The sequence below is a fragment of the Stegostoma tigrinum genome, chromosome 47 (assembly GCF_030684315.1).
Source record: "Stegostoma tigrinum isolate sSteTig4 chromosome 47, sSteTig4.hap1, whole genome shotgun sequence".
NCBI lineage: Eukaryota > Metazoa > Chordata > Chondrichthyes > Orectolobiformes > Stegostomatidae > Stegostoma > Stegostoma tigrinum.
In genome coordinates this window covers 2404496-2476584 of record NC_081400.1, presented here as the reverse complement: position 1 = coordinate 2476584, position 72089 = coordinate 2404496, and the positions used below count along the sequence as shown (strand labels likewise).

Sequence of the window (72089 nt, the reverse complement as noted above, 5' to 3'; positions counted from 1 at the left end):
CTTGTACCTTCCTGATCTTTCCTCAATAACCTTCACCTCCTCCAACATTCCCTAATAAATCTCCCCATTTCCCCCACATTTCTTGTGCCTTCCCCATCCATCCTCAGTAATCTACACCCCCTCCAACATTCTCTAATAACCTCCCCACTTTCCCTTATTTCTGTACCTTTCCCAACCTATCCCTCCCTCAATAATCCTCACCCTCCCCTTCTTTCCCAACACTTCCTCTTTCCTCTACTGCACCTCCCCTCCCCATTCCTTCTTTCTACCCTCCCCCAACGCCCTCTGCCTCTGCCTGGCCTCCATCGTGCCCCATGGAGCGAGCAGAGTTAACATTTGGGCCTCTTGCCTCCCCATCCCCAGGTGAATGAGGCCTGGCCCCTGAGGCCTTTGCTACTTCCAGCCCAGACTGGGGCAATGTGAGGTAACAGCACAATTTTTAAAAGATTAAATCCACTGCCCTCACCTATTAAAACAGGCCGTAATACCAGTTAGAATAAACTTTAGACCTGGGACTTTCCTCCTTCAACCACTTTGCTCCATCTTTTCCTCACCAGGCGCTTCCTGTTTATTTAAAAATATAAAGATTTCAGCCTCTCCTTCCCCTCCCCCACTTCAAAAGGCCGACACGGTGCAGACCCCGCCCACCCGGGGAACGGTGGCGCCGATTGGTCAGATGAACCGTCCATCGGTCCTTCCAGGGACTGTCATTGGTTGCAGTTTGGCGTTGCCGTCGCCGGAGGTCCCGCCCCACCGTGCGGAGCAAGGCTCGTGATTGGACCCAGGGAGGCATCTATCAGCTCAGCACGCCCTTACCCCATTGGACTGCCGTCAAGCGGCGGGGCGCACACGGTAGTCCCTCCCGTTCCGGAGAGCCCCTGTTCCGATTGGCTGTGAATGCGGAAAGATAAACGTCTATCAATCTCCCACCGGCGAGCCATTGGACTGGTGTCCGGTCGCCCTGCCACACCCCACGCATGCCCATCGCCGATTGGCCGAGAGTGGCGCCGTGGGTGACGTCTATAAACGTCTGTCGGGCGAGCCCTTGGTCTGCAATCACGTGGTAATACCGCGAGTTGGGTCCTGCCCACCAATGGGTTATTGTGACGGGTGGCTAGGAGATATGTCCATCAAAGAAACTCGAAGGTAGCCATTGGCTACGTTCATGTGCGGGTTGGGCACGTAGGACCCACCCTCCGGTCGTCAGGGAACTTTCGGCCTTCATCCCACTCTATGGGGCCTTTTCATGGCAAGATGCTTTTAGTGTTCGCCTGTCTCCTGTTGCGCTGGGACACATTGGAATACCCATTGAAATAAAAGCACAAATATTTCTTTCATTATTTACTTGTTTTTTTTCATTCTTTCCAGTTCGAGATTTTATTTTAAAGACGCCAAGCAGGGGGTTCGTTGTCCGGCCTTTTCCCTCGCTCACTGTCGTCAGCGTCGAACCCTGGGCCCCATTGGCTATACGATCCGTCGGTCAGATGGTAGCCCCGCCCCACCCTTCCGAAACCCGCTCCGTATTGGATATGTCGCGTATTAACGTCACCCGACACGCCGCGACCCTGCCCTCCATTGGTTGTCTGGATCGTTGGTCGAGGTGGAGTCCCGCCCCAGCACGTAGTAATCCGAAACCTTGTAGTCTAAGATAATAAAATGTGGGGCTGGATGAACACAGCAGCACAAAAGCTGACGTTTCGGGCCTAGAATCTGATGAAGGGTCTAGGCCCGAAACGTCAGCTTTTGTGCTCCTGAGATGCTGCTGGGCCTGCTGTGTTCATCCAGCCTCACATTTCATTATCTTGGATTCTCCAGCATCTGCAGTTCCCATTATCACTGACACTATTTTAACCTTGTAGTCTACCCGTCATCCGGCCGACCCGCTCCCAACGCTACACGATTGCTCCCTCTTCCCGTCAAATACCCGTCTGACCCAGAGACAACAAGGTGGGGAGCTGGATGAATACAGGCCAAGCAGCATCTTAGGAACCGGAAAGCTGACATTTCGGAAGGATCTAGGCCCGAAACATGAGTTTTCCTGCTTGGCCTGCTGTGTTCATCCATCTCTCCACCTTGTTATCTGGGATTCTCCAGCATCTGCAGTTCCTATTATCTCTGAAACAATTTTAACCTCTCTGACCCAATATACAGAGGGGGCTGGTAAAGGCCCCACTCTCCCTCGGCACCGCAATTTGTTATTTTCAGTGGGAGGTCATGGATGTGGTTTGTATTTCAGTTGAATCACTCACTGTTTTAATATCTGCGTCTGTCTTTTTACAAACGGGTAGTAGACTGACATGGAAAGCTTGTAAGAATCAAGCAGTCTGAATTCGCTCTGCTAAGGTCCGGATATTTATGATTCCTTCAGTGGAGAAGCAGGCCATTCAGCCCATCGAGTTTACACTGACCCTCAAGACCATTCCACCCAGATCCACCCCCTATTCTATCCCTGTAACCCTATATTTCCCATGACTAATCCACCAAACCTGGACACTACAGATAGTTGAGCATAGACAGTTCACCTCATCTGCACATCTTTGGACTGTGGATGGAAACTGGAGCACTCGGAGGAAACCCACACAAACACAGGCAGAACATACAAAGTCCACATGGCCAGCTGCCTGAACGTGGTATCGAACCCAGCTCCCTGGTGCTGTAGGCTGCAGTGTTGATCCCCTGTGCCGCCCTTCATAATTAAGAACATAGGACCAGAAGTGGCCCATTCAGCCCAAAGAGTCTGTTTTGCCATTCAATGAGTACTTTGCAATTTTGAGAATCCTCAAGAATAAAAGAATTATGGATGTTGGAAATACAAACAAAAACCAAAACTGCTGGAAAAACTCAGCAGGTCTGACAGCAGCTGTACAGCAAAAATGTTTTGGGTCCAATGGCCCTCCTTCAGAGCTGTTTGATGGTTGGAGTTTCTAGAACTGGGCAGCATAGTCTGAGAATTAGGGCCAGTCTGTTCAGGAGAGATATTTTAGGAAGTATCTTGCGACACAAAGGACAGTGGAAGTTTGGAAAATTCTTCCATAAATTGAATTTGATGCTAGATCTGTTGTTAGTTTGAAATCTGATATTTCCCACATTGTTTTATTCCTGTAAAATTTTATGTATTTCTATGCATGAGATTTATAACACAAAGATGTGCCCACCTTGACTATCAGATTTGTAAAGACCACTTCTATGGTTTTGGACTGCATTAAAATTGGGTAAAAACACTGGTTTAAAACAAGGGAATTGTGAAAGATGTCTGCAGTTTTCAAAAACAAGTTAGTGGTGCCCATTGTGAGTTGCATCTCAATATCAAGTCGAGGAAGCATTTTAAACAAAATGGCACCAGGTGTGTTTGTTCCGGCAAGTTTTCCCAGAGACATCTTTTGGAACCAATTATTATGAGGTTAGCATAGTGACAACAACTGAACTGATTCTTGGGTGGATGGCTACACCCTTATGTGCAGACACTACAGGAGTAACATTCAGCCTGCAAAGAGCAAACATCTATAGCTCTCCCTCTCTCATCTATGTGTAAAACAAAGCCACTAACAGCTGCTTTTTCTCTTTAAGTTGTTCTCTGCAAATTTCTGATGAAAGAAAAAGGGGCAATAAAACTGAAAGGCATAATCATGCAATCTTATGGGTAACTGTGGCCCTATGATTAACCAAGTTGAAGCCTAACTTCCATGATGGGAAACCATGCCAAATTTGCACAAACACCAGATCAGCTTGCTTTAAAAGGAAGAAGTAAAACCAGACTGTTGACCAGTTAAATGGCTGATGCTAAAAGTTATTCAACCTCTGCGGTTGCAAAAAGAGGTGAAATAGCACTGATAACCAGAACCATGGAAACAGATGTCTCCTGTTCACCCAGGTGTCAGACGAATGAACTCAGATCTATGAGGGTCTTGTGCAAAGGTGACATGATATTGACCAACCTTGAAGACAGGGAGAAACATACCACAGGAACATCAGAGACATTGTAAGCAACAGTTTGTGACACACCACTGTAAAGAAGACATCCTGAGTTCATAACACAGAGACAAATACGACTTGTTGAAGTGAACCTGGCCATTTTATCATGCATGGGTAGTATCTTGATTCTACTCAAACAGTTAGGTAATACCAGCAGGTCTGACAGCATCTGTGAAGAAAAAGTTAACATTTCGGGACTGCTGACCCCTCCTCAGAAATAACATTTTACAGGAATAAAACAATGTGGGAAATATCAGACTTCAAACCAACAACAGATCTAGCATCAACTTCCATTTATGGATTGATTTTCCAAACTTCCATTGTTCTTTGTATGGAGAGTTGCTTCCTAAAATATCTCTGCTGAACAGACTGGCCCTAATTCTCAGGCTATGCTGCCTCGTTCTAGAAACTCCAACCAGTGAAACAGCTCTGGACCCAAAACATTTTCACTGATTTCGCTCCCCAGATGCTGTCGGACCTGGTGAGTTTCTCCAGGAGTTTCGGATTTTGTTTCGATTTCAACATCCATAGTTCTCAGGAAGTGTCACCAGACCCAAAATGTTAACTCTGATTTTTTTCTTCACAGATGCTGCCAGCAGATGCTCCTGCTGAGCTTTTCCAGCAACTTCTGTTCTTGTTCCCAATTTACAGCATCTGCAGTCCTTTTGGTTTTTAGTGAGATAATATGTTGGTTGTGTGCTTACTAAGAACTAAAGAGTTACTAATAAAGAGGAAGTTGTATTAGATAATAATTTGGCTCTCTGTCCTTACCTGTCACAAAATTTGAGAGCCTAATGGAAAACGGGTCAGCAAACATATCAAATAGCAGCGCAGGCCTGAGGAACTGAACTGCCTACTACTGTTCCTCATTCTTATGAAAGGGTGAATCCTTAACTGATGAATGAAAGACTGAAGTGTTGTATTCACAACCTTGCACCATTTACAAGGAGTCCAAAGGGAACAACTCATTGACATCTGTGATTTGGACTGGTGGCAGAACTGTGTTTCTCTGCTTTTTCTTTCCTTCCCCATCCATATTGTTCACGTCTCTCTGTGTGTTTATTTCTATATGTGCAGGAACTTCAAGGAAGGGGCAGAGTTTAACTTATTGCATTAAAATTGGCAATTCAACTGGTCTTTTATTTACATTTAGTTTAAAGAAGTTTGTTTACAATAAATAATGGTTTTCTTGTCAATGGAGAAGACCTTGACCTGAACCAGTCAGATAAAATGTGACAATTAAGTGGTTTCATCAAATTTTAACATTCTGACAATTCTGGAATTACTGTGGCTTGATTTCCAGTGATACTTCAGTGAGCTGCGACAGACTGCTTACTTAATGCCAGTCATGGATAAAGTTTAACTTCCTCCAACTCAACACTGGAAAGGCTGAAACTGTCATCTTTGATCCTTACCACAATTTTCAATTCGTTCAGTTTTAAACTCCGTCCCCAATCACTGTCTCATCTTGAACTAGGCTTGTGATACAGTTCAATCATGGGGGGAGCTCCCAATTCCAAATCCTCTCCATCACAAAGACTTCTACCTCTACATAATATGGCTCCCTGTCTTGGACTGTCTACAGCTCACACATGACTTTATCTCCAGATTTACTAACAGTCATTTCGCACAAACTTCAGGTTGAAAAGGTGGGGTCAGGGATTTTGTGACTTAAAGAATGGCTAGAATATTGTGAAACTGTCTGCCAACATCTGTCAATAAAGCACATTTACAAAACCTTCCAGAAATGATTCGCTTGATAAAAAAGCATTGTAAAGTGGGTAGGGAACTCAGCAGGACAGTAAATGAGACAATGTTGCTCATGTGGAATAAATGCTTGATACGTTAAATCTTCTGTTTCTGTGCCAAGAAGGATTTTATTGTTCAAATTGTATAGAGCAGAAGAGAATTTTGCAAATGGACATACCAACTGAGCCAAGTGTTGTCATAATGAGTCTGGACAGAGGAGACAGGTGAAGATAGTTTACCGTTCGCTGAAAGATTGAGAACTAAAGGGCACCACTATCATGTGCTTGGTGAAAGAAGCAATTGTAACATTATGTTAAACCTTTATATATAGGGAGTCCTTTAGATTTAGAATGCACAGCCTGAGAGTTTGTTGGGAGCAGGTTCAAACAGGCCTACAAAAGGGAATTTGTGATAACCATATGAGAGAAAAAACGTGCAGTCAGTGAGTGGAATTACAAACGTATGAATTAGGAGCTGAAGTAGGCTGCTTGGTCACTTGAACCTGATCTATCATTCAATAAGCTTGTGGCTAATCTGTCTGCATTTTGAATTCTATTTTCGAACCCATCCTGAAAGCCTTTGATTCCTTTGTAGAACAAGATAAGTAGATCCTAGATAGGTATGTACCTGTCAGGCAGGGAGGAAGCTGTAGAGCGCGGGAGCCGTGGTTTACGAAGGAAGTGGAATCCCGGCTCAAGAGGAAGAAGAAGGCTTATGTTAGGATGAGATGTGAAGGCTCAGTTAGGGCGCTTGAAGGTTACGAGGTAGCCAGGAAAGACCTGAAGAGAGAGCTCAGAAGAGCCAGGAGGAGACATGAAAAGTTGTTGGTGGATAGGATCAGGGTAAACCCTAAGGCTTTCTATAGGTACTTAAGGAATAAAAGAATGACGAAACTAAGACTAGGGCCAATCAAGGATAGTAGTGGGAAGTTGTGTGTGGAGTCAGAGGAGATAGGGGAAGCACTAAATGAATATTTTTCAACACTATTCACTTTAGAAAACGACAATGTTGTCGAGGAGAATACTGAGATACAGGCTACTAGACTAGGTGGGATTGAAGTTCACAAGGAAGAGGTATTAGAAATCCTATAGAGTGTGAAAATAGATAAGACCCCTGGGCCGGATGGGATTTATCCTCGGATCCTCTGAGAAGCCAGGGAGGAGATTGCCGAGCCTTTGGCATTGATCTTTAACTCGTCATTGTCTACAGGAATAGTGCCAGATGACTGGAGGATAGCAAATGTGCCTCCCCTGTTCAAGAAGGGAAGTAGAGACAACCCTGGTAATTATAGACCAGTGAGCCTTACCTCAGTTGTTGGTAAAGTGTTGGAAAAGGTTATAAGGGATAGGATTTATAATCATCTAGAAAAGAATAATTTGATTAGGAATAGTCAGAATGGTTTTGTGAAGGGAAGGTTGTGCCTCACAAACCTTATTGAGTTCTTTGAAAAGGTGACCAAACAGGTAGATGAGAGTAAACCGGTTGATGTGGTGTATATGGATTTCAGCAAGACGTTCGATAAGGTTCCCCACAATAGGCTATTGTACAAAATGCGGAGGAATGGGATTGTGGGAGATATAGCAGTTTGGATTGGAAATTGGCTTGCTGAAAGAAGACAGAGGGTGGTAGTTGATGGGAAATGGTCATCCTGGAGACCAGTTACTAGTGGTGTACCGCAAGGGTCGGTGTTGGGTCCACTGCTGTTCGTCATTTTTATAAATGACCTGGATGAGGGCGTAGAAGGATGGGTTAGTAAATTTGCAGATGACACGAAGGTCGGTGGAGTTGTGGATCGTGACGAAGGATGTTGTAGGTTACAGAGAGACATAGATAATCTGCAGAGCTGGGCTGAGAGGTAGCAAATGGAGTTTAATGCGGACAAGCGTGAGGTGATGCACTTTGGTAGGAGTAACCGGAATGCAAAGTACTGGACTAATGGTAAGATTCTTGGTAGTGTAGATGAACAGAGAGATCTTGGTGTCCATGTACACAGATCCTTGAAAGTTGCCACCCAGGTTGACAGGGCTGTTAAGAAGGCATATACAGTGTTTTAGCTTTTATTAATAGAGAGATCGAGTTCTGGAACCAAGAGGCTATGCTGCAGCTGTACAAAACTCTGGTGCGGCCACACTTGGAGTACTGCGTACAGTTCGTTCTGGTCACCACATTATAAGAGGGATGTGGAAGCTTTGGAAAGGGTGCAGAGGAGATTTACTAGGATGTTGCCTGGTATGGAGGGAAGGTCTTATGAGGAAAGGCTGAGGGACTTGAGGCTGTTTTCATTAGAGAGAAGAAGGTTGAGAGGTGACTTAATTGAGACATATAAAATAATCAGAGGGTTAGATAGGGTGGATAGGGAGAGCCTTTTTCCTAGGATGGTGAGGGTGAGCATGCGGGGGCATAGCTTTAAATTGAGGGGTGAAAGATATAGGACAGATGTCAGAGGTAGTTTCTTTACTCAGAGAGAGTAGTAAGGGAATGGAAGGCTTTGCCTGCAACGGTAGTAGATTCGCCAACTTTAAGTACATTTAAGTCGTTGTTGGACAAGCATATGGACGTACATGGAATAGTGTAGGTTAGATGGGCTTCAGATTGGTATGACAGGTCGGCACAACATTGAGGGCCGAAGGGCCTGTACTGTGCTGTAATGTTCTATGTTTTATGTTCTAAGAATGTATCTACCTCTATCTTAAAACTATTTGATTATTTCAAATCTGCCACTTCTGAAGCAGAGAGTTCCAAAATCACACAATCCACTGAGAGAAAACAAATTTTCTCCATCTCTATCAGCAGCCTTGTATGTTTTAAATAATGCCCAGGTTCTAGATTCATCCAAAATAGAGTCATAGAGCACAGAAACAAACTCTTCCACCCAACACATCCATGCTGACCAGGTTTCCTAAACTGAACTAGTCCCATTTATCTGCTTTTGGCCCATATCCATCTAAACCTTTCCTATCCATGTATCTGTCCAAATGTCTTTTAAATGTTGTAAATTGTATTTGTCTCTACCACTTCCTTTGGCATCTCATTCCACATAAACACCACCCTCTCTATGAAAAAGGTGCCCTTTAGGCCCCTTTTAAAACTTTTCCTTCACCTTAAACCAATATCCTCTAGTTTTGGATTCCGCAACCCTTGGAAAGGACCTTGGCTACTTATATCATCCGTGCCCCTCGTGATTTTATAAACTTCTATCAGATCACCCCTTAACTTTCTAAGGGAAATAGTCCCAACTTACCTAGCCTCTCCTCCTAACTCAAACAACCAGTTTTAGTAACATCATCTTTTGCACTCTTTTCAGTTTAATAACATTCTTCCTATACAGGGTGACCAGATATGTACAGCTGTAACATTTTTTTATAAGTTGATTTGGTTTATTATTGTCATATGTACCCAGGTACAATGAAAAGTTTTGTTGTGCATTATGATAACATGACATCCCTACTCCTGTACTCAATGGTCTGACCCATGAAGGCACGTGTGTCAAATGCCTTCTTCACTACCATGTCTAACTATGATGACACTTTCAAAGAATTATGTACCTGCGCCCTCAGGTCTTTCTGTTTGACAACACTCCCCAAGGCCCTGTGATGAACTGGATAAACCCTGCCCTGGTTTGTCTCAGCACAATGCAAGGCCCCACATTTATCTAAATTAAATTCCACTTGCCATTCCTCAGGCACTGGCCCAGTTAATCAAGATCCTGTTTGGATTCTCAGATAACTTCCTTCACTGTCCATTATATCACTAATTTTGGCGTCATCCACAAACTTACTAACCATGCTTCCTCTATTCTCATCCAAATCATTTACATAAATGACAACAGCTCTGACCCTTGTGGCACACCACTGGTCACAGGCCTCCAGTCTGAGCAACAACCCTCTACCACCACCCTACTGTCAAGACAATTTTGTATCCAACTGGCTATCTCTCCCTCCATCCCATGTGATTTAACTTTACTAATCTTGTCGAAGGCCTTGCTAAAGTCCATGTAGACATCTACCACTTTGCCTTCATCTATCTTCTCGGTCACCTCTTCAAAAACTCAATCAAGTTTGTGTGATGTGATTCCCCACAAGAAGAAACATACTTTCTATATCTATTGTACAGTATACTGCATCCACTGTACCTGTTGTGGCTTCCTCAACATTGGGGAAACCAAGCGGAGGCTTGGGGACCGCTTTGCAGAACACCTCTGCTCGGTTCGCAATAAACAACTGCACCTCCCAGTCGCGAACTATTTTAACTCTCCCCCCCATTCCTTAGACGACATGTCCCTCCTGGGCCTCCTGCAGTGCCACAATGATGCCACCCGAAGGTTGCAGGAACAGCAACTCATATTCCGCTTGGGAACCCTGCAGCCCAATGGTATCAATGTAGACTTGACAAGCTTCAAAATCTCCCCTCCCCGCACTGCATCCCAAAACCAGCCCAGCTTGTCCCCACCTCCCTAACCTGAGCTTCCTCTCACCTATCCCCTCCTCCCACCTCAAGCCGCACCTCCATTTCCTACCTACTAACCTCATCCCAGCTCCTTGACCTGTCCGTCCTCCCCGGACTGACCTATCCCCTCCCTACCTCCCTAGCTATACTCTCCTCTCCAGCTATCTTCCCCTCTCTCCATCTTCGGTCTGCCTCCCCCTCTCTCCCTATTTATTTCAGAACCCTCTCCCCATCCCCCTCTCTGATGAAGGGTCTAGGCCCGAAACGTTGGCTTTTGTGCTCTTAAGATGCTGCTTGGCCTGCTGTGTTCATCCAGCTTCACACTTTGTTATCTCAGATTCTCCACCATCTGCAGTTCCCATTATCTCTGATCATACTTTCTATGTCCATTTTGTTAACTGTCTGAGCTTCATTCAATTACTCCTCACTCTTCTAAACTCGAGAGGAAACAAGCCCAGTTCATCCAACCTATCCTCATAAGACAACTCTCTCATTCTATGAATCAACATGGTAAATCTCCTCCAATATATTTACATCTTTCTATAAATATACAGACAAAATCTGCACACAATATTCAAGATGTACTGTCACCTGTACCTGATGCAAATGAAGCATAACATCGTTATCTTATCACTCAATTCCTCTGGCAACAAAGTTCGGCTTTCCATTAGCCTTCTTAATTACTTGCTGTACACGCACACTAGCTCTTTGGTTTTCACCTTAATCCTTCTGCACCTTGCATTACGGCAATTATTCTTTATTTAAGTCATACTCTGCTTTATTACTTTTCCTCCCAAAATCAAATTCACATCATCCTACATTATACTCCATCTGCCAGAATTCTGCCCATTCACTCAATTTATTTATCCACAACTTCCTAATTACCTTTTCCCAAACTTTTGTGTTGTCAGCAAACTTTGCTACCATGTCTTAGCTCCTCTAATCTAAGTCAGTGATATAAATTGTAAAAACCTGAGCTGAATGGGTGAGTTGAGTGTGCAAAGAGCCAACACGAATCAAATGGATCAAATCCTTCTGTTGCAATCATTTTATGACCTGGTAGTCTGGATGGAACGAAGATTCCAGGTTCAACCTTTGCCATTTTCTGCATTATCTAATTTCAGGGTGTACACCAGGGTGTTAAAATTGCACTGCAGAAGGAGGTGGAAAATTTATTAGCCCAACAAATAAAAATTGACTTCACATCCTTTTCTGGAAGGAGCTTAGTTTTGAGTGGGAATATTAAAACTGTCTCCCCATTTATTAAATGCTTCAATTCAATCTAAATGTTTTGAACAAGATATAATATTTAATTATGACAATTCCACTATATGTCACTGTCTTTAATATTCCAGCAGTAAAAGACAGAAATAGTAAGCCCAAAAGATTGTATTTTTTAATTTAAAAAAACACATTTTGGAGTGGTAAAGGTTACTTTTTAACCTTCCACTAAAATGTCCTGGCACAATGTATTATGTTAAATGCACCTTATAAATAGGAATTTTTGTTGTTACAAGTGAGTAACAGACTGCAGAAACAACATAATGCCTGCAGTAATTTCACCACTTACCTTGTTAAATACACATCTGCACAGTGAAAACCAGCAACTGTTGTCAAGTAGCAAGTTAGCTTGTTTATTTATACATTTTTTACTGATTATATTGAGTTGCTGTTGTTGGGAAACAAAATTCCTTCCAAATAAATTCATCACGCACTCCGAGAGTAAAGCTTCCTCGACACTGTCACTGTCAAACACTCCCAGGGCAGATACAGCATGGGGTTAGATACAGAGTAAAGCTCCATTTACACTTTTAAACTGAAAATAAAGTTCCCTTGAAACTGTCACCCATCAAATGTTCATAATACAGGTACAGCACTGGGTTGGATACAGATTAAAGTCCTCTCTACACAGTCCCTGTCAAACTCTCCCAGGCCAGGTACAGCACTAGATCAAAAACACAGTAAAGCTGCTTCCATACTGTTCCCACCAAACACGCCTAGAGCAAGAGCCGCTCAGGGTTAGGTACTGAGTAACACTCCCACTACACTGTCCCCATCAAACACTGCCAAAATAGATATAACACGGGGTGGATACAGAGTAAAGCTGCTTCTACATTTTTCCCGTCAAACACTCCCTGGACAGGGACAGCAGAGGGTTAGATACAGAGTAAAACGCCCACTACACTGTCCCCATAAAACACTCTCAGGATAGGTACTGCACAGTGTTAGGTACAGAAAAAAAACTCTCTATACATTGTCCACATTAAACATTCCAGGACAGGTGCAGCAATATTTGATATAGACTAAGAACCCTCTACACTGTCTCCATCAAACAATCCCATGCCAACACAGTAAATGTTCCGATCTCTTCACTCACTTCAAACAATGCGTCTGCACCCATTGTCAAAATACAATTTGTATTTTGCATCAGTGCACCTTTTTTCCATTTTCCACTTCAGCGTCTTGTCTAAATTTAGCGAGAACCAAGCACTTAGGTCAAAGGTACAGTCGACACATTTCACATTCAATCAGCACAATGACAGTTTTGTCCCAGCATTCTGAGCCAAATTTGAAACCAGGTCCAAGGAATGAACTGTGAGTACGTAGCAACCGAGCCCCCACCTCATTTCTAATTTGATTCAAACATCTTTGTCCCAGTACATCTGCACTGGTTCTCTCTAGGTTACAGATATTTTGTGATTTTATTATTTCTTCTTCCACTATTTTATCAGAAGATCAGATCCCTCCCTCTGCTGGTTTGGAGGCCCAGATACAGTGTGCAACTTGTGGCTACGCTGTCTCTTTTCGTACCTGTAGGTTGGTTCGGAAGATATCTTTTATGCTATGACAAGTGCTTTGTGCAATATCTGGCTTCAACCCACCCTCCCAAATCTTTCTTTATATCTCTATCCTCCTTGTTTCGGTGTTGATTGGGAGGCCACATAAGCTGTTGTCTTTTCAACTGGTTGAACAGATCGGCAGTTGCACAAATTATTGCTGTTTATTGTGCACAGGGTAAAGGAGAGTCATGTGTTCTGCATCCTTGAATGGAAGCTTTTCATTGCAATAATAATGCACCACCTCTGGAATACTGTCAAAGAGTGCGCTGTTCTGATTCAGTGTATACTTATTGTCTTTGGTCTGGGCCAGAATGATGTGAACACATCCTTGGCTGGTTCTGTACAAAGTAGACAAATCACAGGAAATAATATCAGTACCATCAACAGACCATCAAATCACAAGACGATAAGAAATAGGAGCAGGAAAACAATGTTCACCCACTTGAGCCATTCAATAAGATTATTGCTGATTTGATTATGACCATAACTCCACTTTCCTGCCTGTCTCTTTTAGTCCTTGTAGATCTAAAACCTGTTTAACTCAGCTCTGAATATAATGAATGACCTACTGTACATTTCTCCTGTGGAACTGTAAAGAATAATTACCCTCAAAGAGGCAATTCCATCTAATCTCTGTCTCAAATGGGTGACCTCTTATTTTTTAAGCTGTGCCCCTGGTTTTAGATTCCCCCATGAGTGGAAATACTTTCTCAGAATTTAGGTTGTCAAACACCCTCAGAAATGAGCTACTTCTTCAAATGCTGCAGACCATTTAGTGTCGTGATACCCACAATGCTGTTTGAAGGGGAGCTCCAGCATTCTGATTCAGTAATGCTGCAAGAATGGTGTGTTACTTTAAGGTAGAATTGCAGGTAGTGGTGTTCTCATGTTTCTGCTGCCCTTGTCTTCTAGATGAAAGAGTCTGCAGATTTGGAATGTGCTTTCCAATGAGTGTTGGTGAGTTATTGCAATGCATCTTGTAGATGACACACCCTGGTGCCACTGCATGTCTATTTTTAAGGGAATGAATATTCAAGTTGGTGAATATACCGTCAATCAAGCAGGCTGTTTGTCCTCTATGGTATCAAGCTTCTTGAATGTTGATAGAGTTGCACTCATCCAGGTAATTTCAGGAGTATTCCATCACATTTCTGACTTGTGCCTTATTGATCGTTGACAGGCTTTTGGAAGTCAGGAGGTGCACCACTCATGGCAGGATTCCTAATCTTTGACACGGTCTTGTAGTCACAGTATTAATGTGATCCAGTTCAGTTTCTAGACTATGGTAATCCCCTAGGATCAAGCTATGGTAATTCCATTGAATGTCAAGGGGTGACGGTTAGATTGTTTCTTTCTGAGATTGTCATTGCCTGGAATTCATGTGGCATCAATTTTTCCACTTCCAAGCCAAAACTGTAATTGTAGCACCCAAAAGTTGAGATCAGCTATAAGTATCTGAGAACTTAGACGAACATATTCAGTACCATATTAGGCAGTGCTCAAAGTCACTGAGTGAAGGCTGGACATTAGGTGAACTATTGCTTTACACCCATAATGAACACCATTAATTTGTCAGCATTGAACAAGCTAACTTCTGTCTGAGTGAGGTGGGTGTCTGGGATTTTTGCTGTTGCATTAGGATTACTTATGGTGATTCTGTTCATCTTTGTCTTAAAACAAAAATTCTTGTTCAAGTCTCAGATCCTTATTGATGGGAGATTTCAAAAATCACAGACCAAGCATTCCTTAGTAGTTGGGAACACTTGTGCTGGTATCATACGGCATGAATACGAACATTAAAAAAGGCAGTGCATTACTTTGTTTTAGCCAGACACATGACATAGAAAAGCAAGGAGGCAATGTTAACAATGTACAGGACCTTATATTACTGAGGAACTTGTACGCTCTACAATTTTGGAAATTTCATTAAAGCAAGTTCATGGAAACAATGAAAAATTAGCAGCACGGGTTCAGTAGGATCCTACAAGGGAAAGGATGCATTCAGTTACAAAGTTACAAAGATGACATAGTAGACTAGCCATCAAGTGGTCCCGACTAAGCACTGATTTGTTAATCCTTCAGAGAAGAGAAACTGCTGTCCTTGCCGAGTTACCACAACGGAATGGACAATTCTTAGCTGCTCTCTGAAATGATCTAGTGAAGCACACAGTTCAACCAAACCTCTCAACTTGACCATATAGGCTGGAATAATTCAAGAAAGGTGCAGCAGAAAAATAAGGGCTGGCGTTAAATGCTAGGTTTGCCAGTAGCACTCTCATCCTGAGGATTCATTTAAAGAAAAAAAATAAGAAATTAGATGGTTCACGTGAGCAAAATTGCAGGACAGACTGGGTAGGCTAAATGGGCTGTTTCTTTACTGTGGACTCAGATCTGAAAGATAGCAAAATTGCAGGACTGGACACGACACTACTGGTCAGATTTTCTGCAACATCTCCCCAATTTACATGTTGGGCAGTGTGGAAGTTTCACCCTATTCTCTGCCACACCATATCCCTCAGTAACTAAATAAACAAAGAACTTCAGATGCTGGAGTACTGAAACAAACAAAAACAGGTCTGAACAATGGTCAGTGGAATCAAAACATTAATGCTGTTTTCTCTTCACAGATGCTGCCAGACCTACCAAGTTTCCTCAGCAATTTCTGTTTTTGTTTTCCTCAGTAACTACCCCTGGATCAATACCATAAAAAGACGTAGACAATAAGATATAGGAGCAGAATTAGGCTATTTGGTCCATCAAGTCTGTTCCATCATTTGATCAAGACTGATATGTTTTTCTACCTTTGTCTCCTGCCTTCTCCCCGCCCACTCTATGCAGGCTTCTCAGTATTCTGTAAATTTCAACGAAGACCCCCTCATCCTTCTAAACTCCAGACAGCACAGACCCACAGGCCTCAACCACTCCTCATCTGACAAGCCCTTCATCCACAGAATCATTCTTGTAAACATCCACTGGACCTCCTCCAGCATGTCCTCACTTAGGTACCAAAACAGTCTGTAATATTCCATTCCAAATGTATCTGACCAAATCCTTAGACAGCCTCAGCAGCACATCTCTGCTCTGGTATTCTAGTCCTCTTGAAATGAATGCTAACATTCATTCACCTTCATAACTGCCTCATAAACCTGCATGTAAACCTTAAAGAATCCTGAACTTGGACTTCAGAGTCTCTTTGTGCTTCAGATTTCCAAAGCCTTTCCCCATTAGAAAATAGTGTATGCCGTTATTCTTCTTGCCAAAGTGCATAGTCTCACACTTTATCATATTGTATTCATCTGCCACTTCATTGCTCACTCTTCCAGCCTGTCCAAGTCCTTCTGCAGCGTCCCCACTTGCTCAATACTACCTGCTCCTCCACCTATCCTTATGTCATCTACAAACACTGTAAATCAGCAAATCCTCTTGTTTCTTCCACATTAGCACTTCTCCAGCCTCATTTTCCCATGGTCCACTGTCCAATGTTTCTCTTTTTCCTGTTTCTGATTCCCTGCTACTGAATTCTAACCCTGTTCCATACATGGCAATTGTCTGGCCTGTGACTTGGACAGTGGTGTGAACTCCTGCCTGTTTAACAGCTTGCACAGATTCCCAGCGTGTCTTACTTCACTAGAGATCCTGGGAAAGTAAAAGAAATGCTTCCAATACACCCTGAACAGCACATTTAACTTAATGGCCAGGAGGAGTTTCCTACTAATTGTTCAGAACAGTGACAACATGTTCATCAAGTTGCATCACAACACATTAATAATGAGACAGTGTGGCAGAAGAGATGACCAACAAATGCTGAATTCTCGATCTCACTTCCTCATTGAATATCCTACCCCATGTGCCCAAATATCTGTGGATCAAGGAGTGGCCCTGTACAATCACATGAAAAACTATGGTAGAAACTCATGACCCTGAAGAGACATCAGCCTCGAATCAAGGAACGGCCAATCACAAGCATGGCCAGTGTTAGGAATAAGGATCATAGAGCAAACTCGGTCTAATTCCTGTTGGAACAAATTTCAAGGCACAAACTGATGCCCTGCACAGTTTTCTGAAGCCTCCTGAACACTTACTTTAAGGCAAGAGAATATTTGCTGTTTCCTGTCTCGCTGTTTCGTACCAGGTAACTGGCCTCCTTGCAGGCCTGGAGACGAGACTCTGCTTCCATCCGGGTGATGGAGCCATGATACCAGCTGCAGGAAAAGGGAAACACTTGTTAAAGCCGCGTGAAGGCTCAAGGCTCATAGCAGAGGAGAAAAATCTATGGTATATCTCAAAGTGATGACTAGTTTACACCACGCCGGGAACTTAAAGCTACGTTAACTGGAGGCAGAGTCAAGCAAAGCAATTGCACAGTTTGGAGTCAGGAAAGGAATGAGTTACTGTTGGATATAACAGAATGATTTTAAATTTCAACACATCAAGGATGAAGGGAGAAGGAAGAGCAGCGTGCAGAATGAGTAAGGTTGTGGTCACTTACACTTGTTTTTCTAAGGGCATGCTAGGGTCCACCTTCTCTCCCATTTCGCTGCTCTCTGGACTCTGTTGCCTCAGGACCTTCTGAGTCCAGCTTGGTTGCCTATGGTGGTGTTTGACCTTTTCCTCTTTGGGTGGAGATGATATCTCTGCAGAATCAAACTGGACTAAGAGGATAGACAGAAGGTGACAAAATCTATTAACGCATCCAGCAAGGGTCCTTATTTCCCTGTTTGCTTAAAAATTCAAATGTGTCTTTGCAGAACAGTAGAACACATCTCTTTTAGTTTTTGTTCCTTTTTCATACGCCTTTTAATGCTTTACGTGCTTCTTTCAAATGTGAATTTTTGTAGGCTGTTTGACTTAGAGTCATGGTAGTGAATTTTACACTCCCCTGCTGATGCGTTTGAAGTCAGGAGGCACACGTCAAAAATAGTAGGTAGCCTCCTGCCACCTAACCTGATCTGTCTGAAATTTTACGGTCGGTGGGAGAGGCGGTGGGCAGCCCTTTGGCCTATTAAGTCCCTTAAGTGGCTAATTCTTCCATGCAATTCTATGCAGGAAATATAGCAGCTTTAGTTGCTTCAGCTCATGTCAACCAACGTTGGCAGAAGACTCCTTTGTAAGGGCCCTAAGCACAACTGATACAACCCCCACCCCTGTTATATACCAGTCTGCAAAGGTATGAAAGGGTCAATATTTTATTGAGCACAACTAACAGCAGCCTGTTTGATGATATCATGATGACTTGGTGCGAGAAAGAAGGATCCTCTTGGAGATAGATGTAAGGCTACGACATCCAACACAGCCACTGTTATAACCCGTGGATAGCTGCAGATATACAATAAACTACATCTTGTTTACTTTACAAGTCTCTTCTCACTAGACCAGAAAATGGCTACCCTCATTCACATTAGACCACACAACCCCCTAAAGATCCCATGCACTTAGAAGACATATATGACTGCATAAACAACACCTCGCCTCCACAAGGTCATTCCCCACTTTTATACTTTTTTGTTATTCACTCATGGGACATGGGCATTGTTGGCAGAGCCAGCATTTATTTCTGTCCCTAGTTGCCCTTGTAAAGGTGGTGGTGAGCTGCCTTTTTGAATGTCTAGAATCTTGAAGGTAGTGAGCATTCAATTAGGTGGCAGCTCTATAAGATGGGACTTCCAATTAAAATGGATCAGCAGCCTTGCTTTGAAGCAATCTATGCTGCTCCCAGCATTAAAATGCTGCAGGGCAATACCTAGGATCTGGGGTGGTGAAATCTATTAAGTCCTACCAGATGCCAGCAGTATGTAGCAAACCTGTCAGTCTCATTCATTTGGTCATGATAGGCAAGAAATGCTGACCAGCCAGCCAACGATGCCCACATCCCACAAGTGAATAAAAAAAAAACTCTGTAACTCTTTAAATTTATTTCCCACAAGTGCCCATTCAATTTCCTTTCAAAATCTTTGATTTTTCACAATCCCTGTAGATGGAAATTTCCAAGTCACTACCATTTCCTGCATAAAAAAATTCTTGCTCACAATCATCTGGCAGCTTGCCTGAAACTTTAAATTTGTGTTTCCCAGTACCTGTATGAACAGCAAATGGGAACAGATTTTCCTGGTTACCTTTCAAAACCTCTCATCCGTCAAATCTCTTCTCAATTTCTTTTGTTCCAAGGAGAACAATCTTACTTTCTCTATTCTTCCTTTGTTGTATTTGGACTTGGCCTTCTTTTGTGCCATAATAATTGTTTGGGCTGGACTTGATGGGAAGTCAAGTTCCCAATCTTCCCCCCATCATCTAAAATATCCGGGGAGTCCATTCAAGTTCCCACCAACTGCCCTGCAGCATTTTAACGTTCTTCTTCTGGAACCATATTAATAAATCTTCCATAAACCCTCTCAGTAACCCTCACATCTTTTGTAAAATGTGCTGACTGGAGCCTTTCCAACTTTATTTTGAAAGTATTGGTTGTATCTGCTCACACCATCCCTGTGGGCAGTGATTTACCTGAATTGAAATCATGTACCTCACTGAGGGAACATCAGCCCTTCCCTTGTACATTCTTTAGTTCGTTTCTGACTGAGAGCTACTGTAGCTGATCTTTTTGTTCTTCTGAACATCTTGAACAAACTGAACTGTTCATCTCCAGGGCTTCTTGCCATACCTGCAAGTGCTTTTACAATCTGTTCTGTCTTCCACTCCCAGGGCTGCTCATACTCTGCTGCGGGGCGTTCATCATTCTCTGGCAGGCAGCTGTCGACTGGCCTCTGGTTTCCTGTCCTCTCGAGGGCAGAGTTCCCAACAGTCTCCTGCTTTGTCCCCATTTCTGTTGGTTCATAGGGACTGTCATACAACAGGGACTGCTTCACAAGTGGGTCTTTCGATCCTCGTCTTCGAATTTCTGCATGGAGAAAGTAAACAGCTTATACAGTAACTGAAAAGCATACCTGAGGGTAGGAGTCTGATCTGCTTAAGGATCAAATAAATTACTGCCAATCTGGAAACTAACTGAACAATTTGCATTCAATTAATGTCTCTATTAGAGGACAGTCAGAGGAAGAAACAAAACAAAATGGTGAAAGAAAATTGTCATAAGCATCCTAAAACAAGATCAACATAGACAGCAATTTCATTCCCATTCCTCAGATGGTTAACAGAACCTTCGGCCTAGGTGAAAAGGACAGGTTTGCTGTTTCAAATATGAACTTGCTTCATTATGATGCCTTATCTAAGTAGATACTGGCACTACTGAGACGTAGTGTACTAGTCAATAAATGATTAATTGCCACTTGGAAGGAGGAAAGGGAGGATAGCACAGTCAGTGGAGCAAGAGGCAGTGCCTTTAAGAGAAGAAGGAAGACAATAAACGGCGCATCTTTATCCTATTGACATCAAAAGACACAGGTATGGTGCAGGAAAATGACATTAAGCTTGTGCTATGTGATCAGCCATGATCTACAATGGTGGAGGAGATTCAAAAGAGCTGAATGGTCTACTCCTGTTTCTAGGTGGGATTGGCAGGGATGCCAGCGACCAGTGGTCCAGAACAGGGACACGGCGACCAGAAGTTCAAGCGGGGACACCAGTGACCAGCAGCCCGGAATGGAGATACTAGCGACTAGCGGCCTGGACCAGTGGCTCGGAGCAGGGATGTCGGCGACCAGCAGCTTGGAGCAGGGACACTGGCAACCAGCAGCTCAGAATGGGGACAGCAGGGACCAGCGGCTTGGAGTGGTGACACCGGTGACCAGCTGCTCACAATGGGGTCACCGGGGACCAGTGGCTCGGAATGGGGACACTGGCGACCAGAGGCAGGATCAAGGACACCAGTGTCCATGGCAGGAGCAGGGATGCCAATGACCAGTGGCTGGAGTGAGGCCGGCTGCAAACAGCAGCTCGAGAGCGGAGATGCTGGCAACTAGCCGCCCAGTGTACAGCGTGGTGGCAGCCAGCAGTCAGACCATGTGGAGGGCCCCTGCATCAATGTGCTACAGACAGCCCTTAGGGAGAGTCTGTGATGTTTGTAATTTTTCTTCTTGTTTTCCTGGCCTATGGTTATACTGTTTAAGGATAACTTCTTCTTTCTTCATCTCTCTATTCTGTAACTAAGGATTGTACCTAAGTACCTCTGTACCTGAGATGGCGCTGTAAGTGGCAACTTATAATAGAACATAGAACATAGAACAGTACAGCACAGAACAGGCCCTTCAGCCCACAATGTTGTGCCGACCATTGATCCTCATGTATGCACCCTCAAATTTATGTGACCATACGCATGTCCAGCAGTCTCTTAAATGACCCCAATGACCTTGCTTCCACAACTGCTGCTGGCAACGCATTCCATGCTCTCACAACTCTCTGTAAAGAACCTGCCTCTGACATCCCCTCTATACTTTCCTCCAACCAGCTTAAAACTATGACCCCTCATGCTAGCCATTTCTGCCCTGGGAAATAGTCTCTGGCTATCAACTCTATCTACGCCTCTCATTATCTTGTATACCTCAATTAGGTCCCCTCTCCTCCTCCTTTTCTCCAATGAAAAGAGACCGAGCTCAGTCAACCTCTCTTCATAAGATAAGCCCTCCAGTCCAGGCAGCATCCTGGTAAACCTCCTCTGAACCCTCTCCAAAGCATCCACATCTTTCCTATAATAGGGCAACCAGAACTGGACGCAGTATTCCAAGTGCGGTCTAAGCAAAGTTTTATAGAGCTGCAACAAGATCTCACGACTCTTAAACTCAATCCCCCTGTTAATGAAAGCCAAAACACCATATGCTTTCTTAACAACCCTGTCCACTTGGGTGGCCATTTTAAGGGATCAATGTATCTGCACACCAAGATCCCTCTGTTCCTCCACACTGCCAAGAATCCTATCCTTAATCCTGTACTCAGCTTTCAAATTCGACCTTCCAAAATGCATCACCTCGCATTTATCCAGGTTGAACTCCATCTACCACCTCTCAGCCCATCTCTGCATCCTGTCAATGTCCCGCTGCAGCCTACAACAGCCCTCTACACTGTCAACGACACCTCCAATCTTTGTGTCGTCTGCAAACTTGCTGACCCATCCTTCAATCCCTTCATCCAAGTCATTAATAAAAATTACAAACAGTAGAGGCCCAAGGACAGAGCCCTGTGGAACACCACTCACCACTGACTTCCAGGCAGAATATTTTCCTTCTACTACCACTCGCTGTCTTCTGTTGGCCAGCCAATTCTGTATCCAGGCAGCTAAGTTCCTCTGTATCCCATTCCTCCTGACCTTCTGAATGAGCCTACCATGGGGAACCTTATCAAATGCCTTGATGAAGTCCATATACACCACATCCACAGCTCGACCCTCATCAACTTTTCTAGTCACATCCTCAAAGAACTCGATAATGTTTGTGAGGCATGACCTGCACCTCACAAAGCCGTGTTGACTGCATTTGATCAAGCCATGCTCTTCCAGATGGTCATAAATCCTATCCCTCAGAATCCTTTCTAACACCTTGTAGACGACAGACGTGAGACTTACTGGTCTGTAATTGCCGGGGATTTCTCTATTTCCTTTCTTGAAGAGAGGAATTACATTTGCCTCTCTCCAGTCCTCAGGTACGACTCCAGTGGAGAGCGAGGATGCAAAGATCCTCGCAAGTGGCGAAGCAATTGCATTTCTCGCTTCCCAATCTGTGACCATAAAGCTAATTCAATTCAGGAGACACAGGAATGGTGCAGAAAATGACGTTAAGCGGGTGTTATGTGATCAGCCATGATCCACAATAGTGGAGCAGGCTCAAAGAGCTGAATGGCCCACTTCTGTTTCTAGGTTCTTACCTATGCCATACACCTAGAAGCTGAAGTCCTGATTTAAAGAAAAAGACAGAGCACTCTTCACAACCTCAAAATGTTCCAAATGCAGTCAATTGAGAACTTAAACTGTTGTGATGTTTTGCAGAAAACATGTCAGCCTATTTGCACACAGAAAACACTGACAAACAGCAATAAAATAATAGATATTTAATTTCAAACTATTACTTGAAAGATAAGTATAGGGCAGAACAGTGAATACTTCTTGACTCATCTTCGGATATCTATACACCTACAGGAGAAGATAGACAGTCTCAGTTTCGTTCCGAATGGCATATTTAATAATAGTACTCTCTCAGTAGTGACCCTCCAACACTGCAGTGCTCCCTCAGCACTGACTGCCTGGCAGTGCTGTGTTTCCCTTAATACTGATCCTCCAACGATGAGGAGTTCCTTCAGCACTGACTCTACAACAGTGTGACATTCCCACAGAACCGATACTACAACAGTGTGGTGCTCCCTCACTGGCGACCCTCTGACAGTACAGCACTCCTTCAGCACTGACACTCTGACACTGCAGCACTCCCTCCACATTGGCCCTCTGACAGTGCAGTTCTCCCTTAGTACTGACTCTCCCACAGTGTGGCACTCCCTCCAACATTGCAGTAATCCCTTTAGACAAAATTCCTCCAGTGTGGAAACAGGCCATTCAGCCCAAAAAGTCTACACTGACTTTCAAGAGAGCATCCCATCCAGACTCACCCTCCCACCAAAAAAAAACATATCCCCATGGCTAATCCGCCTAACCCTATGGGCAATTTAGCGCAGCCAATTCCCTAACCTGCACATTGTTGGACTGTGGGAGATAACTGAAGCACCCCGACGAAACCTGCACAGACCCAGGGAGAAAGCACAAACTCAGACACGACATCCGAGGCTGGAACTGAACCCAGGTCCCTGGTGCTGTGAGGCAGTAGTGCTAACCACTATGCCGAACCTCTCCCTAGGTACTGACCTTCTAACCAAGTAATTCTCTCAGCACTGATCCTCTTTCTCATGCAATGTTGAAATTCTAATTGTGTAATATATCCTCTGCACTGGAAGTGCAGGCCTAAATCATCCTACAGGTTTCTGGAATGGTAGTCAATTCCTCAATCTTCTGATTCCAAGGCAAAGGATAGGGCTGTAATGCAGTTCGCATGGGAGCTGACTGCCTTTTCTTCACTGTCTGATCACTCGTCTCTCAGGTGATCATCCCCTGCTTTTAACTGATCTGCTTCTTTGCGAATCATAACTACTGGTAACTACTCTGCCCCTACCGTTTTTAAAAACGGCTTCATCAGAATAATTAAAAAGTTTATTTTGCTAAGCAAAGCAGGAACCTACCATAGCCCAATTCGTTTACATTTGCAACCTGTTATGCCGATGGTTCCTATCCACCCTCACTCACACACACACACACACACACACACACACACACACACACAAAACTCTGTGGGGTGAATTTGTATTTGCACATACATTCTATTTCGTTCAAAATTTGTATACAGTCAACCAATGTAGTGTTTATAAATTCCTACTTTAGAAATAAAACCAGTCTGACTCCAAGCCAAAACACAAACAGATTCTAGACCAGGCCTCACATCTAACACGCAATGTCTGACCTAAAATGTCACATTTTCTTAAGACTGAAAAAAACCTTAGGACAATCGAGGATTTACAAATCGATTAAAACCTTCTAACCTATTAACTATTTAACAGCATCTTAGGGTTCTTTAATACATCCTCATCAGTAATATGACCATAAGGCCATAAGACCATAAGACATAGGAGTGGAAGTAAGGCCATTCGGCCCATCAAGTCCACTCCGCCATTTAAATCATGGTTAATGGGCATTTCAACTCCACTTCCCTGCACTCTCCCTGTAGCCCTTGATTCCTTCTCAGATCAAGAATTTGTTGATCTCTGCTTTGAAGGCATCCAACGTCCCAGCCTCCACTGCACTCTGTGGCAATGAATTCCACAAGCCCACCACTCTCTGGCTGAAGAAATGTCGTCTCATTTCAGTTTTAAATTTACACCCTCTAATTTTAAGGCTGTGCCCACGGGTCCTAGTCTCCCCGTCTAACGGAAACAACTTCCTAGCGTCCACCCCTTCTAAACCATACATTATCTTGTAAGTTTCTATTAGATCGCCCCTTAACCTTCTAAACTCTAATGAGTACAATCCCAGGATCCTTAGCCGTTCATCATATGTTAAACCTACCATTCCAGGGATCATCCGTGTGAATCTCCGCTGGACACGCTCCAGGGCTAGTATGTCCTTCCTGAGGTGTGGGGCCCAAAATTGGACACCGCATTCTAAATGGGGCCTAACGAGAGCTTTATAAAGCCTCAGAAGCACATCGCTGCTTTTATATTCCAACCCTCTTGAGATAAACGACAACATTACATTCACTTTCTTAATTATGGACTCTACCTGCAAGTTAACCTTTAGAGAATCCTGGACCAACACTCCCAGATCCCTTTGTACTTCTGATTTGCGAATTTTCTCACCGTTTAGAAAATAGTCCATGCCTGTATTCTTTTTTCCAAAGTGCAAAACCTCACATTTACTCACATTGAATTTCATCAGCTATTTCCTGGACCACTCTCCTAAACTGTCTAAATCTTTCTGCAGCTTCCCCACCTCCTCACTACTACCTGCCTGTCCATCTATCTTCGTATCATCGGCAAACTTCGCCAGAATGCCCCCAGTCCCTTCATCCAGATCATAAGGAGTGGAAGTAAGGCCATTCGATCACCACCATATGATCACCACCCTTTGATCTTTTACATATAAATCGTGTGTTGGGTATTACCTCTCTCACCAACACCTGAAGAAGGAGCAAAGCTCTGAAAGCTTGTGTTTTCAAATAAACCTGTTGGGTTTTAACCTAGTATTGTGTGATTTCTGACTTTGTCCACTCCAGTCCAACACTGGCACCTTCACATCATGGAATCTTAATAACTCTCTTTTGCTTTGTCTATGTTTTTTCCTTCCTCTCCTAAAAATGCAGCCTTCTTTACAAGTATGGCTGTCTGAATGCTGAACACCTCCTTTTACATGCAGTAAACTTAGAGGAGTGAGGCTCATCGCAGCTCAGCCAATCCTCCCCATTACACACACGGCAAGATCCCTAAAGATGATTGAACGATTTTGGTTGAAATGAGGAATGCTAGCCAGTAGGAGGAAAGCATCCATTCTCTGCAATCACTGCCAAGGCCTACCCACTCCCACCAGCACTCAACATAGCACTCTTCCTGAATAGGCATTTGGAATCTCAGAATATTGTCTCAACAAATGGATACTATCTCTAACAGACAGCAACCTCTCGCTGTACAATATTGCAATGTAAGGGGAGAACACATGGTCATGTCCACGAGGGAAGACCAAACCTATACCCTTCTACTCAGAGGCAATCTAAACGAACAGCGAATCAAGAGGAAGAAGGAAGATTACTTAAGTTTGAGGAAGCAAGGATCAGACAGGGCTCTAGAGGTCTAAAAGGTAGCCAAGAAGGAATTGAAGAATGGACTCAGGAGAGCTAGAAAGGGGTATGAGAAAACCTTGGCGGGTCGGATCAAGGAAAACCCCAAGGCTTTCTATGCTTATGTGAGGAACAAGAGGATAGCCAGAGTGAGGGTAGGGCCCATCAGGGACATTGGAGAGAACTTGATGGTCGAGTCAGAGGAGGTAGGGGAGGTCCTTAATGAATACTTTGTTTCAGTATTCACCAGTGAGAGGGACCTTGATGTTTGTGAGGACAGCATGAAACAGGCAGATATGCTCGAACAGGTTGTTGTTAGGAAGGAGGATGTGCTAGAAATTTTGAAAAACATGAGGACAGATAAATCCCTGGGCCAGACAGGATATACCCAAGGTTACTACGGGAAGCGAGGGAAGAGATTGCTGCCCCTTTGGCAATGATCTTTGCGTCCTCACTGTCCACTGGATTCGTGCCAGAAGATTGGAAAGTGGCAAATGCCATTCCCTTGTTCAAGAAAGGGAATAGAGATAATCCCGGAAATTACAGACCAGGCGTCTTACTTCTGTGGTGGGCAAATTATTGGAGAGGATTCTGAGAGAGGTAGTATTTATGATTATTTAGAAAAGCACAGTTTGATTAGAAATAGTCAGTATGGCTTTGTGAGGGGTAGGTCATGCCTCACAAGCCTTATTGAATTTTTTGAGGATGTGATCAATGAAGGGAGAGCTGTGGATGTGGTGCATATGGATTTTAGCAAGGCATTCGATAGGGTTCCACATAATAGGCTCATTCAGAAAGTAAGGAGGCATGGGATTCAGGGAAATTTGTCTGTCTGGATGCAAAACTGGCTGTCCAATAGAAGACAGAGGGTCATGGTAGATGTAAAGTATTCAGCCTGGAGCTCGGTGACCAGTGGTGTACCGCAGAGATCTGTTCTGGGACCTCTGCTCTTTGTGATCTTTATAAATGACTTGGATGAGGAAGTGGAAGGGCGGGTTAGTAAGTTTGCCAATGACACGAAGTGGTGGAGTTGTGGACAGCGCGGAGGGCTGTTGTAGGTTGCAATGGGACATTGACAGGATGCAGAGCTGAACGGAAGTAACAGATGGAATTCAACCCAGACAAGTGTGAAGTCATTCATTTTGGAAGGTCGAATTTGAATGTAGAATATAGGGTTAATGGCAGGATTCTTGGCAGTGTGGAGAAACAGAGATCTTGGGGTCCACATCCATAGATCCCTCAAAGTTGCAACCCAAGTTGATAGGGTTGTAAAGAAGGCATATGGTGTGTTGGTTTTCATCAGCAGGGAAATTGAGTTTAAGAGCTGTGAGGTTATGCTGCAGCTCTATAAAACTCTGGTTAGACCACACTTGGAATATTGTGTTCAGTTCTGGTCACCTCATTATCGGAAAGATGTGGACGCTTTAGCAGAGGAGATTTACCAAGAGGGATGAGAGATGACTTGACAGAGGTTTATAAGATGATGAGACGCACAGATAGAGTGGATAGTCAGAGAGTTTTTCCCAGGGCAGAAATGACTATTATGAGGGGGCATAATTTTAAGGTGATTACAGGAAGGTATAGGGGAGATGTCAGACATAGGTTCTTCACACAGAGAGTGGTGGGCCTCTGCAATGTGCTGATAGCAGTGGTAGTGGAGTCAGATACTTTAGAGACTTTTAAACAACTCGTGGATAGACACATGGAGGATAGTAAAATGTAGGGTATGCAGGGTAGGTTGATCTTAGTGGGATAATAGGTCGGCACAACATCGTGGGCCGAAGGGCCTGTACTGTGCTGTACTGATCCATGTTCTATGAACACAGCACAGTGGGAGAGTCCATGTGTTTTTAATCCATATGGTAAGCAGTGTTCAGCAGCAAAGTGGTTAATCCAGTGTTCTCAGAAACCTGTCTCCTATCCAAAAGATTTCCAAATGTGGATGTGTTGCATTGTTTCCAGGGTGCAGTTTCCTCAGCATGTTTCCTCCCTCTCTCTCCCACTTCCTCTCTGGGCTGCACATGCCACATTCGGACTGAGGAAAGGAAGTCTTCGCTTGCAGCAATGGGATTGTTGCTGTTAGCCCGGCGTCGCCCTTGCTCTGGCGACACTGGGCTCGCAATGCTCAGGAAGTCATGGTATGATGAAATAATTCTGAAGCCACCAGACAAGCCACAGTGCATCACAGCACAATTACCTACATGTACTGGTTCAGAAGCACAGATAGGTAGCTGTGTGGAAATTGATACTGAGGGGCAAAAGTTGCCATCACTGAGACCTTAACAGCAAGAAGGCCAGGAATCCACTTGCTTATCCATGCTGAGTTATCCGATCCCAGCAAGAAAACAGAAGAAATGCTACAACAGAACTGAATGCCTACGGATTACAGAAGGAGAAAGTCACAAAGTATTCCTGCTCATAATGCCAGTCCAATGATGTCTGCTGGCAAGGGGTTTTACATAGATATCAGCTGATGACAGAATTGCATGAAACTAGGATTGCTCCTCCTCTGCTTCCCCGTAACTCAGTTCTGAGCTTTTATTAAAAATATGCAAATAAAATGTGCAGAAGCACATTCAATGTGCATAGTTCCCTGTATTCCCTGCTGCCTCTCTACAGGTGTTTCTGGGCTAAGTGCCTTCTGTTTACTATGGCTCAGTTGTTAGCACCACTGCTTCTGAGTCACAACATTGTGAGTTCAAACGCCACTCCAGAGACTTGGAAAGAAAGTGTAGGCAGATACTGCAGTACCACACGGCACTGTGTAAATTGATGTCTTTTAGAGGAGACATTAAATCAAGGCCCTGTGTTTATTTTCAAAGGAGGTCAAAGAATCAATGGTCACAATGAAGGAAAACAGGGAAGTTTCCTTCGGTGTCCAGATCAATACTTTCCTCAACCAACATCACCATGATGATGTTGATTATCTAGTCATTATCTCATTGTTGTTTCTGGATAGACAGTTCTTCAATGAAATATGACTTTAGTTTCAGTTTTGTTTAATCTTTGGCCTGAAGTCCTGTCAGTCTTATTTCAAAATATCTGAGCTCCGTAACATATTTATATGCTTCAATGATCTAGGAGGACACAAAAGCTTTCAATGTTCCTTCATCTGTTCTGTTCAATACACATGATCCCAGTAACAATAGGATGTAGGTGAATTTAAAATGGTTCAGAAATAATAAATACTGTGTTGGAAGTTCCCATTGTCAAGTACGCCGGGTTGAAGAACCATGCCCCAGAAAAATTACAGCAGTGGGGTGTGAGGGTTAGAAGGAGCTTGAGGATTATAATTTTTGACTTTGTGCAATAGTATATTATGGGCCACAACCCATTCCACAACTTTCCTGATTTTAATTTCCATGGTAATAATTTTCAAAAGCAAAGAACAATCTGGGCATGCAATGACAAGCCTCTAATGGGCCATCTTACCATCTCTTTGACTGCACAACAATGAAATCACATTCCCAGGAATTACATGGTATTACATGTAATATTCACAGCGATAGGGCAAAAAGAGAGAGTCTTATCATTTTTCATTACTTCAGGATGCAGCAACAGGAACTCTGCCTGACTTTTCTCCTCATTCCAGGTTCAAGGTAAAATAAGATTCCTGACTACAACTCTGCGACTTTCTGTTCTTCTGAAGTGACATGATCTCCACTTTCATCCAATCTGATTACAATCATTCACATCCCAATGTAGAAATAAATCATACTTTAGCCATACAAAGTACTGGTTAGACCACAAGCAAGCCTCACAGGATGCATTTTCCCTGAAGGAAAGACAGTGTAAATTTATATGAATTTAACTGATCAGCAATGAGCCACGATTTAACATTCCTTCCACTTTAGAAAGTTGAGGAGTAATTTAATAAAAACTTAAGATGTTAAGGGGAACTGATCAGTTAAATGGAGAGAAAGTATCTGTCCCAGTTTAGGAATATAGGTCTCTCTTGAAGTCGAGGCAAAAAAACAGAATCATATGTTTCAGGGCTATAATTATGATGCACTTATCAGACAAGGAATGGCACACATTTACAACTCTCACAAACAGCAAATGATGTTCGATCAATTATTAAATTTGAAATCTGGAATTGACAGATTTTTAACAGCAAAATTATAGAGGAATAAAAGGCAGAAGGTAGTACACTGGGTTGGGTCACAGTTCAGCCATGGCCTCTTGAATCGCAGAACAGCCCTCAGGGATCAAGTAACCTTCATCTGTTCCTATATTCCTATGTTTGGAAATTGTATTTCTGGCTCAGTTTGTAGAGCAGCATCAATATTCAGGGATCTTTGCACTTCTAGGTGAAACGTTAACAGGTTTAATGGGGGTTAACCGTCTCCATGTGCCCTCTCAGGTGGATGTAAAAGATCTTACAGCCACTATTTCAAAGAACAGGAGGGGACTTGTTGCTGGTGTCCTCAGCCAAGTTCTGTTTCTCAATAAATGTGGACTTGTACGTTAGCGAAAGAAGTCGTAGAAATGCAAATTTTCCATTTTCTGTTGCTAGTTTGATACATTATGCAGCAGATGACAGTTTGCATTGGGTTAATATATTTAAAGGTAAATCTCAGAAATGCTGTTCCATAAATATCAGTGATCAGGAACTCAGCACAAACAACAGGCAAAAATTACATTAATAAAAAGAACAAAATCTTTTATTCTGGTTTTCCGCTGCCTGCTTGGTGACTTCCTGACATTCTATGCAGCTGGAGAATTATTAACCTTTTCTAGGACAGAAACAGAGAGCATGCTCCTGTTACTTACTGAGTCTTCCTTTCCCAATTTTTAAAATTTCTGGCTAATTTTCTTTCTTTCTCTCTTGAGGGCAGTGAATCTCAACAGGGTTGCATTCCATAGGCTATGGCAGACCCACTTCGCTTAACTGGTCACCTTCTTTGTGTCTCAGCCTGATCAGCAAATGTTGGTGTTAGGAAGAACCTTACTCTAGCCTCTACCAAAATCCAGAAGCATATAAAAACACATTGTTCAGTAGGAGTTATGGTACAAAACAACTTGTATTTATATAGGGCCTCTAACATAAAATGTCCCAAGGGGCTTCTCACAAAAGGTATCAAGCAATATTCCACACTGAGACACAGAAGGCGGTAATAAGGCAGGTGACCAAATGTTTGACAGAGGTAGACCATAAGGACCTGATCTTAAAGGAGGAGAATGGAAAGGTTTAGGGAGGAAATAACTGTAGGGCCCAGACATCTGAAACATAATCCCCCTGCCAAGGGATGGAGCGATGGGAATCAGAATGCATAAGAGGCCAGAAAAACAGACAGGAGGGTTGCATGGCTGAAGGAGATCACAAAAATAGGAGTTGAGGGCTTTTTTAGGTACAAGAGGCATATGTGAATCAGAAGCTGGAATCCTACCTGATATTCATGTCATAGCCCAGAATACTAGATATCTTACTGCTGTCAGTAAGATATGGCTGGTGAAAATAATAGTAAATAAAAATAGTAAACATCCATTCATAGTCAAAAGGCAAACAATTCCAGGAACATTTAACCACATGTGGCTACTGAGGTTCAGACATAAATTTACACAGAATTTGAATAAATGTTTGAAAAAGTAAAGGGATCAGAGAACTTCACAAAAATAGACAGTTTTAACAAGAGAAATGGCAAATGTGAGGACATTGTGACGAAAATATAACCAAAAAATAAAATGCACAATTTGAAGCACAGTACCTATCTCTCTAAAATATCTTAAAGTACCTCATACACAATGGGCCAAATAAGCTGTGTTGTCATTCTTGTGATTCTACAGGGTGTAAGTTGATGTCAGGAAGGTTCTAGTCATAGTAATTGGACTTTCTGGCCACCAGGAATGCATTAATGCAGATGCCCTCTATCAAGATAATGAACTTTGTTACATAGTATATATTTCCTCACTTTACTGACTAGCCCTCATTCTCTAGATACTCAACAATTCCATTAGTATATAGAAGCACTGTGGTCATGTCGCTGAGTATACACAGGCCTGGACTAATAAGTTGGAGACTTGAGTTAAAATACGACAGCAGTTGTGGAATATAAATTCAATTCATGAAATAACTCTAGAATAAAATACTAATGTCTGTAATGGAGGCCATGAAACCAGCTGATTGTTGTAAAATAAATCCAGTTTACTCATGTTCTTGGAAAGGAAATCTACCACTTTTGCCTTGTCTGGCTTACATGTGACACCAGACTCACAACAATATGGCTGACTCTTAAATGACCGCTGAATGGTCCAGTAAGCCTTTCAGTTGAATTGAAGAAAACTGTATATCACTGTCTTCCCAAATGCAACTAGGGTGGGGCAATATATGTTAGGCCTTGCCAAAAATGCCCACATTCCATGAATGAATTAAAAAGAGTACAGAATAAAAACAATATCTGATGCCCCTTTCTTCAGGCTTTCTAAACAATTGATAACCAATTGCTATGCCAAGATTGTTGCAAGACTCCTGAAGCTGTAGATAAGAAGCACTGCAAATGTTAATGCTGTTGGATTTGGGTTTAATATCATCAAGTTGTGAGGAACATGGAGCAATAGCATCAATGACACAGTGAGGCAGTCTCAATTTTCAATGCATCACACATGAGACTGCTTGGATGAGCAATGAACACAGCCACTGTTGGCACCAAAAGCTACAAAAGGAATAATTCAATCAGAAAAGGGGGACAATTTCAACTGCAGATTTAAGGAAAAAAATTGGGAATTTAAAAGTACCCTACAACGTTGCTCAGATCAGAAACAGTTCAAACTGTTTCACTCCAATGAGGCAATTTGAAATGCAGGAAATGGTTATGTAGGCTATTGGAAAACAGCAGGGAAGTGGGACTAGTTGTGTAGCTCCTTGAAAGGATAGTAACAGAAATGGTATAGGTTGAGAGTGTTCTCCCTGAAGAGAACAAAACTAAGATCAGATCAGATATAGGTTTTCAAAATCATGACTTTGGTCAATTAAGTAGATGGGCAGGAACTGCTCACATTAGCAAGTGGATCAAGAGCTAGAGGGCACCAATTTACAAAGTGATTTGCAAAAGGAGGGTATGTATTACAAGGATAATTTTTTTTCCAACAGCGAGTATTTAGGATATTGAATGCACTGTACTTAAATATGGTGTCAGCAGGTTAAATTGAGGTATTTATAAGGGTATTGAATGATTATTTGGAGAAAAATAATGTGCAAAGATAATGGGCAAAAGCAGGACATTGGTACTAGGTGATAATGCTTATTTAAAGAGCTGGTGCAGACATGTTGGGCCAAATGGTCTCCTTCTGCACCATATTTCTACTATGATTTGATTGTCAAACAATGCACCAAATGGCCTTCCCCTGTTCTGTAAGATTCTATAGTTGTACAAACTAATACAGCAGCTATTTCCAATGTTGCAAAGTCACAGAAGTAACAAGATAAACAGTTAATTCACCTTTTGGTCAAGGGAGATATTTTGATAGGATATCAGACGCATCTCCTGTCTTCATATGGAGTAATGGGTGGTTATCACCCAACTTCACCAGCAGAATATGCAGAACGATCTTTGGGTTAATATTTCATCCAAAAATCATCAGAAAAGGTAAAGCATTCCCTTGGTACTGCAACACAGTGACAGCCTGGAATACAAACTCTCAAATCCTGGACTGGGATTCAAAGCCACAACCTTCAGATTGGGAGGCCAAGTTGCATCAGCAGAGACAAGTTGAAAAGCGCAAAGGTAGCCTGCTGAGAAGCAGGGATTTCTTTTGAAAAAATGAAAGGATAATTTATATACACATAAAGACACTGTTACACAAATCAGCTGATCCAAGGCTGCCTCCAGCAAGCAGTAAACATATGATTAAAGTGGATGAGAAACAGAACTAAGTGTATAAGAATCCCTCATATTTTGAGAATGTGGTGCCACGCATGATCCAATTTCCTTCAGGCATTCTCAGCATGAATATGGGGAAGGTGATGGTGGTGGGGGTATTTTTAAAGAGACTTCATAAGCTATATAGTATATCAGCATCTGACTCACTGCAACCAGGTTCAGAAGTCACAACCTGAAAGGTCAGCACTGACCTTGTCACTTCCCCCTCCCCGGCGTCCTTATCTCTCCCTCACACGAGGGCAGGAAAAAACTCGCCGCTTTCCGCCAGCAAGGCGTCGCTTTCTGAAAGCCACCCCTGACCCGGTCACAGGAACTGGGCTGCAAGGAAGAGAACGTTTGCAGGCTTATACCAATGCCAGCTTTCTGTGATTTGTCTCATCAACACAGTATCCTCCCTTTTTAGTAGGATTACAAAGCAAATTTACCAAGTTCAGATGCTTCTGTTTAAAATACATGTGTACTTTGAGAAGGATTGTCCTCCTTGAGAATTGAGAAACGAAAGATTCACATTACAGAATACCCAGATTAGTAAGAATGGAAAAAAGACAAAACAAATCGAGATGGAGGAACTAGGCAGAGCTACAATAACATTTTAAAAGCCTGCAAATTCATTGTGAGTGACAGTTTTCAGGTCCTATGGGAGAATAAATTGAAATTTCCTTAATTGCTTTTTCTCATTGTTACACCTCCTTCTTTCCCCCAGAGGGTAGGATTCTGTTAGCGTACACAGGAAAGCTGCAGACCCTCAATATACTTCATGATGTGAAAGTTTCATCAGTGAATGTCAATAGCTTTATTTCAAAAGGAGGCAACCTGGCTTTACCTGTCATCCACATGCGTGCACTTTGCGCAGGAACCCTGATCTAACCCAGCCCTAATCCAAGAGCTACAACAGTAATTACAGTGTATTTGAAGCTGAAAGCCAAAAGATGAGAGATCAAACTCTAATACTTCCTGAGTTTGTCCAGTTCAAAAAGTAAAGCAGAGAGTGTTGCAGAAACTCAACCAGTCTGGTAGCATTCATCGAGAGAGAAACAGAGTTAATGCTTTGAGCCCAGTATGACTCTTGGACGCTGAAGAAGAGTCATATTGCATTTGAAATATTAACTTAGTTTCTTTTTCCACAGATACCACCATACCTCTGGGTTTCTTGAGTGCTTTTTCTGTTCCAGCATCCACGGTATTTTGCCTTCCTTTTGCATGCTTCGGGTTGTTCAATTAGTAAAATTTACCATACCACAGAGGAATCCACCAAATAGTTCTGATTCAAACATACTGAAATTGTAGGAAGGAGGAAAAATCCATGGGATTTTTTAAAGTGAAAGTAAAATTCAGGGATCAACATTGATGGAATACCACCCATTAGAGCAACAGTGCATGGCATCACTGAGTGGAGTGCTACAAGCTAATTCCTCCCCCACATTCCCAAATTCAGAAGCGAGGGATAAACGTGAAGGGCATATTCTATTAAACTTCTCTTACCCAGTAATTAATCAACAAAAGCACTGGTAGCAGTCTGACAAAGAAAATAGGATACTATTTGCACAATAGCTCAGTGGGTAATTACATAGTGTGATGTGGTATCAAACCAGACAGCTTATGATGCTCCCAGTTCGTGTGCTGGTCTGTGCTAAGTTTGCTAATCTCAGCTAGGATAAGACTTGGTTCCCACTTTCACTTTCAGAAGGTCTGGATCAGCGTGTAAGAAACGAGAAACCAGTCACATTCACAAACCCGAGAAGAGAAGACTTCTCCACATCCCAGGTGTAAATGGCTGAACCTTTATCCAGGAGGTGTGGGGCTTGATGTTAACTTGGTCTAAACTCACTTACTTAGACAAAGTTAAAATAGAGCCTTATCATCCCTAGCCTAAACTCTCTACTAGAGGAAACAGCCTCTCAGCATCTACCTTGTCAAACTCTCTCAAAAGTTTTATATGTTTGAATTAGATCACCCTTTAAATCTTCTAAGTTCCAGCCCATTTACTCAATTTCTCCTCACAGCACTGCCCTCTCATCCTAAGATTCAATCTAGTAAATCTTTGTTACACCCCCTTAAAAACAAATATATCCTTTTTGAGACACAAAGACAAAACTTACAACGTTCCAGATGTGCATTCACCAAAGACAATTATAGCAAGATTACATACTCTTGTACATCAACTTCTCTCTCATTCTTCATTGTAAAATAATTTAATAATGCTGAGTTTCTAGATTTACATACATTGGTGCCTCGCTGCCACCTGCTCAACGAGAATTAAGAAAGGATAGAAAACATCATCCTAGCATAAGTCCCATGAATGAATAAAAACATGAACAGTTGCTTGTCTGAGGTACCAAGTGTTGCTGCAGGGAGGAACCAGAAATTCCTTGTGCTGGTTTGTCCTCTGTCTAAAAAAGTAATCAATGTCTTCAAAAGAGGAGGAGAATGAATTGTGGCTCAAAGCATGAATATAATTTCAAAAAGTAAATGGAGTAAATGCCTTGTTGGTATCAAAGTCAATTTAGGTCTTACTGTAGTCAAATTTATGAGACTGCAATTTGTCTTCGGAATGAAAATATATTCTCATAAATAACCTGGATGCTACAGTGCAATCCTTAATAGATCCTGCAAGTTTCAGAATAGGCAATGAAATACACCGGCCTGTAGTAACAAAGAGCAAGGGAAAGTCTTCGCAAATATAAGTTATTACAATCCCACATTTATAGCAGAGACAGGCCATTCAGTGCAGCAGATTGTTTATGCTCCACAATAGCCTCTTCTCACCTGCCTCAGATAAACCTATCAACATATCCCTTCCATGCTCAACCAGCTTCCTCTTAAACAGAATTACATGATGCTAAATGGCACAATTCTTCCTAAATGATCCCAGTCACTGCATTCTATCTACTGGGTAGGCTAAGGTTCAACATTAAGCAGAAGTCTCATGTTTCTTCACAGAAAATGAGGAAACCTGACTGAAGAAAGAGTTTGTACCAGGTTGTGTTTACACATCCCTTGCCAACCTATAAGAAGATCCTTTTATCAATGTCCTGGGTCATAAAGTTATATACCACAGAGACAGACCCTTCAGAAATAACATAATCCCAAACTAAACTGGTCCCACCTACATGCTGCTGGCCCATAACCCTCCAAACCTTTCCTATTCAATGTACTTATCCAAATGTCTTTTTAATATTGTATTGTACCCACATCCACCACTTCCTCAGGAAGTTCATTCCACATGTAAGCCACCCATGTGAAAAATTTGCCCCTTGTGTTTTTTTTAAATCTCTCTTCTCTCACCTTATAGTTGTGCCCCCTTTTCTTGAAATCCCTCCTTCAAGGAAAAAGAAAACTACCATTATTCCTATCTATTCCCCTCATTATTTCATAAACTTCTATAAGGTTGCGTCTCAACCTCCTCCACTCCGGTCAAAAAGTCCCAGACTGTCCTGCCTTTCTTTATTGCTCAAACCTTCCATATCCATGGTATGCATAACAAATCTGCAGCAGACTATGCCAGCTGCAATGCAGCTTCTTGAAACAAGCTTGATCCTGGCTTAGCAAAACTAAGCTGCCTCACTCCACAGTTTAGACACCCTACCTGTGATCATCTGCTGTGCATCGTATGGTTCCATGTAGCCATCATTCTCCCCCACCCGTTCTGTATCATTCTGTCCTTTCTCTCGTTTCTTGGCATCATAGGGATCTGCATAATCCTCCACAATGATTACCTGTATGGAAAGGAGTTGAGTCAGACACACAGTATTCAGAGTGGGAGAATTTAATTTCATTAACACATTAGTTTTCTGTGATATGATCCATTTTTAGTTTATATTTTTGTCTCTTGAAGACTCTACATCTGCTCTGCCTCCTCTGTAAAGCTCAAAGAACAGCCTAACAGGATCTCTGAAGAAGGGCCTAGGCCCGAAACATCAGCTTTCCTGCTCCTATGATGCTGCTTGGCCTGCTGTGTTCATCCAGCTCTACACATTGTTATCTCAGATTCTCCGGCATCTGCAGTTCCTACTATCTCAGCCTAACAGGTTCTCTAGTCTCCCTTTCCTTTGAGCAGGGGAATATCTACACTCTGCTTAATAACTTCTCATGGGGGAACTGGTCTCCTTTGGTTCCCAGATGTGTGAAATTCATCAGCCACAGTGTCATTGCTACAGTCCGAAGTACCATGCTGTTTTGATGTGTTAATTACAGCAAACATTTTATTAACCAGCATCTACGGGACCAGGATTGTGCCAGTTGATCAAATATTACCGATAATCAAGAAGTCCACAAAAAGAAGCCTACACCTTGGGCAGCACAGTGGCTAGTACTACTGCTTCACAACGCCAGGGACCTGGGTTCAATCTCGCCCTCAGGTGACTGTCTGTGTGGAGTTTGCGCATTCTCCCCGTGTCTGTGAGAGTTTCCTCTGGGTGCTGTGGTTTTCTCCCACAGTCCAAAGATGTACAGGCTAGGTGGATTGGCCATGCCCATAGTGTTCAACAATGTGTAGATTCGGTGGGTTATTGGCGGATGGATCTGGTTGGGCCGAAGGGCCTGTTCCCACACTGTAGGAATTCTATGATTCAAGTAATGGGAAATGTAACACAGGGTATATACACATTATTGTTATGCTTTATTGACAGCATAAATCACTTAAAAAATAATGCAACTTTGCCTTAAATAAAACTTACTAATACAGGGTCTTCTCAGTTGTACCCTCAATTGACTACACAGACATCGCAACATTCGAGGAGAAACTGACTCAAAATTGAATTAACTATTGGTATTTCATGTGGCCATTCGATTGAACAACATATACATGTATATTGAGGATAAATACATTTTAAAAAACTATAATAATTGAACAGAATAATATAGTAAACTTCACTAAACTAATTTTATGTATATATTTTTGCTGTTTATCAAAAGTTCATAAGTTTCATAAGGTATTGGTTAAAACAAAATTTGCAGTCATGTATTTTCTCATGAAGGATGAGCTCAAGTTTTGTGTGAAACCTATATATTAGTACTGCCATTAGCAATGAAGAACAAGTGTGGAAAATACACCCTATTACTTGTGTTAAACTAACTGATTATCCAAGGAATAAAATGTAGCTTAGCATGCTTTTGCATTGAGCTGGCTCAGAACTTAATGCCGGAGACATCCACATTGTGGGACAATGATCTCCAAAAATCAATCTTGCAATGGAAAGGGCCCAGGAAGACAGGGAAAATCATGGTCAGAAAACCTGGACATACTGTGTGACATTGGCCATGTTTCTTTCTGTCCAGTATATTCTTAGGTTTGAGGTGCATACATGCATGAAACAAGTGTGTCTGGACTTGTATAATTGTGAAGCTGCTTTGAAGACTCATGCATGTGGGAGCTATATTACGGCTGTGATTGCAAACTGGAAAATAATGATTCGATTTTCAATGATGAAGATACCATTCAAAGCCAAATGTTGCACATCATCTACTAAATGTCAGCTAGGGTTCAGTGGACAGCATGCTCATCTCTAGCCAGGACATCTTGGCTTCAATGCAGTGACTTCAACATATAATCCCATTTTACTGTCTCAGTGTAGCGCTGTGAGTACTACTTTGTCAGAGATGCTAACTCCCAGAGTTGTTATCACATCAAGGCGCATATTCCATCTCAGATCTCATGGGGCAATTTCAACAACAGCGTGACATCTCTCACAGGCAGCCAATATTTATCCTCCCACCATGTCTTTAAAATAGAACATCTGGTCACAACTGCCCTCATGCTTGTGGGATTGTGCTGTGTGCAAAAAAATTGCAATTTTTCTCCATTGCAACAGTGGCTTCACCTAAAAAGTACCTAATAGGCTATGAAAAAGTTAGGCTTTTCCTGAGGATGTGAATGGTGCTGTATGATTGTGGTTAAGAGGTGATGTTACTGACTTTATGAGGAGCATAGATAAGGTGAATGGTAAGGATTTTCCCTCCGAGGTTGGGGGAGCTCAAAACTGGGGGACATTTTTAGGGTGAGGAGAAAGATTTAAAAAAGACATGAGAGGCAACATTTTTACACAGTCAGTGGTTTGTGTTTGGAAATAACTGCCAGAGAAAGCAGTGGATGCAATGAACAGATCAAGTACAATAAATTGACTTTGTCGCTAAATTCTCCCCTGTTCCTTTTGCAGTCAATTCTTGGTGGTATATGGTCTACAACTCACCTGGACCTCATTCAACTGGTCAATCTTTATGCTTTCGTACTGGAAGAGCATTGGAAAGCTACACAACTATCGAAGGCTTTTCAGATACTTTTCCAACCAACTTCCACATAATACAATGTTCAGCAAGAGTTGCTCATCAAGTGCAGCTTCCCTCATGGATATTTGCAGATCTCTGCTGTGGAGCCTTAGCTTGGACAGACTGTGGAACCTTCCTGTTGTTTGGCTTAGCAGCAAACCAAATATCCCATTTACTCAGTGACCCAATGAATGCGCTTTCGCAACCAGTGCTTCTCACAATAGTTTCTCAATACAAATCTGACATCCTTTACTCCTTTTGTCCCTGAGCTGAAACGTTGTAGGTTCAAGTTCCACTCCAAAAGCCTTCAGCACAAAAATATAAGACAACACTTTAGTGAGGTACTGAGGGAGTGCTGGCAGAGATGAGGTGTTGAACCAAGGTTTTGTTCTTCCTCTCCGCTGGAGGTAAAATACACTGCAAATGGGCAGAAGAGTTCTCCCTAAAGTCATGGGCCAATATTTAATCCCTCAACCAAATCATTAAAAAAAAGATTGCACTGGTGTTTTTTGGGTGTTTGCTGTGCTCAAATTGGACGCTACTTTAGTAACTTAACACACTAGTGATTGGCAGTCAAGAGGTCTAGTATGTCCCATGATTATGATAAGTGCTATGGAAATTCACGGCTATCTTTATTATTTGCAACAAATCGAGGTCCTACATGTCAATTCAGATGGATAAAACAAAGGCACATGAATTCTGCTGTCCAAGGCAAATTACTCCCTCAACCTGCACCACCATAAAAATACTATAAAGCATCATTCATCTAAAGCTTTCTGTGGGTTATGGTTTGTGCAAAATGTATTTGCTCATGTAATATGTTACTGCACTTTAAAAGTAGTTCATTGTGTTAAGTGATAAGTCGCTCTAGAAAGTTAAGGTATTAAGCAGTCCCTTACCGTGTCTTGTTTGGCTTTTCCATTTTCTTCATCCTCCACTGTATTCTGAATCCTATTCATCAGATTTTTTCCATTTTTCTCTTGATTTTCCACTTTGATCAATCTGTGTTTAGGCAAAATGTAACTGGGTCCTGACAGTTTTCCAGGGTTTAATCCTGCTTTTCCAGAATTTTGCCCAGTTAGTTTCCCCAGGTTCAATCCAGTCTTCCCTGGACTTTGTCCTGCTTTCCCAGATTTCAATCCATTTTTCCCTGTGTTTGTCCCAGTTATTTTTCCAAGATTCAATCCAGTTTTTCCAGGATTTTGACTGGGTGTTCTGTTAGCCTTTGAGTCAGGTTTCTTGGTTTTCAAATCAGCCGTTTTCCCGGATTTTGCTTCAGGCTTTGCACTTTTCAAATCTGCCTTCCTGGTTTTCATATCTGTTTTTCCACTTTTTACATCAGTTTTCACCGCTTTTGAGTCTACTTTCTCAGTTTTTGAATCAGTTTTCCCAGCTTTCAGTTCGGGTTTCAATTCAGTTTTGACTGGATTCTTCCCTGTAATTTTCCCTGGATTCAAGCCAAGTTTCCCGGAAAAACTTTGTCCTGACTTACTGGAATTTTGTCCCCGTTTCAATGATGGAGTTTTGACTGTTTTTCCAATTTCTTCACCATTCCCAGGATCCACATTGGAACTTTTGCTGTTTTTTCCAGGGATACTATTTCCAATTTCCTCAGATCCTTTGGACAGTTTACCGGTATCCTTCTTGATTGTCAATCCATTTTTTATCAATCCTGTATGATTTTTCCCTTGAGTTAAATTTTTTTTTGTCTCGGTTTTCCCTCGTATCAGAGTGCTACTGCCTGTCTTTCCTTGAGTCCCCCCGGATTTTCCCTGTATCCCGGCATTTGGTGCTTTTCCGAGTTTTCCCGACTCTGACTCATTGTGCCCTCTCTCTACAGCTCCTTTTACCTCTCTTCCAGTTCCCCGAGGGTTCACCTCACCTTGAGTGGCGCGCCGGTTCCTGTTTGTTCCGTCACCATCCATTCTAGTCCGGGTTGCACCCATGCCCTCTGGCTTTGGTCGGGTCTTCAAGCTCAGCTGGAAATCCTTGAACCACTTTGCCATAATGAGGAGCAATTGCACAACTTGCGCGGCCACAGGCTTGGGTTTATATCAAGTACAGCACAACTGGTCCTGGAAGTCTCCAACCTCAATCTAAAACACAACTCAAACAGAAGGTGCAGCACAATCTTTGTGTGTTTTAAAAGTGTTAACCTAGTTAGTCAAAAATAAATGTTAAAAACATTCAGCGTTTTTAGAACAGTACAGTCTGCTATCCATCCAACAATTACATTTTCTTCTACTTTGTGCTTTCCTGGGATTCCAGTCTGAAAGCCTCCCTCTCTCCCTCTGAAGATCGCCGCCTGTTGCAGACGTGGGCTATTCCACACAGCTTGCTCCTCTCGTTAGCCTTCAAACTCCACCTTCCTGCCATTGTGAGTTTGAGTGATGACACGAGTTACAGCCACTTCCACTTCTATGGACACCTGATAATTCAACAGTGGCTGAAAAAAAAAGCCACGCAAACATTTTCCATCTCACTGCCATTGTACTCATTCCTGTTTGAATTGAGCACAATCAATCCCAGAGTGAATGTTTATGGTAGGAGTCAGCTGGCCCATTTTTAAAGTTTTCAGACATATTTTATTAACTTCAAATACAGTAATTTGTCTCAAGCTGTGAATCACAATTCTCCCTGATATTGTTATCAACACAACTGTGATCTACACTGTGATATTGTGCAATAAATTGAGATCGCTATCCCACAAATCCACAAAACACCCTCTGCACGCAAGGTTCTACAATCAGGCGCTCACTGAATGCAAAATGCAGAGAAAAGCATTGAAAAGTCTCTTGTCTTTCAGAAATGTCTCTTCAACTACGGCATGGCCAGTATTTCCACATCATGTTCTATGCATACATGAATGGGATATGGAATGAACAGCTGATTTCCCTTACATCAGTGAGACTTTACTTTTATTCTTTCAGAGGATATGGGTGTTACTAGCTAGAGCAGCATTTATAGTCCATCATAAATTGCCCTTGATAAGGTGGCGACGATTAGCCTTTCCAAATTGCAGCACTCCTTGCGGGTGTACAATAACCAGTGCTTATAAGGAGAGAATTCCACGAGTTTTACCCAGCGACAATGAAGTAATGCTGACAAAGTTCCAAGTCAGAGATAACGAGGTGTAGAGCTGGATGAACACAGTAGGCCAAGCAGCATCACAAGAGCAAGAAAGCTGACTTTTCAGGCCTAGACCCTTCTTCGAGGATGGCATTGTTGCTGTCAATTTTGGCCGACATGCTGGCAGAGTGCTCTGCTCCCTCCATTGCTTTCTTCCCAGCCTTGCAGTCGCTGTCTTTCCGTGAAAGCGATGCGAGATCTTAATTGGAACAGGATTCACGTCAAACTGAGCATTAGTAAGTTTCTTTCATTTAAAACAAAAGCAAACATTTAAGTTTGGGAGATAATGGGAACTGCAGATGCTGGAGATTCCAAGATAATAAAATGTGAGGCTGGATGAACACAGCAGGCCAAGCAGCATCTCAGGAGCACAAAAGCTGACGTTTCGGGCCTAGACCCTTCATCAGAGAGCTCTCTGATGAAGGGTCTAGGCCCGAAACGTCAGCTTTTGTGCTCCTGAGATGCTGCTTGGCCTGCTGTGTTCATCCAGCCTCACATTTTATTATTTAAGTTTGGGAGAAAGGTTCTTCTTGTTTCCCTATACTGTAGTGATTTAATATGGCATAGCAGACGGTCTTGGGTGATGCAAATCAGAGCATTCCACCCTAACAGCATTATGGGTCTATCTACAGCACATAGACTGCAATGGTTCAAGAAAACACTGAGGAAAGGTCACCGGACCCGAACGTTAACTCTGTTTTCTCCTCCACAGATGCTGGCAGATCTGGTGAGCTTTTGTAGCAACTTTGTTTTTGTTCCTGATTTACAGCATCCGCAGTTCTTTTGATTTTTAAACACCTCACCACCACCTCTTCAGGAGCACCTAGGGATGAACAATAAATACTGGCCTAGCCAGTAATGCCTACATCCTATGGCTGAATTTTTTTAAAATCCATGACTCAATCCACTACTTGTATCAACTAGGGTTGTGGGTGGAGCTCACTAGCAGCAGTGTACAGTGAAGAGAGGAGGAGAAAACATGGAAGAAAGCAGTAAAATATAGAAGTGATATTTACTTGTCCAACTTGTCTTGTATACCTCAATGGAGCTCAGTATAACTGGGCTGAATGGCCTATTTCTATAATATGTACTATGTGTAATCCTACACACCAATGAATGAGCAGTTGGAGCACCTGAGTGGCATGCGCATGTTTTCCTACTCTACATAGTTTATATTTCATTGTTTTCCTGTTTTCATCTAATCTCTATGATTTCAACCACACCAAATGCACTAGAGGCTTTAATAGCGAGAAGGGGGTTCACTGAGGTTTGAGTATCTCTAAAGATATTGCTGTGATAAAAGGGATGAATGTTTCTTTCTGATCTTTGTAATGGAATAGTATCAATAATTCCTGTAATTTGGTTGGTGCCTTCCCTTTCGTGAGAAACTCTTACGTTATTTTGTTTAAAGTGCATTGATTGCCTTGTGATTATGCTCAATGATTGGTCTGTATGCTAAAAAGTAAAGTTAAATTTATTGTCTATTGAGCCAGTTTTCACTTTGGGATCTGACTTGTCCAGTATTGCCATCAGTGTAGATCATGACAGCATTTTGTTGGCTTCAGGTGAGATCATCTCCAAGTATTACTGCTTTATACCCTCTGGCTGGGGTGTAGCTAAAGACCGAAAGGAAGCAAGAGTGAAAGAATAGAAGGAGGAAAGAATCTGCACAATTATTGCACCTTTTATCACCTCAGGATCTCACCTGAAGCCAACAAAATGCTGTCATGATCTACACTGATGGCAATACTGGACAAGTCAGATCCCAAAGTGAAAACTGGCTCAATAGACAATAAATTTAACTTTACTTTTTAGCATACAGACCAATCATTGAGCATAATCACAAGGCAATCAATGCACTTTAAACAAAATAACGTAAGAGTTTCTCACGAAAGGGAAGGCACCAACCAAATTACAGGAATTATTGATACTATTCCATTACAAAGATCAGAAAGAAACATTCATCCCTTTTATCACAGCAATATCTTTAGAGATACTCAAACCTCAGTGAACCCCCTTCTCGCTATTAAAGCCTCTAGTGCATTTGGTGTGGTTGAAATCATAGAGATTAGATGAAAACAGGAAAACAATGAAATATAAACTATGTAGAGTAGGAAAACATGCGCATGCCACTCAGGCGCTCCAACTGCTCATTCATTGGTGTGTAGGATTACACATAGTACATATTATAGAAATAGGCCATTCAGCCCAATCATTTCATACTGGTGTTTACGCTCAACTTGAGACTTCTCTACCTATTTCCTTCTCCCTTGTATACTTATCTAGTTTTCTCTTGCTTCGACTATTCCCTGTAGTAGTGAGTTCCCCATTCTGAGTACTCCTAGGGTAAAGAAATACTTTCTTAATTCTTCAGTGCATCTATTGGTAACTATTATGTATTTACAGCCTTGGTAATGCTCTTACCTGCAAGAGGAGATATTCCCTCATCCATAACCATTCTATTATAACTGTTCACTGAGTTAGACAGATTATGTATTGAAGAGGGATATTCCCTCATCCATAACCATTCTATCAAAACTGTTCACTGAGTTAGACAGATCATATATTGAAGAGGGAGTTCAGAATTATGGTGGGGTTAAGGTCACAATTAGATCAGTCATGATCTATTGAACGGCAGAACTCCGAGGTCCATACACAGCAACTTTCAGAAAGTGGAGGCTATACATTGGTGTGCTGTTTGGTGAGCCCGGCACTTCCCAGCAATGGTCCTCAGGAGGAGCAAAATAAAAATCCAAAGAACTGTGGATGCTGGAAATGAGAAACAAAAACAGATATTGCTGAAAATAACTCAGCAGGACTGGTGACATCCGTGGGGAGAAACCAGCGCTAATGTTTTGGGTCCAGTGACTCTTCTTTGGAATGGATCTGTGTTCTGTCCACAGATGCTGCCAGACTTGCTGAGTTTTTCCAGCAACTTCTGTTTTTTCCTTAGAGGGAATGTTGGGCAGACTTGACGAATTGGGTGGACAGTGATGTTTGCTTCGTCTAACAGTCTCTGCAATGATAAAACAAACCCAATTTGGAATGGTGGGGCAGACTTAATGGATAAATGGTCTAAGCCTACTCTTATTTCTTAAATTCAATAAGTAAAATTAACTCTCATTGAAACAGGATTTGAATCCAGAAGTAGGGATGTCTTACAATGCCTCGGTGAGATCACAGCTGGAATTTAGCATGCAGTTTTGATCTCCCTACCCAAGTAAGGTTACACTTGCAATAGCTGGAGTGCAGTGGAACTTCACTCAACGGATTCTGGGGATGGCAGGATTGTCCTGTGCGGACAGATTAGTTTGACTGGGCCTGTATTCAGCACAACTTACAAGGATGAGGACGGATCTAATTGAAATGTACAAGTGATGGCATTCCTACCTTTGAACCAGGAGACCCAGATGTAATTCCCACACATTCCAGAGGTATGTAATAATATTTCTGAATGAGCTGTTTAAACATATCTAGTGTTCTAACAGAACATGAGCAGACTAGAAATGGGGAAGATGTTTTCCCTGATTAGGGAGTCTAGAAACAAGGGTCATGTCTCAGGATACGGCAGAACCATTTAGGACTGAGATCACTTCACACATGATAATGGACCTATGACATCCTCTATCACAGAAGGCTACGCAAGCCAAGTAACTGAATATACTTAAGAAACCAAAGAACATTTTAAAGATTTTAATGGTGCGTGGGGAGAAAGCTGGAACGTAGCATTTAGACAGAGGATTGGCCATGATCCTATTGAATGGCAGAAAAGGCTCAAAGGGCGTAATGGGGATGTAACGGACTGGTGGTATTGTTGCTGGACTATTCATCCACTGATACAGGTAATGCTCTAAGACCAAGATTCATAACCGTCCGGGTCAAACGATAGAATTTGACTCCAATAAAAATCTAGAATCAGGACTCTAATGATGACCATGAAATCACTGTTAATGGTTGTAAAAACTGACCTGGTTTACGAACGCCTTTTTGCGATAGAAATCATACCCGGTCTGGGTCTATGTGTGATTCCAATGGGGGATGGCTCTTTCTTAACAGCCCTGGCAATAAACACTGGTCTAGCTGGTGATGCCCACATCTCTCCAACCAAGGAGGGAAGAAGAGGTGAATAAGGAAACTCCTACTCTCACAGAGTCACGGAATTGTACAACAAGGAAACAGACCGTGCAGTCCAACTTGTCAATGCCGACCAGATATCCTAAATTAATCTAGTCCCATTTTCCTCCATTTGGCCCACATCTCTCTAATCCCAACCAGGACAAGTCAAGCAGAGACATGCATAGGAATTCTTGGAGGCCTGGTTCTCCACCAAAAAGGCCATCAATAAACACACAGAATTAGACCCTGTATACACACCATTGCAAAGAAATAGCAGAAACAGAAATCAATGCCAACAGACTCCAGAGTTTAAACTGCAAGCGGGAAAATACAACAACACTTCATTGGAGGCTGCACTGACAATGTTACCCAGCAGATTAACAAAACATCTGCAAACTAATGAACCAGCTCAGCAAGCAAACCAACCACAGCATCCAAGCTACAAATCTACTCAGGTATATTAAACCGTTCCTATTCATATAGCCATCCAGATGCCTTTTAAATGGTGTAATTATATCAGCCTCCAACACTTCCTCTGGCAGATGGTCCCATACACACACCACCCTCTGCATGAAAAGGTTGTTCCTTAGATGCCTTTCAAACATTTCCCCTCTGACCTTAAACCTATGCCCTCTAGTTTTGGATTCCCCTATCCTTGGGAAAAGACCTTGTTTATTCACCCCATCCGTGCCACTCATCATTTTATAAACCGCTACCCAGTTCCTACGTTTCGAAGTACAAAACGGGGGAGGCAGACAGAGAAACAAAGTAGTAGAATAATGATGTAAATCAAAGAACTGCCGGAGAAAGCAGAGTTAGCGTTTTCGATCCGGTGAGAGAATAATAATAAAGTTTACATAAAGGGTTAGGTTTAAGTAAATAAGGTTGAGAAGGTATGAGGAGCAACAGCCGCCGCCATCGACGAAAATGGGCACCAATGGCACAAGATGGCGACAGACTCGCCACGCGCCGGGTTTTCCCGCCTTGACGGGCAATGGTCGCGCTCCGCGCTAAAGCCGCCGCGCGGGGCGACCATGACCTCCGAACCCGGCAGCCGCGGCGGACCACAAACAAACACCAATGCTGAACGTCGGTAGTGGGAGGGGACATCCGGTGGAGGACCCTACTTCCGGTGGCTGTCTGAAGCTTGCGTGCGAGGGGTCACGTGGGGCTATGGAGCACGAGGCGCCGGTGGTGGAGGCTAATGGCGGCTCCAACTCGATCAGGCTCTCTCCACCTCATCTTCCCCTATCCCGGCTGGGTAAGGCCGGCACCTGATGTCTATCTACCCCCTATTCTTCCTTTGCTTTGACTTCCCCCTTCAACCACTGCGCAAGGGAACAGGGCAGAGTCATCAGTAAGGATTGAGTAGACGTTTAGGTTGGATTAGGGAGACACCGGTGGGACAGGAGTCACCTACAAGAATTGAGTAGAGGGTTAGGATGGAGCAGGGATGCCCCAATGGGACAAGAATTGCCTCTAAGAAATGACTAGAGAGTTAGGTTGATCAGAAGGATTCAGGAAAAGGATTAGTTTGAGGGTTTGGGTAAAGAAGACATACCCCAATGGGACTAAGGTCACCTATAAGGATGGGGAGCTGTGTTGAGGAGATGGAAGTGTGTGTCTTCAAGTGGGATTGGACTCAGCAGAAGGATTTATGAGGGGGGTGGGTTAAGAGTGGATATGGTGCCCCAATGGGGCTGGAATAATCTGTAATGTTCTGATTTGGAGGCATGGGGGTGGTCATTGCCCTAATAGGACTGGAGCTATCTATAAGGAATGGTAATGGATCAGGGAGATGGGAGGATGCTCCTATTGGACTGGGGTCATGTATAAAGATTGTATAGGGAGTGAGGAGGATGAGGAGAAGGAGTTTGTGGGTATCACAAATTCCTGCCTTGTGGTGCTGAAGGTGTTGTTGCCAGCTAGACTGGCACAGTAGGCCACATGGTTGCATTCTGCATTGCCTGGTACTTGCCTTGCAACCCCACTGACTGTGAAACTTAGTGGCTGGCAGGAATGGTCCTACATCAGATCCAGGTTTTTAACATACTTTCTGGGTATCAGTTTTTCTATACTTTAATCCCTTTGAAGTTTCAACAGGTTCTGGAGATTTGCCACTCTATAGAAATCTCTGCTATTCCTTTTTATCAGATTCCAGTCTGTAACTCACTCTTGGATATGTTATTCCACATTTAATTCATGTGAACCCTTTAGGAATTGCTTTTGTGTATCTGTTACTCTATTTCTAAGCCATTCCCAAGTCCCTTGATTAGATTCAGTTGTGTAATTCTTCTCTCGTATTTGTGTTTCTATATATGAAGTTCTTTTAGATTCCAGGTATATGTTTTCTAAATATAACACCCCCATCCAACCTCCTAAACTAGATTGCAGCCTGTAACTCACTCCTGAATATCTATTATATAAAGCATCTGAACTGTTTGATTAGATTTTAGTCTGTAACTTACTGCAGGGTGTGCTTTTATTTTGCATAGGAACCCTCTTGACTAAATTCCAGTTCATCTGTATAAATCCTCCCTGAACCCGTCAATTAGATTCCAGTCTGTAAAGCACTCCTGATTATCTGTAATTTTATCTATAAAGTGACCCTAACCCTGCAATTAGATTCCAGCCTGTAACTCTCTCCCAGGTATCTGTTATCCTATATATAAACACCCACAACCCCTTGGATTCGAGTTGTAACTCACTCTCATGTATGTTATTCAATATATAATCTCTTGAATCTTCAATTAGATTCCAGTTTGTAACTCCTGTGTATCTGTTATATATAACTCGACTCCACAAATGCCCCATAGATTCCAGTCTGTAACTCTCTCCCAGGTATCTGTTATCCTATATATAAACACCTGCAACCCCTTGGATTCGAGTTGTAACTCACTCTCATGTATGTTATTCAATATGTAATCCCTTGAATCTTCAATTAGATTCCAGTTTGTAACTCCTGTGTATCTGTTATATTATATATAACTCAACTCCACAAATGCTCCATAGATTCCAGTCTGTAACTCTCTCCCAGGTATCTTATCCTATATATAAACCCACTTGAACCCCTGGATTAGATTCCAGTCTGTATCTTCAGTATGGGGTTACGTCCTTGGCATAATGTGCTTCTCACTTCTTCTCCAATGGATCATGTATATCAGTTCAACAACAATTTCCAAGCCTTGAGGTATTATAAACTGTGTCTGTTGAAAGCTGCATCATTTAATTCTGCTGTCGTCTAGTTGGTGGAACTTCAGCTGTCGGAATCTTGCTCAGAATTGAAATTAACTGGCTGCTTGAATCCCTTCAGGTCTGAGGAAGCCTCTGGAGAAAATGAAAATGTAAGTTTCATGCAGCACTATTTTACTTCCTTATGGACATTAAGTCTCCCTTCCTGAGATTATATGATGTTTACGGACAGAGGAGATAGTTACCGGCCAAGCCTCTTGAGCTTCCTTTACCATTCAGCAAGATTGTGGCCAATCAGATTGTGTGTCCTGAACTATTAGATCAGTTCAGAAATCTCTCAACGCCAGATTACAGTTCAACAGCTTTATTTGAAAACTCGAGCTTCGGGAGCCGCTCTTCTTAAGGTGTTAGTGAGAAACATAGTATCAGATGCAGAATCTATAAGTAAAACATCAAAAGGTTATACTGCTGACCAGGATGTATGAAACAAATCTGAGATGCTGTTAAATCTTTAATCAATTAGAAGGTTTTAATTGATTAATATGCATATGTAAGTCCCTGAATTCCTTTTAAGTCTCGCCCTGAGGTGTGGTACATTGGCAAAACCAAGCTGATGCTGCAACAACAAATGAATGGACACTACCCAACAATCGCCAGACTGATGCTCCCTACCAGTGGGGGCACACTTCAGTGGTCAAGGACATTTGGTCTTGGATCCACGGGGAAATGTCCTCCAAGGCATGCTTTGGGACACACGACAATGTCGAGTCACTGAGCAGAGGCTTATAGCCAAGTTTGATACTGATGAAGACGGCCTCAATCAGGATCTTGGGTTCATATCACACTACAGGTGACTCCACCACACTGTACACTCTCTCTCACGTGCGTACACACAAACTCTCTCTGTCTCACTCAAACACACACAAGTGCGAGTTCGTAGGATGAATTTCTATTTTGTTCAAAAAGCACACAATTTATAACAGTCAGTCAATGTAACATTTTAGAAATTCCTACTTTAGAAGCAAAACCAGTCTGACTCAAGCCAAAATACAAGCAGACTTTAAACAAGGCATGCATTGTCTGAACTAAAATATCACCTCCTTTACACTGATAAAACCTTTAGCTGTCTCAGGTCAGTGACTTGAAAAGAAATCGGGGGTTTACATATACAAGTTAGTTAATTAATTAAAATCTTATAACTGATTAAAGATTTCACAGTATTTTGGGTTTGTTTTGTACATCCTGGTCAGTGGTGTGGCCCTTTGATCTTTTACTCTTAAATGCTGTGTCTGATCCTATCTCTCTCAGTAATACCTGAAGAAGGAGAGAGGCTCTGAAAGCTTGTGTTTTTAAATAAACCTGTTGGAAATATAACCTGGTGTTGTGTGATTTCTGACCTTGTCCACTGCAGTCCACCAGCAGCACCTCCGCATCATGTTAGATCAGTTTGTTTTGAGTCTGTTTGGGTTGCTGACAACTTCTGGGATGTGGGCTGTGTGTGTTTCTGTGGTGACATGCTTCACTGCCTGCCCTCCACATGGGGGTTCAAGTAGACAACATAGTTGGACTATTAGACTGCAGAAGGTGTCACTGTGGGGTAATCTTAACTTGACATCCAGTTGTAATGTTGGGATTTGAACCCATATCCCCAGAGCATTACCCTGGGCTACTGCATTGCTAATCTAGTGACAGTATTGTTGTCACACCATCTTCCCCCTGTTCGCATGAATGCAGTCTTATAGATCATCAGATTGCACTCCCCAGAATCCTGGCTGTCATAAAGTTGTACAGAATGGAAGCAAACCCTTAGGTCCAACTAATCCATGCTGACCAGATATCCTAAATTAATCCAGTGCCATTTGTCAAAATTTAGCTCGTGCCCCTCGTAAACCCTTCCAATTCATGTACCCATCTAGGTACCTTTTTAAATGTTATTGTACCAGCCTCCTCCACTTCCACTGGCAACTCCTACTTGCACCATCCTTTGTGTGAAAATGTTGCCTCATAGGTCCCTTCTAAATCTTTCCCCTCTCATCTTAAACATGTGCCCTCTAGTTTTGGACTGTTTTACCGTAGCAAAAAAAAACCCTTGGCGATTATGTGTCCTTAAACATGTAATTGACCTGCCGTTAACTCAAAATACTGAAGAAGTGCAGGTTACAAGCGATTGAATTATCGGACTACTGCCATCTCATTCGGCATTAATGTGTTTCTGGAATTGATACAAAATTGGACTTTACTCTTCCTGTATCTGTCCCAGGACAACAAATGAAAGCTGTGAGAAGCAGGTAGCAAGGAGAGTGATTCATGGTGAAGGAGTTTCTAACAGGAGACTGGAACCAAAGACTGCAAAAGGTACATGGGGAGGGCTATCATCTATCATTTTTTTTTTCCTTCTGACATTCTCTTCCCTGGTCTTCGGTGAACAAAGAAATTCGTCATGTTGGGGCAAAAGGAAATGAATGGTTGGAAATACTGTATGACATATGGTGGAGTTTTAAAAGAAAACAGTTTTTACAGTTGTTCCTGAAGTGAGGCAAGGCCAGCATTAATTCCCTCTTTTGACTGCTTGAGAAGATAAACTGCTACAGTCAATGTAGTATATTCCATAGCAATTTCGCTACAGCAGAGTCCCACTAAGGCCATTACAGAGGGCAGTTAAGACTCAACCACATCTTTGAGGGTCTGGAGTCATGCATTGGCCAGGCTGGAAAAGGACAGCAGATTTCCCTCCTAGAGAAGCAGCTGGGTTTTAATGCCAATCCTGTGGTTTCGTGATAGATTATATATTTAAATTCCCAACAGTGTTGTATTTGGATTAGAACATCTGGATTATCAGTTCATACCTCTAATTGTTGAGGCCAATAGCATGCCACCATCAGTGCCATTGAGCCTGGGAGGATCACGCGACTTCAGGCCCATGATTCCCAAAGCTCTCCACTGCTTGGGTATTTCTTACCTCAAGTCCTGGCCTGCAAAAAAAAACAGACAGGAAAGAACTCTCTTGAATCACTCAACCTGTCCACACAACTATTCAGCTGCAGGAGGCGTTAGTTACATTTTACACAGGTACATGCTTGCCTGCCCTGCTAAAATCTGGGAGAAGTGAACCAAGACACAGCTCAGAGCTGGAGCCGATGTCAGGTTCGCAGAGAAAGTAGTTGATTGATGTAATCAGTGCCTCGGTACTGGGAATGTTAGCTGGAGAGACAACAATGATATTGGGGTGCCAATCCTGTCAGTGGATTTGCAGGATTTTGCAGATAGGACTAGCAGGAAGGGATAAAGGGAATTAGGGCTGGACCTTTGGTTTTTGTCACATCTAACAACCCCTTTGTTCCCATGGAAGAAACAATCCAATTTGGAAACATGGATTGTACATTTGGGTCTTCTACATTCAACCAGTGGATCTGGGAGGTTTCCCGTTTAACCTTTAGTTTATGGTGAGTTTACTGATTCAAGTAAGGGAAATGCTGAAGGTTGAACCATTTCAACTATCTCCCTTAGCTGTAGAGCAGGGGAGAACGTTGTCTGTGTTGTTGCTCCAACACCAATTCCTGTGTACAGAGGTTGCGTGGGGTTGTTGGGGGGCTTGCCAGAGATACATTCCTTGATTGAATTGCCTACTGATTTGGCTAATGTGTTAGTGGATTCAATGGATGTAGGAACATGATTGGCTGATGTTGGGGGGGTTGGAGCACCTTTTTGTGGTTCTGCCCTTTTTAAATATATGTGGGAATGGCCTTGTATTATCACTAGACAGTTAATCTAGGTAATGTTCTAAGGGCTTGGTTTGAATCCCACTGTGGCTGATGGTGGAATTTTTAATTAATAAACATCTGAAATTAAGGGTTTCATGGTGTTCATGAAACTACCAGTTACAGAGTCATGAAGCCATACAGCATGGAAGCAGACCTTTCAGCCCACTAGTCCACAGCAACAATGTTCCTAAACTAAACTAGCTCCACTTGCCTGCGTTTGACCCATATCCTTCCAAACCTTTTCTAATTGTGACTTTGTCCAAATGTCTTCTAAATATTGTAACTATCTGCATCACCACTTCCTCTGAATTGTAGGTGGAAAATGCCTTTTAGGGAAGGAAGTCTTCTGTCGTCACTTGACCTAGCCTACGTAGAACTCCAGAACCACAGAAATGTGGTTGTAACTCAGTTAGGGATGGACAATAAATGCTGGCCCAGTCAGTGACGCTCATCTTGTGTATGAACATTTTAAAAAATTAAGGCTTTTATATACTGTTCTTTTTCCACAGGGCTCAGGAAGAAGGATGTCTACATTGGAAATCTTCCATCTGAGATTGCGGAGGTGCTTTGGGACACACTAATTCACCCTTATCGAGGCTTGTGGCTTTGAATGATCAGCTTTGCTGTGCACAGGAGCTTTACCTTTGAAAACGTGATTGTGCATTGGGGAGAGAAAGTTTGTGTTTGTTAACATCCCTGTTGTATTTTGTCATCGCGTTAAGGTTACTGTAAATCTGCCCTTCACAGAACATTTGGGAAACTAAACCTAGGTAGCATAATTTAATCCCATTAAAGCACTTTTTTTCCTTTTCTGAGGTCATGAGTCTGTTGACTACAATCTTCTAGAGAATGCTGGAAGCAGGTTCATTGAATATTTTTAAGGGGGAATAGATTCTTGATTCAGACAAGGCAATCAGAAGGAGTATGGAGCAGTAGATAGGAAAATAGACCCCATGGTCAGATCGGCCATGATCAGGTGGCAGACCAGACTGAGGGAGAAGGGAGAGGCGGGAGCTGGTTGGGGTGTTGGTGGAGGAGAAAGTGAGTGATGTTTGGTGCTGAAGCAATAGTTTGAACTTCACTCCAGCCGTTTTTCACCGTTACCTTGTTCCTGGCTACATAAACTCCGGAACCAGCTGCATTGGTCAATGAATTTGAGTCATGGTGCCAGGGGAAGGACAGAGAGAGAGAGAGACTTAAGGAGCAAATGTTGAACACGCCTGAGCAGCTGGACAACTATCTGTGGATGAAGGAACAGTTGCCTTCTTCACAGAGACGTGCTGCCTGGGTTGCTGAATATTTTTGGCGTTTTCTGTTTTCATTTTAAATTTCCAGTATCTGCATTGATTTTTTGCTTTAATTCACTGGCATTTCTCAACCAGGAAATCTCATCTTCAAGTTCTGCTCCTCCAGTTTTGAAGCCTAGGCAATTAAATGTGGAGCTGGAAAAGCACACCTGGTCTGATAGCTTCTAAGGACCAGGAAAGTCAGTATTTTGAGCCAAAACCCTTCATCAGGACTAAAGATTTGTCAGGGATAGTAGGAACTGCTGATGCTGGAGAATCTGATATAACAAGGTGTAGAGCTGGATGAACACAGCAAGCCAAGCAGCATCAGAGAAGTAGGCTCTCTTCCTGCTCCTCTACTGCTTGGCTTGTTGTGTTCATCCAGCTCTACACCTTGTTATCGATGAAGATTTGCCAGTCATTTTTCCCCTCTCTGCCGCCTTCCTCTCACCCACTTGCCTCCTCTCCCTCTTGCTCATCCTTCCCTGTCTACCCACTTTGTTCTCTTCCCCTCACTCACCCTCCATTGCTCGCCCTGCCTGGGCTGTCCCCTCACTCACCCTCCCCACAGTCTTTCTCTCTGTTTCTACCCTGTCTCTGTCCTTTAGGGAAGAAGTGTGCTGTCTTATCCGTCTACCTTGCAGCATTGGGGCTGTCAACGTCTGAAATGGCCAAGTGAACAACTCACTTCAAGGGCAATTAGTGATGTGCAACCATGGTTTTTCTTGCTGGTGAACTCATATCCCATTGAAGAATATTAGGCTGTGTACATATCTTGTGATTCGTTCCTAGAATTGAAGTGAAGAAAGTGGATGAGGTGTGGGGAAAATTGGGGTAGCGGATTCATTTCTTTCCTGTTCTCGTTAGACATTTAGGGCTCGGAGATGTGACATCTAACAGTTACATTTGCATTTCTTCCAGGAGCAGATCCTGCAGCTGTTTGCTGCGTTTGAGCCTGTGAAGGTTCGCAAAATAGTGTCAGGCCTGAAGTGGTAAGCTGCAGATTTATGGTTCAGCAACACCCTGCGCTGAAAAAGCACCTTTGTCCTTTAACATACTAAGGCATCACAAGGTGTTGCACGCAGGGAGAAAATTTGCCAACAAACTTCGACCATGAGACTCCAAGGAGGTAGTCAGGACAGGCTGTAAAGAGATAAGGAGAGGTTCTGAGGCTGAAAGGGATTACAGAGGTGGGGAGATGAGGATATAGAGGGGCTTAGAAACAAACACTGTCCCATTCATCTGTGGCCCTCACTGGGAAAACTACTTGAAGAGGAACTGTCTGCTCCAGTCTTCTCTGCCAACTCTTGTAATTTCAAATCATGCAAAGTGTTGAACAGTTGTTTGTGGAGGGAAAAAAAAGGACTCCTAGCAACATGGAGTCAGACATTCACTGACCCACTTGAAAGCACACTAAATTCTTCCGTGCCAATGGCTGCTGATGTTAACCACCCATTGGTGATTAACAATAATGGGTCTGCACCAGGGATTCTGCTAAGTTATGGAATCGAATTCCAGCTTCCATCTGAAGGGAAATCAGCCAAAAAGCAAACCTGCCCAGTCTGTGCAATATTTTTAGGTGTGGGTTACTAGCAAGTTACCATTATACAGGATGTTATCAGCTACCTCTTCAGGGCACCTTGGGATGGACAGTAAATGTGAGAGTTGTGGTTGATTGGGTTTTTTTGGAAGGCTTCAAGGGTGGAGAGATCTGCTTGCTGATTGGGAATGCTGGAAGGGAAACAATGTTCACTTCTTTCCTTGGCAGCTATGCCTTTGTTGATGTGGGGGATGCTGAAAATGTGGCACTGGCTGTCAATCACTTGAACAACACCATCTACAATGGGCGACGCCTGGTCGTGAGAGATCTCTGCGAGCCCAGGGGTAGTGAAAGATTGACGGAAGCAACAGACATTGAATTGCCGGTAGGATTTGGTAGCTTTCTATGGGTGGTGGCAGTTTGTGGCATGACATTTGGGGCTTTTCCTTCACCTTGCAGATGCTGTCATTGACAACGGTAGAGTTGCCAACTCCACAGGTATAGTAGATTAGCTTTATGGACAACTTGTGTACAAACCTGGTTTACACCATCCATGATAAAGCAGCCTCTTGAATGGCACACTGTTCACGATCTTCAACATTGACTCCCTCCTCCCTGATGGTCAGTCACAGCTTTGTGCCTCATCTACAAGATGCACAGTAACTCACCAAAGCTCTTTTTACAGCACCTTAATAAGCTGTGCAAATTTCGCCTCCAAGCCCACTCATCATCCTGGCTTGGACCTAGTGAGGGAATGGCAGATCTATTGTTGGTCAAAACAGAGTCATAGAGTTGTACAGCATGGAAACAGACCTTTCAGTCCAACCTGTCTGTGCCAACCAGATATCCTAAAATTAATCTAATCCCATTTACCAGCATTTGGCTCGTATCGCTCTAAACCTTTCCTATTCATGTACCCATGCAGATTCCTTTTAAATGTTATCATTGTACCAGCCTCACCAACCCCTTTGGCAGCTCATTCATACATATGCCACCCTCTGTTTGAAAAGGTTGCCCTCAAAAACTTTTTAAATCTTTGAACTTCTTTCCTAACAGCATTGTGGGTGTGCTTATTACCCCATGGACTACGGTGGGTCAAGAAGATGGTTCACTGCCACCACCTCAAGAGGCATTTGGGGATAGGCAATAATTGCTGGCCTATCCAGCAGCACCCACATCCAATGAACAAACTTCTAAAAGAATGAAAGTAATCCGTTACCACATCAAAATAGACGATTGTTTTTAGGTTCAGCTTTAGGAGTGTTGGAAATGGGGAGAGGTAAGGTTTTCTGATATCGCAGGACTTTTGGCACTGGAAGGACGTGATCAAACTGTAGTTGGTAGCTTTGGGAAGGGGTAGTATCCAAGTTGTTTGAGAGAAAATGGGCATGAGGCTGTCCTCAAGAACCACCTAATGGCTTGCTTTAAAAAAAAACTTCATTCTTGGGATGTGGCTGGTGCCAGCTATTGCCCAAACCAATTTGTCCCTTGTGAAGGTGGCGGTGAGCTGTTTTCTCGAATTGCAGCATCCTAAGTAGTGTAAGTGCATCCATTATGCTGTTTGGGAGGGAGTATAGACGATGTAGAAATGGCCAGTCTATTTCCCAGTCGGGGTGGTGTGTAGCCCCAGGGGAAACCTGCAAGTGGCAGTGCTCCTAGTGCACCTGCTGCTGGTGTTGCAGAGCTTCATGGTGGCCAGCCAAAGAGGATGGGTTGTTCCCATGAAGCTGGTGACTCTGCCCACTGTGGCACTGAACTCCAGAGATATGAAAGCCCACATGCTTATTTGCTTAAACGAAGTTGGAGGATTGGATATAATAATTGAGGGTTCATCCTCCTGATCAGTTGCTAATCAAGAAGATTTCTTATTGAGCTGTGATTCTGATCTAGCATTGCTGAGGCTTTCATCATATAGCCTGCTGATCCCTCGGGTGTGTCGGAAATAAATGGAGTGGTTAATTCCAATGGAGTTCTGTCAGGCGGAATATGAACATAGAACATTACAGCACAGTACAGGCCCTTCAGCCCTCGTTGTGCTGACCTGTCATTACTGATCTGAAGCCCATCTAACCTACACTATCCCATGTACGTCCATACGCTCATCCAGTGACTTAAATGTACCTAAAGTTGGTGAATCTACTACCGTTGCAGGCAAAGCGTTCCATTCCCTTACTACTCTGTGAGTAAAGAAACTACCTCTGACATCTGTCCTATATCTTTCACCCCTCAATTTAAAGCTATGCCCCCTCGTGCTCGCTGTCACCATCCTAGGAAAAAAGGCTGACCCTATCTAACCCTGGTTCGAACCTGAATTGTTCAGTGCTTCTATTGACAGTGTCATTCTAATCCTGTACCCTCTTTTTTTTTTAACCCACAGCCTTTAGAGAAGGTTGATAAAGACCCCAGTCTAGGTAACAGTAAGTACTTTCTGTGGCTTTGTCTCTCTTGCATTCTTTACTTCCTCACTTTCCCTTCCTCTAACCATTCCTCCCTCGCTCAATCCTACCATCACTCAATTCCCTCTTTTCCCATTCCTTTCTTGTCTTTCTCCTCTTCCTGTCATGTGCATGCATGCACACACACATTTACCTTCTCACGGGTCAGCTGGAGACCATTTGTTCCTTTGGCCTGCATCACCATTCATTTAAACAATGACCAGCCATTACTTACTCCAAATACTTTGCTGCAAAACCCTCGCTATCCTTCCTGTCATTCTACACACAACCCCCGCCTGCAAGCCCACAGCCCCATTCTGGGGGTGAATATCTTACAGACGGTGGGTGGGTTTTGACATGTGAGCCACAGCTGAGCCGTGCAAGTATGTTATGGCTGACTCATCGTTGCTGGCTGGGCGGGTGTCAGTGGGTTCGTCTGGCTGTCTTGTATTGTCTGGTAGTCCCACATCACCACCTTAGGTGTCTTAGTCATTAGGAACAATTACATTTGTCAAATCCATTCTTGCCCTTCAGGGCAAGCGTGGTGAGTCATTCTGTGCCTGACCTGATTTATTATGGCAACAGGAGGAGGCCATTCCAGTGCATCACTGTTAATCAAACGCTTAACTGAATCCTATTTAGCAGCCTTCACTCTTTATGCCTTGTTATGGGTCAGTCCAGAACCAGGAGGAGCAGTTTTAGACTTAGGAGTCATCCTTTTTGCACAGGAATGAGGAAAAATTGTCTGAGGATTGTGCAACTTTAGAATTTTGCAGCTCAGAAGATAGAAGCAGTGTCACTAACAATTTTTAGGGTGGGGTGGACAGAATTGCGAGAGGGAAGGAAATCCAATATTATTGGGTGTAGATGGGATTTTGAAATTCACCACACAGACAAATAAGTCATGACTTCATTGAATAAAGCTCAGTCCTCAAGAATTTGTATCTTTTGTGGGTATTTTCATTAATGCCTGTGTTGGGGTAAAAGTGTTCCACTGAAATTGCCTCACTGCAATGTTAAGATGATATCCCCACTCTTCCATTTCTCCACTGTAGGTCATTTTCTCTTACCTACCCTTTGAAATCTTTGCAACATTTTAAACACTTGAATCTTCAACAGTCACAGTTTAATGAACCAGTCTTCTAATCTGAACCCCTTAAGCCCTGGTATCAGGTGTCATGGGTCAGAAGTCGGCAGGAATGTGTATTAATGAGACTAGCTGTCAGTTTATTGAATGGTGGAGCAGGCACAAGGGAACAAGTGGCCTGGTCCTGCCCCGAAGTTGTATTGTTCAGATAAACTACATCCTCCCGTTGCTAAGGCCAGTATCTTTCTTGAGATACCATATCCATTGAAAGTGTTACCCTTCTGACATCCTGTCTGTCTGAAGGCACTCACTCTGGTGCCTTCCATCTCCTGCTTTGCCTCTTCTTGATGCTCAAACCTAGACTATGAAATGCACGTTCCAGCAGCACCTTAATGTAATAGTGTCCCCCTGACTTGCTACCTCTGTCACCAGCTTTCCAAGAGTATAATTAGACAGGAATTGATAGTAAGTCACATAAGGAGACACTAAGACATGATTTCATTTGATTTGTTATTGTCTCACATACTGAGATACAGTGAAAAGTATTGTTTAGAATGCTAACTAGGCAAATCATAACTTGCATAAGTGTGTCAAGGTGATAGAACTGAATTTAGAATGCAGCATTACCTCTACACATGATCAAAAGTTTAGTGCCACGTGTAGAAATGTAAACATAGGAGCAAGAGGAGGCCATTTTATCCATCAAACCCACCCTGCCATTCGAAATGATTATGGCCAATCTTCTATCTCAACCACACCCCTTGACAACTCTGGCCTGTAGGAATCAATTTCTTTCTTTCTTTCTTGAATATATTCGATAACTTCATTGCCAGGATAGTGCTGCCCATCTAAGTGAAGAAAATCCTCCTGTCAGTCAGAAATGGTCTACCCCGTATCCAGCCCTGTCAGGATTATATGGATTTCAATAAAATGTCCACTCAACCTAATTTCTCCCCATACAACAAAACTGTCATCCCAGGAATCAGTTTAGTGAATCTTGTCTGCATTCCCTATATGGCAGTTATATTTTTTCTTAAATAAGCAGACCATAACTGAACATAATCCAACAGTGTGATCTCACCAAGCTCCAGTACAGCTGCAGTAGGACTTCCCTTGCTGCTATACTCAGTCCCTGTTGTAGTGAAGCCCAACGTGCCATTAGCCTTCCTAACTGCTTGTTTCACCCGCACACTTGCTTTCTGTCGTAGTTATATAAGGGCACCCAGGCCCCTTTTGTACATCAAAACTCTCATCTCGTTCTTATTGTCAGCAAGCTACCTACAACCCATCTACTTTGTTTTCCTCTCCTGCAGAAACCTTGTGCATCTCTCGGCCAGTTAGGGATGGAGGTCAGATCAGCTATGCGATCCCTTTGGAGATGAGGTACTGATGAAGGTTTGTTTCCTGTGCTGGGCAGAGCATAAATTTCACCACTTGCAGGTCAAAGGTTGCTCCTGCCGATGGCTCAAAAGAAGCAGGAAAGCCATGAGGCCAGAAAGTCTTGAGCTTGCTCTGTTGATTTGTATTAGACTCAGTATCATGTCACATGGAAAGAAGGCCATTTGGCCCATCTAACTTGTGCTGGACTTCAGATAGCAATCCATTGAGTCCTAGTCCAATCCATCTATTCTCCCTCTCCCTGCAAATTTCTCATAATAAGTGTTTACTCAGTTCCCTTCTGAAAATTTGAAATGTTTCTGATATTGCACGGGGACATTTGTGGGGACCTTTGGATCCCTTGCCTAAGGAACGACATAGATTCGATTCCTGAGATCAGAGAGGTCAATGATCCTATGCCTCTATTATTTAGAATCTTAAAGGATGAGACGTGATCTCATTGAAACTTATGGGAAAATGTCTTATGGGGTAGATGCAAGAGAAGTTGGTGAATAGACTTGGGGACACAGCCTCAGAATTAGGGACAGGTCATTTAGGACTGCTCGGGAAAGTCTTCACTTAGAAGGTGGCGAATCTTTTGGAATTCTGTTCCCCTAGAAAGGCCGAGGAAGCTCAATCTTTGAGCAGGCTCAAGACCAGAAATCAATCTTTGTGGGGATAGTGCAGGGAAATGGTATTGAGGTAGACAGTAGACATCAACTGCAGTTCATTTGAATTAAGGATGATATATCAGGCTAGGTGAGTCTTTGGATGGCTCAGAAGATATTTACCAGGATGTTGCTGAGAATGGAGGGTTTGAGTTATAAGAAGAGGCTGGATAGGCTGGGACTTCTTTCATTGGAGGTAGGAGGTTGAGAAGTGACCTTTATTGAGTTTTATGAAATAATTAGTATAGATAAGGTTAGTGGCAGGTCCCTTTTCCTTAGGATTGGGGATTTCAAGACTAGGGAGCATATTTTTTAAGGTGAGAGGAGAAAGATTTTAAAAAAGATGAAGGGCAGTTTTTTTTACACAGGGTGGTTCACGTGAGGAATGAACTTCTAAGGATGCATTTACAGTTACAATGTTTAAAAGACATTTGGATAAGTTCATGAATAGGAAAGGTTCAGAGGGGTATTGACGAAGCACAGGCAGGTGGGACTAGTTTAGTTTGGAATTACGGTCAGCAAGGACTGGTTGGACTGAAGACTCTGTTTCCATGCTTTATGACTCTATGGCTGAGCAGCCAAAATGGGATACACAAGTTTTTCTGCAGTTGGAGCATGTTGTTGCGTGAGATTTATAGCCTTAGGTTGGCTTTCTCCTCCTTCGCTGCTGCTACCATTTCACTTCATTGTTGAATTGTTTCTAAGTGGCTTGGACCTTGATAGAGCAGTAGGAGCTCTGTTGACTGGTTGGCAGCTTTTTGGTCCCAGTCAGTGGTAGAATGTAAGCCATGATCTAAAGTAGCAGGGCTGGCTCTGTGGGCTCAATGCCACCTCCTGTTGCTACGTATCTGTTTTTATGTTCCCATTGAATGTGCTTCCACTGTCCCATTCCACTAGAATGTTTCAGATCACAACTTGCTGCTTCATGTTTTCTTTTTACAAGTTTTCCCAGTTGCTGATTGTCATTTTTTGTCAGTCCCCTGGTTACCAAATCTTTTCACCTTAATCAACTGATACAGCAATAGATGATGAGTCAATAGGAACAGAAGTAGGCTATTCAGCCTGTCAAGTCTGTTCTGCAATTTGATGAGATCATGGCTGATTCGATAATCCTCAACTCCACTTTCCTGCCTTTTCTCTATAACCCTTGATTTCCTTTCTGATTTAAAATCTGTTTGTCTTGGCCTTGAATATACTTAACAGCCCTCTGCGATCAAGAATTCCATGGATTCAGTACCCTCTGGGAAAGGAATTTTTCCATGTCTTAAACGTGTGACCTCTTCTCCTGAGATTATGTCCAGTAGTCCTAGACATGCACGCAAGGGGAAGTAACTCCTCTCCATGTCAACCTGTCAAGTCTCCTAAGAATCTTGTATGTTTCAATAAGGTCATCTTTCGTTCTTCTAAAATCCAGACAGTACAGACCCAATCTGCTTCGTCTGTCCTCTTATCTAGTATCAGCCTAATGAACCTTGGGAAAGTAATAGAACAGGCCTTTCAGTCCATTGTGTCTGTGCTAGACATCAGACAACCATCCAATCTAATACCATTTTCTGGCACTTGACCTTGTGTGCTATGTCACCACGCAAAGTACTAGGCAGATAGCACATGCTACAGGAAGGAAGTGAGGGCATCAGTGAAGGTGAAGAAAAGGTTTTGGTCTGAGAAAAAGCAGTTATGCTGAGGCTGCTCTCCTCAGAGGAGATTTTGACATAGATATTGGACATCACATGGGTTCAAGACACAATGGAGAGGAGCTTTTCTTGTTGGTGGGCAGATTGAAAGCCATCAAGTGCTGATTCAGGGCAATTGGCAGTAACAAGGAGAAACTTTCTTTTCCATGCAACAAATGGTTCAAATTTGAGCTGCACTATATGTCTGAAGGCAGATTCATCCTAGGTCTTCCAAAGGAAATTGGGCGATTATTTCAAGGGAAAATAAAAATTGCCAGGCTATGGGGGAAAAGGTAGGGGAGTAGGAATGAACAGGTTGTGCTTAAGAGCCAGCATGAATCAGATGGGCTGAATGATCACCATCTCCATTTGGTAATTTTAACTTCTTCAAGTTAAGTGGCAGGGAAAACAATAAAGAGAAGGATATATTGATGGGGTAACATGGACAGGGAGATGAGAAGGGAAGAAATTTGTGTAGAGCAGAAATACGGATGTAGATCTGGTTGGCCAAATGATCTGTTTCACTGCTGCGTGGCAGACTGAAAAAACCAAATGGCATACTTCTGCTCCCATGTCTTATGGATTCTGTGTAATTCTCTGCAAAATGTCTTTGTCCAGGAGTTTGACGTTGGTGCAGATGCTGACCAGCTGTTTCAAGGACATTGGCTGGATGGCAGAGAGCACCAAGGTGCATGGAGATGTTGGGCTTATGGTCATGGACACATTCCCCCACATGCCTTACTTCTGGGCCATGAACCTGACTCCGGTAAGGGGGTAGGGCAGTGGGTAAATGCACATTTAAATGATTTGTTGCCGCTTGCCGAACCATTTGAAGAATGTGCTAGGCTACATTTGCAGTTTCAAGAGTGCACTGTATTGTCTGAGGGGTGCTTTGTCTACAGTGATATACCAGGTTACTAATGAGTTGGAAAGCATCAGGTTGTGGAGGATAGACCCATGTTCCCTCCAGTTTGGGATGACTAAAAGGTGATCGAGTTGAGCTGTTCAGGATGAACAAAGGAATTGATAAAATAGATAGAAAATGCTCCCTCTAGTGGTGTGACTACAGGGGCCTTTGTAAACTTCATTGTGCTGTTAACACTGGATAACTTTAAATTGACATCACTAAAAATAAAACCGTCTGGTTGTTGCCAATGCAAGGCCTGGGGGATCCTGCTATGCACCCGTCTGGTGCAATTTCGTCACTCAGCAGGTGGTGAATTCCTGGCTACCATTGCCCTGTGGTGAGAGTTGTGGTGGGTTGGTGGGTGGGGGGGGGTAGAGGAGGAAGAGTCTTATTTAGCATTGACCAGAAACTGAAACAGACTAGCATTATTTATAATGTGGCAGCAGGAGCAATTTGGGGGTTGGGAATCCTGTAGCGAATATCTTCCTCTCCCATCTCAGCAAGGCCTGTCCAAGTTCTACAAAGCACGGGTCGAGTGTGTCGTGCAGTGCTGTCCAGCTGCCTGGATGAGTACCACTCCTCCAACACTCGGGAGGCTAATAGGCAGCCCATCCTTCACCTTCAACATGTACTCCCTCTGCTACCAATGGTCAATAGCAGCAGTGTGCACCATCTACAAAAGGGCTGCAGCAACTCACCAAGGCTCCTCAGATAGCACCTTCCAAGCCCGTCTTGTGCTGCCGTGGCCCTTCATATATGGGGACACCACCACCACCTCCTGCAGGTTCTCCTCTGAGCCACCCGTCATCTTGATTTGGAAACGTATTGCCGTTCCTTCATTGTTGCTAAATCCAGAGCCTGAAATTCCCTTCCTAGCTGTCCTGTGGGTATACCTACACCATATGGACTACGGTGGTTCAAGAATACAGCTCAACATCACTGCCTCAAGGGCAGTTAGAGATGGGTAATAAATACATCCACATATCATGAATGAAAAAAGAAACCAGTCCCAGGTGACTGTGGAAACTCAACCTAAAGCATTTAAGACAGAAGTTGATTTCAGTATTATTTTTAAATTAAAGATAATGGAGATGATGCAGGAAGATGGTGTTGACACAGATCAGCCATGATTTCCTTGAATGGCGAAGCAGGTTCTTCATTGTTACCATTTCTGTTCCCCTACATGACACCACTGTGGGTGATCCTGAGACACTACCTTGGAGATGCGTTGGTTGTACATGGTGGAGGGGTTGAGGATTGGCAGTAGGCTGAAGGCGTCGGGAAGTATAAAGTGACACACAAGCAGAGATCAGACCTGTTGGCCTTGTGGTTTAACGAGAATGATGACCTTTGCAACAGGAGACCTACGTGAAGATGTGCCAGTTGTTCAGCACGCTCTCTGTGGTTACCCAGGAGCAGCCATTCCTCAAGGAAGAAGAGGTACAGAGGGGCCGGCGCTGCATGGCGGAATTCCCAGGAGAGGCTGGGGAATGGAATAGGTCAGTGAGCTCCTTTATTGCTTCCCTGACAATAAAATTGGTTCTGTGCTTACTACCTTGACTCCAAAGGGATTTACATCCTTCCCAGTTGAATGGAGACCCGTCATTTGGAAACATGCCAATTTGAACCTCCATCGTAGAATCGCCCAGCTCAGATGGCAGCCATTTGGCCCACCCTGCCTGTTGACTGAGTAATCCTCTTAATCCCTTCTGTTTCGGCCCCAGGATTGACTTAGTGAATACGTGACAGGGCATGATGTGAGAAATGTGTTTAAATATCCCTTGCATGTCTATGCTGTCCATCAGCAGCATCTCTGTATCTCAATTGTGCCTCAAGTCCAGAAAGTCAGGGGTTCACGTCCAGTGGAGTGCCATGCTGTAGGATGCACTGTTTTTCAGGCAAGGTGGTGAACGCTGCTCCAGTCTGTCCAATGGCACTACCATACAGCCACGGCCCCGCTCCCCCCTCTTGAAGGGAACATAATATCCAGTGTCCACTCTTGGGAGAGAAGCAGACATGTTCTCACTGGTGCTCTGGACCATTTTAATCCCTATAAATCGCCAAGATGCTCGGACCGGAATGTGCTCCTGATTAAGTCTGAACTCCAGTTATTTGCTCGCTGTCACTTCTAATGTGTAGTGCAGCCACTGTTGATGCACAGTGCCACCTACAGACCCAAATCGGTATAACCAATCAAAAGTCTTAGCACAGATACATCCAAAGGCCCAGGTGGATCTGGCCGAAAAGAATCTCTGGTCTTGCTCTTATCAGCTGACTTTAGCTGGGCAGTGGTGGTGGCTCGACACAATTAACAGCTCCCCCCCCCCCCCCCCCCCCGGCCAGGTGTTGGCGTTGCCCTCCATGGCTGATCAGCTGGCAGTCATGTAATCAGCTGTCGAGGTCTGGAGTTTCCTCTCCCATCACCCCTCCCCTTTAATATGGTCCTTAAAACTGACCTCTCTGACTGAGTGTATGGTCACCTGGCCCCTGTCTATCCTTACGCAGCTCAGTTTTTTTTTTATTTTTGGTCTTATTTATGGTCCCAAGAAGCAGCCTGTCTGAAGGTAAGTTCTTGCACAATGATTTCTGGAAGACAATAGCATTCATTTAGATTAAAGCATCTTCAGGTATTTAGGGAACGTGGAGCTGGTTAAAATGAAAGCCTGGAATGAGTGGGAGGAGGGGAAGAGATTGCTGTAGACAGCAAGACACTGCATAGTGGACTTTCCTAGCCCCATCTGGCAATGCTTCAACATCAGTCGCAGTGGATCGCCCTTGACTTTGCTGAACATTGTCTCTCTGTCTGGTGCTCCCCAACTGCTAACGGAAGGAGGATTATATCTCAGACCCTCCTGTTTCTTTCTGTCTGTAGGTGTTGGATCGTGGATGTGGTGGAGAGTCGGGTCATCCTGTTTTACGTGGATTCTGGGAGTACAGCCTGTGTCCCAGCATCATCTGTGAAATCTTTGGATAAAGATGAGTTCTGGACCATCTCACCTCTCGTTCAGCCCTTTGTCCTACAGCAAGGTGAGTCTACTCGTCACTTTGGCTTTCTGTTCCAGATTGTCCTTGACAGTCATCCCACTTTTACCCCGTGGGCACGACGTAACAAGAAGGGCAGTTCACCCACACCAGTGTGTCCTTCAGTTGGTGATGCAGTGGGGGTGGTGCGGTGACTCAGCTATTAGCATTAGCACTGCTGTCTCACAGCACCAGGGGCCCAGGTTCAATTCAAGCTTTGTTTGGCTGAATGCGTGGAGTTTGCGCATTCTCCCTGTGTCTTTGCGGGTTTCCTCCAGGTGCTCCAGTTTCCTTTCTCGGCTTGTGGATGTGCAGGTTTGGTGAGGTGGCTGTGCTAACTTGCCTGTTAGTGTGCTGGATTATGGGGATAAGAATGGTGTGGTGGCGGTGGGGGGTGGGGGGGTGTCTATGTTGTTTTTGGAGGGTCACTTTAGATTGATAGGCCAAATGGTCTCTTTCCAGTTGTGGGGATTCTAAGTTTCTTTTTAAATGTGTTAGAATCAATCAGTGTTATTCCAATCTAACAAGGTGTAGAGCTGGATGAACACAGCAGGCCAAGCAACATCAGAGGAACAGGAAAGCTGATGTTTTGGGCCTAGACCCTTCATCAGAAACCATTTCTGATGAAGGGTCTAGGCCCAAATCGTCAGCTTTCCTGTTCCTAAGACGCAGCTTGGCCTGCTGTGTTCATCCAGCTCTACACCTTGTTATCGCAGATTCTCCAGCATCTGCAGTTCCTATTATCTCTGATATCAGTGTTATCAGCTGTTTTATTGGAGGTTGCTATACACAATTGTTTGCAATGTTACAACAGTGACTGCATTTCACAGGAACCTGTTTGGACGTGCGGTACTTTAGGACACCTTGAAGTCCTGGATGAAGCTATAGAACTTGAACTGTTTGTTTTGGTTTAATTATTGGTTGCTAATTTGTCAATAATAAAAGAATCCTACAAGTAGGAGATCACATTTTACAAACAACTGCTCATCCAGGGAAACCTTTTTGAGCAACCGCCATGAGCCTCTGGACAAAAGGCTCAAATCTGTCCATTAAGAGCAGTTGTTCCCTAAGGAGGTATACTACAGCAGGTAACACCTAAAATTTCTGCTCCTCTTCACTGGCTACTCTTAAGGGTTTAACCAGGACTGTCACTTCAGCCCAGAAGAAATGTCTTTATACTTTATAAGAAAAGCCTGATTGCAGTACAAGATGTTTTGCTTTGTGCAACATGGCATTGAGTAATTGGAATTAAGAATGGATGCAAATCTGGGATCAAAAAATGAAACATTAACTGCAGTTAGTGGTTGCCAAGGATGGAAGGATTATATGGGAAATCTGTAAACTTGGATATGCTTTGTTTTAACTTGACTGAAGATTTGACTTAAGTTCACTGCCATAAATCAGCTCAACCTTTCCTTTTAAATAAGCAGGAGTGATGGGCAATCGCAAGATGGATGGTGTCATTCTGAAGGGAAGGATTGTCGGATTCCATGAGGCAGAGGTAAATTTTTTAAAAAGCTAGAATGAAATAAGAGATGTTGAGATCCTCTCCTTCTCTCTCTCTCTTTCTCTACCCCCCCTCCCACAAGGCACTGTGGGATGGCTGCCTGCTGTCTGGTATCTGGGCCAGCATGCAACCTGTCCCTCACCTGGGCGGGTAGGTAACCAGACTGCAGAGGGAGTCGCCTCCTATCAGGGGGGTCCCTTTAGAATTGCTTGGCATCCTCCAAAGGCAAACTTGCTTTATCAAGAAAAGGCAAATGTCTGATATTTTTGCACTCCAGCACGTTATGAATGGATTGTAGAGAGGTAGAGGAGATTGGAACAAAGAGCCTGATGTTGGCCTAAGGGAAGAAGGTTGCATTTCCCAGCAGGGAATGATGGTGTGTTGATGGGAAGAGAGGACACAGGCTCCCGCTGGAAGGGAGCCGTGCTCTTTGGGTTTTTGAATGGTCAGACCTTCTGGGGGGAGCGGGGGGAGAAGAGAGTGTGATGAAGGTGTGGGTGTGCGCGGTTAGGGGACGGGGAAGATAGTAGGGTACAGGAAATAGTCAAAGTTTGAGTGTCTACCCACCCTTGCATCTTCTACGGAGTAAGACTTTGTCTTATGTGTTTTGTTTTTAAATGAAAGCCTCACATCCTGAGATTCTCCATCACAGCCGAGGACTGAAGGCAGCCCAGTCATACAGGAAAAAACCTGAACGCTGGCGAATACAAAAATAAAGTTTAATTTTCACGACCAAATTATTTGCTAATCAGCACCAATCTTTAGGGCTCCAAGCTGTAGAGGGACAGGAAAGGGGTATAATTACCACATCACTGAATCAAAAAAAATAAATGTTTCACTAGAATGAGCACATGAAATGGATCAGTGTGTTGTGGGAATTTTTTTTGTGTGTGTTTGTTGCCGTACAGAATAAGGGGGCATTTGTTCACTACAGATGTGAAGGGGTTTTCCTCTGGGAATAGTGAGTATGTGGGAATCTCTACCCTGGAGAATTGTGGAGGCTAGATCACTCAAAAATTCAAAGATGAGGTAGAAGATATTGGGGAGTTAAGAGCCTTGAGGAATTAAGGCCCAGGGAAGATCAGCCATGATCTTGCTGAATCGTGAGGCTTTCTTGAGGAGCTGAACAGCCTGTTAGTGTATCTCAATATTCCTACATTTCCTCTCATCTGTGGGCGAGGGAACTGGTTGGGAAAGGAGTGGCTTCTCACCTCCCAAAACGCTGGAGATTAATTTGCTGCAGTTTTCTCCCTTCAAGACAGGGGATGTTCGTGCCAAAGCACAACAGCCTCCTGGCAGAGTTGGATTTATCCTCCTCAGGAGCGGGGAGGTGTAATGGGAATCCCTATTCATATAAAATCCAAAATTGTTTACATGTGCGCTGATCTGTAGTTAAGTTTTTAAAAATGCAGGAAATGAGTTGAAGTGTGCCCTTACACAACCACAGTGGGCTTAAATGACTCCTCTGTTTAAAAAACATCTCTGATGCAGAAAATACTGTAAAATCCCCTCCTCAACCACTGTCCCCAGCACAGATACAGCATGGGAATTGATAGAGTAAAGTTGCTTCTGCATTGTCCTAGTGAAACACACTCAGCAGGGACAGCATAGATACACAATCTTTACACTGTCCCTATCACATGGTCTCAGGACAGGGGCAGAGTGATATACTGTGTATATCCTTTCACACAGCTCCTGCACGAAAATTGGAGTTAAAGCCAGATGTTACATTCAGACTTTTTTTAATTAACAGGGACTGAGGAAACAGCTATGTTGCAGGGCCTAAAGTTGAAGTTGAACTAAAGCTTGTTCCCATCTGTGTCCAGCTGAGAGAATTTACAGGAGTTGGAGCTGGAGCTGTAGAATTCTGAACTCATGCACAGATTAACTAAACCTTGCTTTTGTGCTGTCAATCACGAGCCCCACAAA

The 72089-nt window shown here is 43.1% G+C and overlaps 2 protein-coding genes across 2 annotated transcripts; one reads left to right on the top strand and one right to left on the bottom strand.

Moving 5' to 3' along the window:
• Positions 1-12151: 12151 nt before the first annotated feature.
• LOC125449663 (SH2 domain-containing adapter protein E-like) lies at positions 12152-42822 on the bottom strand. The gene is made up of 6 exons (XM_048525511.2): positions 41361-42822; positions 37784-37913; positions 19663-19899; positions 17497-17659; positions 17090-17209; positions 12152-13345 (listed from the first exon to the last, which is right to left on the bottom strand). Exons 1-6 carry the CDS (start codon positions 42465-42467, stop codon positions 13159-13161), a joined length of 1944 nt encoding a protein of 647 aa, XP_048381468.1. The 5' UTR covers positions 42468-42822; the 3' UTR covers positions 12152-13158.
• A 6008-nt stretch (positions 42823-48830) lies between these two features.
• LOC125449835 (tudor domain-containing protein 10-like) lies at positions 48831-71003 on the top strand. Its single transcript, XM_048525773.2, has 13 exons — positions 48831-48967; positions 51020-51050; positions 53159-53253; positions 55169-55221; positions 56867-56937; positions 57714-57870; positions 59863-59902; positions 62321-62390; positions 65344-65491; positions 66992-67131; positions 68505-68659; positions 70084-70154; positions 70785-71003. Exons 1-13 carry the CDS (start codon positions 48880-48882, stop codon positions 70821-70823), a joined length of 1158 nt encoding a protein of 385 aa, XP_048381730.1. The 5' UTR covers positions 48831-48879; the 3' UTR covers positions 70824-71003.
• The last annotated feature ends 1086 nt before the right edge of the window (positions 71004-72089 follow it).

Excerpts from the sequence above, each read along its gene's own strand:
- LOC125449663 (XM_048525511.2), bottom strand. The coding sequence starts at position 42,467 with ATGGCAAAGTGGTTCAAGGATTTCCAGCTGAGCTTGAAGACCCGACCA. Across the intron at positions 37,914-41,360 it reads GAAAAGCCAAACAAGACACG|GTAATCATTGTGGAGGATTA; the intron begins GTAAGGGACTGC and ends CTTTCCATACAG. Across the intron at positions 19,900-37,783 it reads TGCACAGCAGATGATCACAG|AAATTCGAAGACGAGGATCG; the intron begins GTAGGGTGTCTA and ends TTCTCCATGCAG.
- LOC125449835 (XM_048525773.2), top strand. The coding sequence starts at position 48,880 with ATGGAGCACGAGGCGCCGGTGGTGGAGGCTAATGGCGGCTCCAACTCG. Across the intron at positions 55,222-56,866 it reads TTCCATCTGAGATTGCGGAG|GAGCAGATCCTGCAGCTGTT; the intron begins GTGCTTTGGGAC and ends CATTTCTTCCAG. Across the intron at positions 59,903-62,320 it reads AGACCCCAGTCTAGGTAACA|AAACCTTGTGCATCTCTCGG; the intron begins GTAAGTACTTTC and ends CCTCTCCTGCAG.